Source organism: Ochlerotatus camptorhynchus, unplaced genomic scaffold (assembly GCF_037179485.1).
Source record: "Ochlerotatus camptorhynchus isolate MF236.1 unplaced genomic scaffold, CSIRO-AGI_Acam_v1.1 ptg000325l, whole genome shotgun sequence".
Classification (NCBI taxonomy): Eukaryota; Metazoa; Arthropoda; class Insecta; order Diptera; family Culicidae; genus Ochlerotatus; species Ochlerotatus camptorhynchus.
In genome coordinates, this window is record NW_027040813.1 from 856,214 (window position 1) to 928,302 (window position 72,089).

The 72,089-nt window shown below is 42.7% G+C and overlaps 1 protein-coding gene across 1 annotated transcript; it reads left to right on the forward strand.

Annotated features, from left to right (window-relative positions):
- The first annotated feature begins 15,648 nt into the window (after positions 1-15,648).
- Nmdar2 (NMDA receptor 2) lies at positions 15,649-53,713 on the forward strand. Its single transcript, XM_065230003.1, has 4 exons — positions 15,649-16,521; positions 32,863-33,095; positions 33,161-33,280; positions 51,281-53,713. Exons 1-4 carry the CDS (start codon positions 16,092-16,094, stop codon positions 53,696-53,698), a joined length of 3,201 nt encoding a protein of 1,066 aa, XP_065086075.1. The 5' UTR covers positions 15,649-16,091; the 3' UTR covers positions 53,699-53,713.
- The last annotated feature ends 18,376 nt before the right edge of the window (positions 53,714-72,089 follow it).

The following is a 72,089-nucleotide window of genomic DNA, read 5'->3' on the forward strand; positions in this document are numbered from 1 at the left end:
TGATCGTACGCGATCGGTATTTCTCTCGGTTTTTATATTCACCACTGACCCAGGTTTTTATATTCACCACTGACCAGGGCACAGTCAGTTAGCTCTCGATTGTGCTCCTAATAGCAGTAAATAAATTAGCCTTTTTAATTCGATCTCCGTCGGTTAATAAATTGAAATTTTGGTTACACAAAAGGGTGTTCATCTTCGTAACTTCGACGCGAGTGTTTTACATGTGTCCGAACTAAGGGTCTCCTCCACGGTACCGGTAAGAACATTTTTGTTTTTCCTTCCATAGCCTTTGTAGGAATATTTTAGCTTGGACCACTACAGGACCAATCAGACCGAGGGGATCGAAAATTCGAGCAGATTCTGACAGAACAGTCCTTTTGGTGATAGGAGCTTCGGTATCGAATTTCGGAACACTGAAGCTAAAAGTGTCGGTAGCTGGCTTCCAAATCAAACCAAGAGTTTTTACGGAGGACGTCGATGAATCCAATTCAAAAGATATGCGTTCGTCTTGGAGATCAGTGGGAACACACGCCAGAAGTTCAGCGCTGTTTGAGCTCCATTTTCGCAGAATGAAGCCAGCCGAATTCGTCAGATCCATCAGCTCTTTCACGAGGACCTTGCCTTCGTCCAGATTGTCTGTGCCAGTCAAAATGTCGTCGACGTAGAAATCCTTCTTAACAGCCTTTGCTGCTGTCGGATGAGTGGTTTTACCTTCACTTCCCAATCGCTGAAGGCACTTCGTTGCTAAATACGGTGCAGAGCTTGTTCCATATGTGACCGTAGTCAGCTTGTACGTTTTGATGGGTTCATTGGGTGAACGTCTCCAGTAGATGCATGTGAGAAGAAGATCTGCACGGCAAACCTTTATCATTCTGTACATTTTTGCCACGTCTGCAACGACTACGAATCTCCGGAACCGAAAGCGTAGTGTAATGGAATGCAGATCATCTTGCACGACCGGTCCAACCATCAATCCGTCGTTCAGTGAAATCCCCGTTGAGGTCCTGCATGAAGCGTCAAACACGACACGAAGTTTGGTAGTCGTACTGTCAGGCTTCAGTATGGCATGATGTGGCAAATAATATGCTGGTTCTTCCTCTGCAGAAACTTCCTCCATATGACCCATAGACAAATACTCGTCGATGAAGTCACAATATAGATCCTTCAATGTGCTATTCGAAGTGAACCGACGCTCAAGCCCATAAAAACGTTTTAGAGCGCTGGTTCTTGAATCTCCAAGCTGCTGGATCACGGCTTCCTTTTTTGGGAGTGTAACTACAAATCTACCATCCTCATTCCGTGTAGTAGTTCGCTCGAAGATTTCTTCGCACATCGATTCCTCTACAGACATCGTGCTTCTGTTATTGCAGGATTCCAATTCCCAAAATTTGGTCAATTGTTCCTGAAGATCGAGTGCAGCACAAGGATGCGACACCGTCTGCGATGATATTGAAGAACTTCTAGGTACGCAACCAGATACAACCCAACCGAAGACTGTTTCTTGAAGTGTGGGCCCTTCATCGAAAAGCTTCATTCTACCATCAACCAGTAGATCGTAATAATATTCAGCGCCAATAATTAGATTTATTGGACCAGGTTCAAAAAACTCTGGGTCAGCTAGAGCCAAGTGCTCGGGAATCGATAGTTGCTGAACATCGACGTACTCGGTTGGTAGATTGGTAGTAAGTTTCGGTAGAACGTGCAGTTGAATGTTTTCCGAATACGAAGATATTTTGAGCGACCGTGGGAGTACTGTCGCATTCACCATCTTCGTTGATTTTGTCGAAGAACAACCGATGCCTGCTATAGACAGGTGATTGGCAGTTTCTGTCAGCTTGAGTTTTTTGCAAAGGTTCTTCGAAATAAAGCAATACTCGGAGCATGAATCGAGTAAGGCTCTTGCGAGTTGCACATTTCCATATTGGTCCGTTATACGCACCAAGGCGGTGGACAACAGGACTTGGCGTGATGCAGTGTGCAGGTTGACAGGCAATGAGTGTGTGTCTATTGAGGGAGTACGATCTGTGGTGGGTGGTGGGTGTGGATTTGTGCTTGCGATAGGGAAAGAGCTTGAGGAATGTCCTGTGTTTTGATTTGGTGTGGTTTGGTTCTGGGCGTGTGGCTGTGTTTGTTGGTTGTTCGATTTCTGTGTTCGATTCTGTTCTAGTGGGACGGAGGAACCATTCTGTGACGATGTAGCAGCTGCTCCGCCGTCTATTGATCCCATGTGCAAAAGCGAATGGTGCTTCCGCTGACAATGTCGACAGACACCCTTGGTGCAAAACCGAACCAGATGCGAAGGAGAAAAACAATTTAAGCACAGTCCACATTTCTTCACCTTCTCATATCGCTCAGACACTTTCAGCTTCAGGAATTTATGGCACTTGAACGCTGAATGCTGAGCTTCTCCACAGAAAGGACACTGGGTCGAAGAATGTGCTGAAGGGTGACTCACTGTTGGCTTCGGTTTTCGCGTCTCGAAGCTGGTGGGTTTCTCTGGAGCAATTGATTGAAGCACAGAACATTGGTTTCGTAAGAACAACAGCAAATCGTCGTACTTGGGCACCTCTTTGGAACAATGATGTGATTCCCAATGGCGAAGGGTGATGGAGTCGAGCCTTGAACACACCATGTGCACCAGTATTGTGCTCCATTTTGTGGTATCCTCTCCGATTTTTTCCATCATCTGTAGATTCCTGTCGTATTCGCTGATGAGATGATTCAATGCTTCGTAACTCTCTCGTTTCATCGGTTCAACAGCGAAGAGGGCATCGAGATGTGCTTTGACTATGAGTTTTTTATTTTCATATCGCTTTTGCAGGAGATCCCAGGCAATCGAATAATTTGCAGATGTCATCTCCAGTGACCCGATCTCTTGCAATGCTTCAGCTACAAGTGAAGATCGCAAATAACTAAACTTGTCCATGTCAGATAACTGACGATTTCGATGGATCAAGCTTTGAAACATGTCACGAAATGTGACCCATTCACGAAGGCGACCACTGAAGTTTGGCAAACGCAATTCTGGTAGTTTCACCGTTGATGTAGGTGCATTCTGGTTTGGAACTACTGGAGTGTTTGCAGAAGACGATCCGGGGGTCATCTCATCCTGGAGAGACTGCAACGACGACTTCAACTCACAATAGTTATCTTCAGTTTGCTGGATTAATTCCTCGCTTTGCTGGCTGCGTCGTTCAGCAAGCGCTTCCAGGCGAGCGGTGCATTCAGCTGAACCTTCCTTTGACTCGGCTACCTCTTCCTCATCCATTTCATCCGAAATCTGATCGATCTTTCTCCGAATCGTGTAGAATTTCTTCATCGTTGCTTCTAGCATCTCCAGTCTGGTGCTGATCTGACTAAAATGCCTCTCCTTCTTGAATCGATCGATGAATTTTCTTACGCCGTCGAAAGTGTTTTTAAGCTGCCGTTCTTGCCGTCGAAGATCTTTCAGTTCACTAGCCATTTTAAAAAGTTCACTCTCCAACAGTTTATCAATGAACACTCACTTTCAACGTTTATAATGTACACTAGTCCAGTCAAAATTTTGCCTGAAGTATTGCAATAATTTCAAGTTCACTTTGCTTCACTATTGTCACTATCCACTATCAACTGTAAATTTTATAATCCGCGATTCGCGATTCCTCAACGTCCCACGGGTGACAGAGACCGACAATTCTAACAATGTTGACTGCAGCAGGGGAACCAACCGAGCGAACAACAAGCCAAAAGTGAACGCCAGCAGAAACCAAGACCGTCAATCTAAAGGACATAAGGACAAGATTCCCAGAAGAAAATCGCATGCAATTGAAAGATAATTGATTGGCATTTTCAATACCCTTTTTATTACCACTTTAAACCCACTTTCAATTGGTACGCATCTCATGCATGATGCCACCACAGATCACAGAATTTCATGCGAATTGTACTTCCCTTTTGCTTGCCAACTCAATCCTTGCAATCCGTCCTTCCTTCCTATGATCCTGGTTCGCTCCTCCAGTCCTCCAGTTTGTTCCTTCCGATTCCAACAGCTGCTACTGCTTCAATGCGCGTGGACGCTTTCCGCCGAATAACAATGGACGATTTGATGGCACAAGTGCACTGTCCTCCAGATCACAATGACCGTTGAACCTTTTCTTCACAATTTCTTCTGGATCACTTCGATGGCGGGTACCAGAGCCATTTCAACAACGTTCACGATGGCTGATACCGACGCCACTTCTATTATGCGCACTTTTATTGTCCACGATACTGTTCAGCATCGTCCACTTCAGTACTATTGTCCACTTCTAGGTCCGATTTTCTCGGGATTCTCCAATCCAACGATCCACCGGTCCCGTATCCGGTTCGAAGGACCAAAAATGTTCTTACCGGTACCGTGGAGGAGACCCTTAGTTCGGACACATGTAAAACACTCGCGTCGAAGTTACGAAGATGAACACCCTTTTGTGTAACCAAAATTTTTCATAGAGATGACTCATCAAAAGTGCTGCGGAGAGTTCTAGCCGTGGTATAGATTGAGTCTTCTTCTTTCGCTTGAGATCTTCGAGTGGTGCAACTTTCGACTTGGCAGTAATCAGTCGAACAGTAATCGATCCGTCAGTGGTAACGCAGCGGAGAAACAAGCATGCTCCATATGCTACTTGCGAGGCATCGCAGAAACCGTGTACTTCTACAGTGGCTAGGTCTTGAGTGAAGGAAACCCATCGAGGTACAGTGAGAGTGTCCAAAGCCATTAGATTACGACGATATTCCAACCAGAAATTCTGCAGATCCTCAGGTAATAAGTCGTCCCAGCCGCATTTTTTTTTTGTGGGAGAGAACGGGAAACTACTATTTCATTGCTGTGGAACATGTCCGGGTTGCCAGTATTGCTGGTTTCTACTAATTCTCAACAGGCATACTGATGGTTATTGGGCAGCGGGATCTCCTTCTTTGGATGTAGGTGGCCTGGGTCCAATGGTATAGCGGATGGCTTCGCGTTTTCCAAACCGAATCTGGTCAGAAGCTTCTGGATGTAGGCTCTCTGACTTAGTGCAACGTGTTTCTCGGAACGGAAGACCTGGATACCAAGGAAGTGCTGGATATCCTCGAGCGACGTCACCGTGAAATATTGGTTCAGCTCATTAACGATGGCCTTGTAGTCGTTTTCAGTCTCGCATGCTATAATGAAATCGTCAACATATACAGCAATATAAGCGATTTTACCTCTGTTCTGCATGACGTAGAGACAACAATCGTTCTTGGACGGCTTGAACCCCATTTGTATCAGCGTTTTGTCCAATTTGTGGTTCCAAATACGGGCGGCTTGCTTCAACCCGTACAATCCTTTGCGAAGACAACAAACCACGTTTTCTGCATCCGCTGTGCATCCAGGAGGCAACCGCATGTAGACGGGTTCTTGTAGCTCACCATTCAAGTACGCTGTCTTGACATCTGCATGTTTGATGAGAAGTTTCTTCTGGCAGGCGACGGAGAATAGTGTCCGGTACGTTGTTTGCTTCACCACGGGAGCAAAAACTTCGTCGTAGTCGACTCCATATTTCTGCGTAAATCCTTGAGCGACAAGTCGCGCCTTGTACCGGATGACCCTTCCATTCTCGTCCGTTTTCTTTTTGAAGATCCAGCGACATCCAATGGTTTTCTTACCAGCCGGCAGCATGGTCAACTCCCACACGTTGTTCTCGTACATCGATTGCAATTCATCCTGTATGGCTTGCTTCCACATGTCTTTCTCCGGACCAGTCACAGCTTCTTGATAGGTGCCCGGCTCGTCATTGTCGTGATGTGCAACCCGACTGTCGGCACAGTAGCGTTGAGGTGGAATACCCTTCGTCACCCTGGTTGATAGTCGCTGTGTACCTACACCTTGCTCTACGTGGATTGGTACCGGCTCCTTCTGTGACTCACCTCCATCGAGTGCTTCTGCTTCATCAGCATCTTCGTACAGGCTTTCATCCGAATGTTCTTCAACACCGTGGAGATCTTCCTCTTCCATGATTTCACGATCGATTGCTGGTTCAGGTTGTCTCTGCTCCTCCGGTGTATCCGTCTCACTACGGTTTTGATTGAATAGCGATAACGGAAAGAATAACGTACCTTCGTCCTCTGTGGAAATTTCCCCCTTGTCGATCATCGAAGGCAGGAATCGGGCATCCCGGCTAATCGTCACTTTGTTCGTCTTCATGCTGATGAAATGCCACGCTTTGTGTAGCCGACAAAAGGAAGAATTACGTATGCTGATGTTCCGAACGCTTGCAGGTTCGAAACGTCCGGCTTGACTCCATGCCAAATCTCGTACGGAGTTTGATTAACCGCTTTCGTTGGCAACATGTTTTGCAGATGACTTGCTGTGTTGATTGCTTCTCCCCAGTAGCGATTATGGATACCTGCTTTCAAAAACATACACCTGGCCATCTCCACCAAGGAACGGTTCTTTCTTTCTGCGACTCCGTTCTACTGCGGTGAATATGCTGCCGTAAATTGTTGCGTGATACCTTCACGCTTGAGGAACGTCATGATCTTCGAGGCACGATATTCGCCTCCCTGGTCGGATCTCAGTACATTCGGCGGTCTGCCAAACTTCGTCTTCATTTTCTGCACATAGTCCTGGATAGCGTCAAATGTTTCTGATTTTTCTCGCATCAGATACAGCGTTGTGTACCGGCTGTGGTCGTCAATAATTTGGAAATGGCAGTCGTGCCATCTTTCCCTGCAGACAGGTCTCACAAGGCAAAACCAAACCATACTGCTTAATATTGATGCCCGTCGCCTATTGTCGTTGCTGTAGTTCTTGGACTGCCTTGACATCACGATGACCGAGCTTACGGTGCCAGTCATGCAAACAGTTCTTCTTATTGCAATGCTCAATTGCCGCACCCACGCGTTCCTCCATCTGCAAGTGGTAGAGACCGTTGCTACGCCTTGCTGCAGCCGCAATCCGTATACCTTTGACAATCGTACAGCCATTAGACGAGTTTCCCGACGGAAACGAGGTTCATATCCAGATCTGGGACGTACAGGACACCTTCGCTTCGCTGTCTTTCCCGTAGCAATGGATCTGGCAGTTCCCCACACCTTTCACGAATGCTTTCTTCCCATTAGCGACAGTAACGAAACTTGGAATATCATCTCGTGGTTTCTCAACGGATCCGATAAACTTTCGATTGGCGCACATGTGGGAGCTGGCTCCAGAATCCACGATCCATTTCGTCACTGGTCCTTCACGAGCGCTGAAAACGAAATCCTCTCCAGTGGACTCCGTTTTTCTTGAATTTGCCTGTTGCTTGGCAAACTTCTTGGTTTCCTTGGCAACCGATTTTTCACTTTGAGAAACTTCATCCTGGCTCTGCTTCTGCCAAATTATACAGTCTCGCTTCTTGTGGCCGACCTTCTGGCAGTGGTGGCACACAATGGATTTCGATTTCCCGGCCACCTACAATACCGCTGAATCCTCCGGAACAGTCCCTTTTCGCTTCTGCACCTCATTGATAATTTTATCCTTTACAAGGGCCAGCGTCAGCTCGTCCTCCGACCGATTTTCGAGTGTAGTCGTCAGCGCGTCGAAAGAGCTTGGTAGACTGCGGAACACCAGGATTACCTGCAAATCGTCGTCGAGCTTCGTACCAGCGTTGGCCAGTTTTTCAAACAAACTCTCGAATTCTACCAGGTGGTCCTCGATGTCGTCTCCTTCCTGGAACTTGAGATCGCAAATCCGCTTCAGCAGGTGAACCTTCGACGTTAGTGATTTCTTTTCATGTTGCTTCTCCAGATTCTTCCATACTTTCTTTGCGGTTTTCGTAGCCCGGATATGGCCGTGTTGACTCCTGCTCAGCAGCAGCCCAATGGTCGCACGCGCTTTCTGATCCCCTTCGTCCCAGGCAATCAGCTCCGCCGCGTTCGCTCGGTTTGCAGCCTCTTCCGGCTTGACTCCGGGCACGATGTACTTCCATAGCCCTTCGCGAACCAGCAGGAATTCCACCTCCAGCTTCCAGGTTTCGTAGTTTTCGTTCGTCAGCTTCGTTATGTTAAAATACAATTTCCAATTTGTAAGAGGGCATATAGGATGGTAGGCACGTTGCTTTTCCAACGCGAGGTTACACACACACTGACACCGCAGAGGCAGCCGATGTGCCACTCGGTACATAAGAAGAGAGAAGTATATAATAGAAGTAGTCAGGACCGTTTATGAGTCGCTAGTAGAACAGGACCATGAAATGTAATACACTCAATGTAAGCATAACAATGTATCTGATATCTTATAAATACCTTTTGATAATAGAGAATATTAGTTGTAGGAAATATTCCTAACTGCGTTCTCATTCTGAAGTGGTCATATTGATGACAGACTATTTGCGGGTAAAAGGAGAGCTTATCTCAGGAGGTGCAGATTCGCCTCTGAGAATTCTCATTGGATCAGGTGGTGATTTTCCCACTGAGTCTAAGTCAGAATAATTTCTGATAAACCACTGCTGCCCTCAGGTGGTGAATCTTCCCACTGAGTTTAAATATAACAGGTTATGGGCCCAGATGTGCCTGAAATCTGCAAATTGTTCTGATAGAGCTTTTTCTATAGGACATTTGTAAGGTTATTTTTGTGGAACTTGATCCAGACGGAGCTTTCTGTTGGACAAATTCCCATTAGATAAAGATAATTCTACTTTCCATTTACTACAGGTGCCGAAATGGAGAACAGAGTAAAAAGGGTGATTGTACCTCTTTTCAAAGGGGATGAAAAGTCATTCCCGTTTTGGAAAAAGAGGATGGAGCAACACCTGAAACAGGAAGGCATTTTGCATACGCTCGAAAAGACTCCGCTCGAGGAAGATTTTGCCCAACCGGTGGAAAATGAGACAGCTGAGCAAGAAGCTGCCCGAAAGGAAAAGTTACAAAAACGCATCAAAGAAGATGACGCCGCAGTAAATGAATTTTGGCTTGCGCTGGATGATGATGCCATGGGGCATGTATTCCAGTGCAAGTATGCGAAAGAAATAATGGACCGCCTGGTTGAGCTATACCAGAGGCACGGCGCCATCGTCATGTTGGGTCTACGCACTCGCCTATATACTTTGCGTACTGAAAGATTTGCATCGCTAAAGGAATTGTTCGCTCGTCATCAAGAACTCGTCCAACAATTGGAAAGTATGGGTGAAGTAGTACCACAAAGCGAGGTGATTCATTCCCTGCTCGTGGCCATACCGGATACCTACAAGCACGTCTTGGGTGCGCTATCAGTGATTCGCAAGGAGGAGCTATACCTGATGTCAAAGGAACAGCTGCAGAGGATTTTCCTGGATGCGGAGGAATCGACGAAGAAGGACGAACCAAAAATCGTGAGCCGAGGAGGAAACCATCCCGTCGCCATGGTGGGAACAAGTGCGAGCAATACCAGCCGGAAGAAGAAGACCGTGGTGTGCTTCGAGTGTAACAAAGTTGGACACAAGAAGAGGAACTGCTATCTTCTGCGTCGTCGGTTGGCTGTGGAACGTGAAATGGAAAGGGTGAAATTGGACAACACAGGAAACGGAAGAAACATCGGCACTCGTGAGCAAAGAGGAAACGGTGGCAATCAATACAGAAGAAATCATGGCGTCACGTTGCTTACAAGAGGAGAGGAAGCGTATGGTGTGGAAAAAGGTGGTAACCGGAACAACGTAGCTTTGCTTGCGAGACAAGAGGGAGCATTCATGGTGCAAGTCCCTTTGTCGTCGCGAAATGCAGAGGCTGATGACGAGGATGTCCTTCGCAACCAACGGGTGCGCGAGATGGATCTTGCCTCAATGCCGGTGAAATTTCCGATCATACTCGACTCGGGTGCTACTCGACACATGGCGCATGATATCATTCTGTTCAATCGATTGTGGGATGCTCCAGAGCTGAGAGTCGGCACGGCGAAGGACGATGCTGTTCTGAAATGTAACAGGATGGGAAATATCTCGTTGAGAAATAATAAACGCCAGCGATTGGAACTATATAATGTGCTTTTCATTCCTCAGTTGAACGCAAATATCCTTTCTGTAGCTCAATTGGAAGAAACAGGTAAGTCGATTGTTTTCAGGAATGGAGGAGTTGAAGTCTTTGATAAATTTGGCAGAATCTTGGTGACAGGGAGGAGAGTCAATGGACTCTATCACCTGGAGCTTCACCCGGATCGTGAGGCTAGAGTGTTCTTAGGAAAGATTCTGGAGAAGCACGAATTATGGCACAAAAGGATGGGACACTTGAATGAGATGAGTCTATTGAAGATGGCTAAATTTAACATGGCTGAGAGGTTGGATATCGAACCATCAATCATTGAGAGGGGTTCAATTGTATGCAAGCCGTGCATAATTGGAAAACAAACCCGGGAGTCATTTGACAATTTATTCAAGGTTAGGTCCACTAGGCCTTTGCAGTTAGTTCACTCTGATGTTTGTGGTCGCATGGCAGAGAGTACCTATGATGGGCATGAGTATTTCGTGACATTCATAGACGATTACACTCACTTTGTGGTAGTGTACCTAATGGAATATAAGAGTGAAGTCTTAGAGAAGTTCAAGCAGTATGAGGCTCTTGCAACGGCACATTTTTCTGTCAAAATTTCTAAATTGAGAACGGATAACGGGGGTGAGTACTTCAGCAAAGGTTTTCAGACTTTTTGTGCTGAGAAGGGTATCCAAATGTTGCCAACTGTTCCCTATACTCCCCAGCAAAATGGGGTGAGTGAGAGGATGAACAGAACTTTGATGGAGAAAGTGAGGACAATGATGCACGAAGGAAACGTTCCTATGTATGTACCTGTGGGGTGAAGCATTGTATACCTCAACTTTTCTCACAAATCGTAGTGTAACAAGTGCTTTGAGCGATCTCAAGACTCCGTGTGAAATGTGGTTCGGAACTAAGCCAGATTTGGGTTACATAAGAGTGTTTGGATGTGCTGCTTATGCTCACATTAATAAACATCTTCGTTCCAAATTGGATGGAAAAAGCAAATCGCTGACTATGGTAGGATATGCACCATCGGGCTATCGGTTGTGGGATGATGATGAGAAGAAGATTGTCGTCTCAAGAGATGTAATTTTTGACGAGTCTGCCTTCAAATTCCATACAGTTCAACCGAGTGGCTATTTGGATAGCACAAAGGATTTTTGTGTGGCTGATGTTCCAGTTCCTTCAAGGGTGCTTGCACCGATAAATGACATGGAAGTCCCAGATGATCGTGATGATACTGACGAAGAGGAGTTCGTAGAAGCGGAGGGCGATGGGAATGATGATGGTCCAGGAATTGGTGAAGTTGTACCGAACGGTCAACGCCATAGTCAGAGGACAAGTCAACGCCCAACCTGGCTCCGTGATTATGAAACCAGTTTTGTAGTATCACACTTGTCAGGGGAAGTTCCGCAAAGTGTCGAAATTCTGAAGAAACGTGATGACTGGAACCAATGGAAGCGTGCTATTGACGAGGAATTAACAGCTTTGCACGATAATGAGACGTGGAGCATGGTTAAAGAAACTCCTAAGGGAAGGAAACCAATCAATTCAATGTGGACCTTCTCGATCAAGCTTGAAAACAATACGCCTCGGTATAAAGCTCGCCTGGTTGCCAAAGGTTGTTCGCAACGTCCAGGATTGGACTATGGCGAAACTTTTGCGCCAGTGGCGAAAATGACGACAATTAGAACACTTTTGTCGATTGCCGTTCAGGAAAAATTATTCATCCATCAAATGGATGTTAAGACGGCATTCCTCAATGGAATATTGGATGAGGAAATTTACATGAGGTTGCCATCGGATGAAGATGGAATTTCCAAAATTTGCAGATTACATAAAAGTTTGTATGGTCTTAAACAGGCCGGGCGTAGCTGGAATTTAAGATTCAACAACATCATCAAAGGTCTGGGTTTCAAGAACACTGAATCAGATGTTTGTCTGTACATAAGCCGGGATAAGAATCTGTACGTAATTTTATACGTCGACGACATCCTGATATTCGGAAGGGACATGAGGGACGTGAATTGGATCAAGGCTGAATTTTTCAAGCATTTCAAGATGAAGGATTTAGGTGAAGTGAGAAACTTCCTTGGCCTAGATATCCAGTATTATGACAAATGTTTGACGATTTCCCAGAAAGCCTATGTAGAGAAAATATTACATCAATTTGGAATGCAAGATTGCAATCCTATTTCTACCCCAATTGATCAGCATTCCAGGTGGTCAAAAACTGAAGGACAATTGACCAATGAACCCTACAAGGCTCTATTGGGTTGTCTCCAGTACCTGGCATTGATGTCACGACCGGATCTATGTTATGCAGTAAATGTGTTTGCTAAATTTCAGAGTTCGCCACAGGACATCCATTGGACGGGACTCAAACGAATTCTCAGATATCTCCAGGGAGCTAAGGAGATGCACCTGGTGTACAGAAGAAACGATGGAGCTCCACTCGAAGGGTTTGCTGACGCAGATTACGCAAACGACGAGGATGAACGACGATCAATCTCAGGATTCCTGTTCACTGTGTATGGTAACACGGTCTCTTGGTCAACGAAAAAGCAAACAACAGTGGCCCTATCAACAACGGAAGCGGAACTCATGTCACTTTGTGGAGCAACCAAGGAGGGAGTATGGATATCTAATTTATTGCGTGAGATTGGTATCGAATCGGTTCCATTCACCATAAATGAAGATAATATTCCATGCATAAGAATAGCAGAGGAACCACGAAGTCATCAAAGGACGAAGCATATTGACATCAAATACATGTTCATACGAGAACTAATTCGCGAGAAGAAGATTGCACTAAAATATGTTTGTAGTGAAATGCAGAAAGCAGACATTTTTACGAAGCCCCTTTCTCGTCATAAATTTGAAAGATTAATTAATTTGCTAAATTTGAAAATTGAGGGGAAGTGTTAAAATACAATTTCCAATTTGTAAGAGGGCATATAGGATGGTAGGCACGTTGCTTTTCCAACGCGAGGTTACACACACACTGACACCGCAGAGGCAGCCGATGTGCCACTCGGTACATAAGAAGAGAGAAGTATATAATAGAAGTAGTCAGGACCGTTTATGAGTCGCTAGTAGAACAGGACCATGAAATGTAATACACTCAATGTAAGCATAACAATGTATCTGATATCTGATAAATACCTTTTGATAATAGAGAATATTAGTTGTAGGAAATATTCCTAACTGCGTTCTCATTCTGAAGTGGTCATATTGATGACAGACTATTTGCGGGTAAAAGGAGAGCTTATCTCAGGAGGTGCAGATTCGCCTCTGAGAATTCTCATTGGATCAGGTGGTGATTTTCCCACTGAGTCTAAGTCAGAATAATTTCTGATAAACCACTGCTGCCCTCAGGTGGTGAATCTTCCCACTGAGTTTAAATATAACACGTTATTCCGGATCTTTCCATCTTGAACTTCTTCGGGCCCAAAACCTCTTAAATGTGATATGGCCGTAGACCGGATTTACTACTACTTGAAAATACGTCTTAGCTTGATGAGAGACAAACTTTCCAAATAAGAAACATTCGTTCCATATTGTAGCTTAGGGTATTTCCGTTGATGTCGTATATAGTTTTTATATAGTACTAGCTTGGTGTGCCCGGTCTTGCTCGGGATTCAATATTAGCTTGAGTTTATGCGCCGATTTAAAAAAAAAGCATGCTATATTGTACGTACCCCCCCCCCCCTATTACATAAGGGGCTACCCTCTATGATTATCTCGTTATACCCCCACACTCGCCCCCACATGCTAATTTGGTTCCATTTGCTTGATTAGTTCTCGAGTTATGCAGAAATGTCTGTTTCATTTGTATGGGAGCCCCCCCCCTCTCTTACAGAAGGGGGAGGGATCTCGAACCATCATAAGAACCTTCCACGGCCCCAAAAACCCCTGTATACAAATTTTCACGCCAATCGGTTCAGTAGTTTCCGAGTCTATAAGGGTCAGACAGACAGACAGACAGACAGACAGAAATTCATTTTTATATAGATAGATGTGCTACATATTTTACAAAAATATTAAAAAACCATATTCGTGTTTTTCGCCTTTTTGAAAAAGTACTCAAACCATCACTTATGAAATGTATTTCCGATACAGCCATCACAAATTCAATGTTGTATTCTTATTACTTATGGAGTTTTCTGATTATATACTCATTCAAAGTTTCATATTTAAAAACTAAATTGTTTGAGTTTCACTCATTTTTTTCAACATTCATCGAGCATTATCAAAGTAACCCCAAATCAAAAAAACTGAAGTTCGGTCACAAAATTAAAAAAAATATTGCAAATGTTTAAATTTTCGTTCAACACATTACTAACCAATTGACTCTTGGATCCTCAGTACTTGTTTTAAAAATATAAAATTTGAAAAACACTCATTGCTATAAAAATGAATTGGAATTTAATTTAAAAAACTATCAATGTTACCCCGTTTTACGGTACCTTAAATGCGACGCAAACAAACTGTGGCAATTGCCTGTTTTTCTGCTAGAAATACGATTGGCCATTTACCCAGTCACTGAGTTACTCTCATCGGCCGTGTTGGCATTTTCCAGAGAACTTCAGCATCCACATGCGAGTGATCAACGATCCACCCAAAGGAGGCTGGCTCGTCGGTGGGCTCTTAGGTCGGTGGGTGGTTGGTGGGAGAGTGAGCTTCGGGAAAAATTTCCCATTGTTTTGGTTCTCTCGCTCTCGCTCTTGGAATGCAAATTCATACGGGCAGATAATGCGAGTTTGTTTACGAACGAAAATGCAAACAATCCGAGAGAGTGAGCGCGAGTGGGAGAGGTAGAGAGCAGAATCTGCTGTGTGTTGGTCTTGAGTTATGCCACGTGCGCGGCGCTGGTCTGGCGAGAATGCGATGCAAACGAGTTGACGCGCGCCATCCTTTTACGATCCCTCTATCACGTGGCTGGCAGTGTGGTGGTTGTGTTTGGATCACTTGTTTGTTGACATCGTCGCTCATCCTCTCCGTTGAGTCGGGAGTATTCTCATCAGTTCGTCGTGTGAGTGTGAATGATGTGCTCTGGCTGGCTGCACATGATGTGTTTCACGTTGGGATTTTGGAGATGCCGAGTGGTACCTAAGTAGTACCAATGCTGTTCTCGTATAAAAGTGCGAGAGCATTAGATGGGTTTGGTTCGGTGGAGTGTGGATTGTTGCTGTCATTTGGGTGCTTGTTTTGCGCGCCCTTGCATAGGTGTATGTGCGAGCTTGAGCCGTTCGTTCGGATGCTGTGGCGCTCGGGGAGACCAGTCAGTATGCTCTCCCGCTCGCTGGATGGCGCTGTCAGCGCTGCTTAGCGTTACATAATTTATCTTTTTTCATTGGGTTCTGCTCTGAACGCTGATGCTGTTGGAGAACGTCACATAAAGGCAAAAGCTTGCTGCAAAGACGAGAGGCGCTGGTCGTCCTCGTTCTTCGACTTGATTCGTCCTAGAGGAAAGACATTTTTGACAACCCAACTGATAAGGGAGAGGCCGTTCGACAACGGCAAATGTACACATCTATAGATACGAGATAGGAGTGCGTGTGTGTATGCAGCAGTGTATACTTTGAGGCGTTTGCACTGTGTCTTTTCCCAAGGCATCCCGAGGAAGAGTGCAGAGTGTGTGCGATATAATCATTGTGGCGGAGGAGCCGAGAGACACGAGACGAGTGCGCAACCAAAGGCACAAGGAAACTCGAGAAGGGCAAACGAGAAGGAGAAATTTTCGCCTTTCAACTTTCTTTTCTCAAGTACACAAAAGAAGATTTTCCTTTTCTCCGCGAAATCGTGCAGAAAATCTCGAACAGAGGCATTTTTGTAGTTCCGTTTACGCCTGAAGCCATCGGGAGGGAAGTGTGTTTTACCGATTGTGTGTGGTTTCTGCAAAATGGTTGTGAAAAACGTAATCGCAGTGTAGAGAAGTCGTCATCCGAAATAGCAGCAGTGGCACAGCCTTCGACGAGGGAGAGGGAGTGCAGCCAAGATGAATTTATAAGTGAAAAAGGAAATACGCCCATTTCTGATATTTCCGTTTTTTGCCTGTCTCCTGACGGGCGGATGCTGGATGCTGGTGTCGGATGCAAAAATAGGTGCTGTTGTGTTGTGTATCGATGAAAATCGGAATCAAATTAGCAGGGAAAATGAATTTATTGGTTGCTTCCGTCGTGACGACGGTGCTGTTGCTTGGTTGCCTAATTTCTGGCATCGAGATGAAAAGCTACAAAGCGACGACGAACCGAGGCAGCGGGATCAGCATAGGTGGTAGCAGTAGCACAAGCAGCAGTAGTAGTGATAGCGGGAGCAGCAGTGCTGCTTCCGGAAAGGGTGCAACCCGTCCCAGTGCCAGACGGAACCAGCTGAACGTCGGCCTGCTGGTTCCACACACCAACTTCGGTCGACGGGACTATCTGCGCTCGATCAATACCGCTGTGGTTGGTTTGACGAAGGGGCGTGGACCGAAGCTGACCTTCCTGAAGGACCATGAATTTCAAACCACCAACATACACTTTGACATGATGTCGCTCACGCCAAGCCCCACAGGTAAGCCAGTTAAGCGTTCAACCGAAGGTTGAAGGTTGCAGTTTTACATGCTTCATTAACCACCATTATTCCCCACCTACCCTCCTTTCCGCTACGCTTCCTGTAAGTGCACCCCATCAGTTCTAGTGCATCAGTGTTTTTTTTCTTCTACAGTACAGGGCTGGTCCGATTTACCTGATGGTTCGAAATTGTGCATCTCGTAGAAACTCTATTTTGAAAACAAAGTCTAAGCTCAAAAAATTCAAATGTTTAAAGACTTGATTTTTCAAATGCACAATCACATTCATTTTAACCATGGTTCAATGTGTTCTACAGTTTGATTTCTAGTGTTTCAAACTTTGAAATGTTGATAATCTTTCCCTATCAATTCAAGTGTATTGCACATTGAATTACACTTCTGCTCAAAGCAGATGGATTTGAAGTGTTTTGCATTTCAATGCGATGTGAATTGCTTGTTCTGCAAGGTAAACATCGAACACATGAGTTGTGACTTCATCCTTATCAACCAGCATCATATATGAGAACAACCGTGGCCCAGCGAGATCGAACGAAGATAACGGCAGCAGTCCACCCCAACAGCCCAGGATCAGCTCCCAAATCAGACCCATTTAAAAAAGGCATGTGTCCCAACAAACATTTTAGGTGATTAACAGCTGAATAAGCTTATTTTTAGCTGAATAAGCCTATTTTTGGCTCAATAAGCTTATAATCAGTATCCAACGTTTGTTGCGGTAAGCTCTGCCCTCTGGCAGCTTTGTTTATATACTTGTCGATTCAATTTTGGAGTCGGTAAGAGCACCCGCACCAATGCGTTGCTAAAGCTATTTTAGCAACCCCCACCATAACACAGTAACTGCACTGGGGGTTGCTATTCAAGTGCTGGAAATAACAAGCTGCCTCTCGGTGAACAGCGGGTTGACAAATACAGCAATGCGATAGCAACCGGCCCAAGCGTTGCTATCCAGGGTGCCTTCCATTCATTTTGACTAAAAAAATGTTTTAAGAAATTATGGAATAATAAGATATTATGGAAATATTTTGATTGTGTAAACAACAAGAAAAGATTGTTAAGTTTGTATTTGACACATAATACCTGCCAATTTTGCTACATGAGAGACGCAATAAGCGATTTTGTAATTTATCTCACCCACTCTTCGCTCTTCACTCTTCGCGAAGAGGCGATCAGAAAAACGCTCATTGTGACTCTGTCAAAGCTAAATTTGCAGGTTTGATGGGTGAAACACAAACTTTACAATCTTTTCTTACTACTTACATATACAAAATATCATCATAATATCTTATTATTCCATAATTTCATAAAACATTGTTTTAGTCAAAATGAATGGAAGGCACCCTGTTGCTATCTATGAAATGTTTGTTTTGTTTTTCATTTGAACATTGTGATATATGAATAAATTTGGATTTGGGACAAAAACTGTGGACCCAAGGGACAGCAAAGCATTCCTCTGGAAGACCCGGAACATCTGCAAATGTGGAAAATTAGTAAAAAAGTATCTAGATTTTTTAAATCAACTTGTTGTTATACTGCATGAATGGATTTAGATTTGAAACCAGTATGTGCACTCTGGTGGCCATGGAACAGTTTTTCAAAAGATCCGGAACATCCGTAAAGGGGGCCAATCCGTAGAAAAGATCCTAGAGTTCCGTATTTTGACGTAGGACTACGTCTGTTATTTCTATATGGGGGTACACTTTAAGAAAACCGAAAATGGCACATGTAACAAAATTATGAAAGATTTTGAACGTTAATAACTCAGCTGCCCCTGGACCAATTTCAATAATTTTATCACCAATCGATCAGAAATATTTCTACGCATCTGTCAAATTTAAGACTTTATCATTTTTCAAAATGTCACTATTGAAAATTGCAAGAATGTGAAACTGTTGCTATGATAATTAAAATTATTACCAATTGCCAGCGAACAGCGATTTCCCCAACACAGATTTCAAAGTTGAATTCCAACAGGTCTCACCAAACGGTGTTTATTCAATCATCGCGTGGTGAGTAGTGGTGTTCTCCAGTACACAACGAAAGGCTGCCTGCAAGCAGCGAGCTGCAGCTCACATGAGCATCCATAGAAGGAAGAAGTAGCCGCACCGCTATTGATCGGAATCAGTAGCTCTTCGTGAGTCGCTGTAGGTCGTCTATGTCAAGCGCGTCATACTAAAGAGTATAAAGAGAGAGAAACACGCTCAAATTCTTTTTCTTACACAAAACACAAGTTCCTGCTGCAGTTAACAAATAAGATTAATTATATAAGACCACGTAGTCCTACGTCACCATTGCGTACAACCCCATAAGGCTGTCCCTTGTAGTTTTTTTTTATAAATCACTTATTTTGATGCTACATTAATGAATTTGGATCTGGGAACTTCACGATTCACTTATTCTGAAGCTACATGTATGAATTAGGATCTAGAACTAGCATATGCAATCAGGTAGCAGTGTGGTTCTCTGGAAGATTTTGAACATCCACAAAAGTAGTCAATTCGCGTAAAAATCCTAGTTATATTTTGACTTCCCTGAGTTTTTGAATCTTTACTGAAGTTCATTAATTTTTCTATTGTGAAATTTTAATCATATTTATAAAATTTTCTGAAGACCTCTCATCCACGAAGTTCTGGGACCTTCCTAAAATATAATGAAATCACCAAAAAATCTATATACTTTTCTGAAGGTCTCTAGACGTTCTTGAAGATTTCTGAACATTTTAAAATATCTCGCGATTTTCTTGAAAATAATCTGATCGTCGCTGAAGTTTCTGCATTTTTTTTTGCAGTTCTTTAAACTGCATTGAGTACCATGGAACTTCCTTAAAATGATCTCACATTTTCCTGATGCTCTTATGTTTCTGAAATTTAAGGTCTTGGTACTTTGATGAAGTTTCTGAAATTCCCTTAGTTTCTTGGAACTTCTTAAACATTCTTCAATTTCCATGAAATTAGTTGAACTGTTCTTAGTTTCTCTGATCAATCCTTCTGCTCTCGAAGCATTCCTGAGTACTTTCAATTCTATTGAAGTTCTTGGTATTACCCTGAACTAAATAGAACTGTCAAAACAAAATCTCGAATTTTTCTCAAGTTTATGGAATTTATCGGAATTTATCGCACCTTGCCCATACAAATCATCGAACTGCCCTGAAATTCTGGAATTTCTTGAATTTCACAAAGTTGTGAAGTTATTGGAAGTGCTCTGAAATTTCCTAAAGCTCTCTTGTCTATCTTCTTTGAGGTACTTGGAGGTTTTTTAAAATGTAAATTTTCCTCAAGTTATCTCCACATCTCTGAAATTATTTTGACTTCTCTAAAATCCTCTTGATATCTCTGAATTTCTCAAATTTTCTTAAAAGCTCCTGCAGTTTCCTGAACTAATTTGAAAATCCTGAAGTTTGCCTGACGTTCACCAAAATTTCCAGAAGTTTTTGGAACTTCCCTTTTGTTCCCGCAGTTTGTCCATAGAGGGCTAGAAGGTCCCGAAGAAACGAGCTCAACTTTTTGGCTCAGCTCTGGTACTCTCTTCGGTCCCAAGCTAATCGATTCACCTCTCGAAACATACGAAAAACCAATAACCCTTTATCTTATCTGTCAAAATTTCATAGCGAATCAAAACAAACATTGCGTAGTAATAGAATTTCGACTAGAATGAGGTACGTTAATCGTTTGCTTGGGACCAATAGGCTAGTCAAGTAGTGAGCCAATTTAAAATCGTTAGTTTCGTATTGATTGTTGGTTTGCCTATGAAACTTCCTGAAATTCTCAGTACTTCTTTTCATTCCTCAAACTCTCCTGAAGATCTGTATTGTTTTCTGAAGTTTACGGAACTTCCCTTATGTTTTCCTGATGATGTTCCTGGAATTGTTCAGAAATTAATGGAACTGCCCAGAAGATCTTTAAATTTCCCTTTAAACATGGATCTTCTCTGTGTAGCTTTCTTAATGTTTTTAAGTTCATTCCCTGAAGGTTTTTTTTACTTTCCTTAAATTTTCCGAACTTCTTGATAGTTTCTTCTATTTTACTGAAATAAATGGAACTGTTATAGAGTTCTCGAAACGAACCTAAAGTTTTAGGAACGTCCCTCAAGTTCACACAATTTTCCTGATATTGATGGAACTACCCTAACATTTCCAGAACTTACCCGAAGTTCACGTTAAGGCCCAAGCGCAATGACAGCGGAAGCGGAACGGCAACGGCAGCGGAAAAGCCCGATCTGAGTAAGCCTACTTGTCTGATTGAAAACTAGTTAGAACCAAATCGACATCGGTTAGGCTTCTTGATCTCATTTGTGACAACTGTCAAACTTTCCGTTTCCGTTCCGCTTCCGTCCATATTGCGTTTGGGCCTTTACTCATAGGTCTTTAAGCTTAAATTTTCATGAATTTAATGGAACTGCTCTGAAGTCTAGCCTGAAGCTCTTGATCTTCGCTGAAGTAAATTTTGGAGCTGTCAAAACTTACTCCTAAAGATCTTTTAACTTCCCCACATTTCTATCAATTAGAACTTCTTAAAGGTTTCAATATTTATTGATACATTCACAAGCTAAAATATGTAATCTAGTAATCCAAGTAGGCATCCGAAAATGCCTTTATGCCTTTTGGTGCGTAACTTTTATAAGATGAGCATACGAAGATCGATATTTCAATCTTTTTTAAGAATTGACCACTTTTATGGATGTTCCGGATCTCCCAGAGGACCGTTTCGTGACCACCAGTGTGCGCATGCTGGTCCCAGATTCAAATTCATTCATTTAGCATCACAACAAGTGATTTAAAAAAAAAATCGCTGGACTATTCGGATCTTCCGGAGGACCGTTTCTTGAGAACCTGGGTCTGTAGTTGGATCTTAACCAATCAATCTTCAGTCTTCATGGTTAGGTATATCAATATTGTCGAAAAAACAATCTTGAAACTCTGTGATCACTTTCAGTTCGAAGTTCGACGATAAGTTTAGCAACCATTGGTGCGAAAGCCGAAAACGTAAATTCTCAATCGTGATAGCAACGACCGGTGCGTAAACAAGTTGCTAACTAAAATAGCAATGGCTATAGTTGTCAAACTAGCATCCCGAATAGCGACGCATTGGTGCGGGTGCTCTAAAGTAGAAGTCGATAAAGTAGAATATTGTACAACATTGAACCATCGAGGTAACTCTAAGACCAGAAGGTCCCGAAGAAACGAGCTCAACTTTTTGGCTCAGCTCTGGTACTAGCTTCGGTCCCAAGCCAATCGATTCACCCCTCGAAATATAGGAAAATCCACGAACCCCTCATTTTATCTGTCAAACTTTCATAGTGAATCAAAACAAACATAGTGTAGTACTAGAATTTCGACTAGAATGGGGCACGTTAATCGATTTGCTTGGGACCAATAGGCTAGTCAAGTAGTGAGCCAATTTTAAATCGTTAATTGCCATCGGTTGGTTTAACTTCTGCCATCCGATTTTGTACAGCTACCTCACCTCGTCCACTTTGCTCACCGCAGCATGCCAGATTTTAAACTGCTTCTCGCTTCCAACAGTTTTTCGGGTCTTCTTCAGGTTCCGTTTGACGATGGCTCAATATTTTTTGATTGGGCGGAGCTCTGGGATGGTTCTTGTTCTTAAACACACACCCTGCATGTTCCGTAATGGCAGGATCCAAATCCGACCAAAACAGCACGGAACAATCGTGTTGCTTCAGAAAAGGCAGCAGACGTTTTTCCAGACACTCATTGACGTAAATTTCCTACACACTTAGAAAAATTGATGTAAATTTAGGTGCTCTGAGACTGACATATACGAGCGTCAATTTTGACATAAAATTGAGTCATAATATACGCGAAATTCAGCTCAATCAAACGTACTTTCGAACTTTTCAGTCTCGGAGCACTTAATTTTACATGACATGTTTGTTTACGTCTCATCCTTTATGTCAAAGATTGATTCCGTCACGTGTAAGGTTAGGTATTTCTAAGTGTGTAGTTGACGGTCCCGGTTGCAATGCAAATGTCGCTTTTCAAGCCACAGGTACAGATAGCCTGTCAAACCAGATATTTCTTAGCGCACTTCGACAGTTTCATATGTTTGAAAATGTCTTCCACCTTTCCCCTTCCGGTTGCCGTATAAAACTCCTGTCCAAGAAGCTGTTTGAAGTCTGCCTTGACGTAGGTTTCGTCCAAGGCGGGTATTCTTTGGTAAAAGCAATGTAAATATTTACCTTATTTGACAAAACCCAGGTAATCATGACGTTTGATTATTGAAAACAATTTGAATGAAGAAAAGAGACCTACTGCTGTCATGATTACCTGAGAATTGTCAAATAATGTAAATATTTACACCGATTGATGCAGCGAACAATTACAGGTGGGCTAGAACCCACGGTCCGCTAGTGTTGGTGAGTTATTTGCCGTTAATGCTCATGAAAAGTTCACTATTTTCCCATAAACAGTGCCAAAACAAACAAAAATACGGGAGGATTTGGACAGATTTGGAATTGTTTCATACGACCGGAAGGTGTACGCTGGTCACAAATGCCTTACCAAATTGATTTGCTACGCAAGTGATTTCGCGAATACGCGTTTTTTAGCTTGATGCACGGTAGTTTGCGACATCTCGAACGGAGAGGTTGGGATTCCGCTTGAAACCGCTGGTCACTCTTTTTGTCGTCGCAGCGGCTTCCCGATTTCAATTTCCCTTCCGATCCAGGCTGTCAACAAACGTTCCCCGAACACTGTTATTACGTTAGTGACAGTTGATTTGGCCACTTTTAACGATTTCGTTAACTCAGCGTGCGAGTAGTTCGGATTTTGGCGATGCGCGTACAAAATTTTGATGCGTTGCTTCTGCAAAATCAAGCTGAACAATGCATTAAGTCCTAAGTAACATTGACTGATTCTCTTCGTCGACTTTCTCTTGGCATCCTCACGGTCATGTTAAGACATTTCCAGCTATTTTCAGCACACAGATCAATGAAAGAAGCTATTATCTATCTTCTAATACGACAAACACGAGCAGAAACGGTCCTATACCCATGTTATTAACGAAAGACAAAAGCGATGAAGAGAATCGATCAATGTTACTTAGGACCCAATGAATTGTTCAGCTTGAAATGTCAAAATAGGGGCATCATTCTGCACGCACTAACCTATAAAATGAGGGGTATTCAGGTTTTTTAAATGCTCGATTAAAATAAATGCGTCAAGTTTAAGTCGACCACTTTTTGATCGTAACACCCTTTATTTGTGCCATTCACGATGAACAAATTATAGTATACGAAATTATTTTTCCGGTCAAAATAACTATATTGTTCAATTGTTTTAGAGATAACCCGAAACTATAGTTGATTTGACTATATATAGAGGGCAACAACTATAGTCCATAGTTGGCTCCTCGGTTGGCTCAACTATATTTTTCAGTAGATGAACAAACGTCAAACTTCAAAATACAACTATGCTTTAGTTGATTCAAGAAAACTATTGTTAGGAAAGCAAAATTTCACAATGTTTATTAAACGAACTGCTCTTCATTATCGACATATTAAGGAAGTTTGTTTTGCTTCTTTATCGATCTCAAAAACACAACTGCAAAATCATAAAAAAAGTGAACAAGAACATTCAACTTAAATTTGAACCTTGTTCATCTGCTCTACGCATCATAAGTTAAAAGTATGTGGATTTATGATGATCACTTGGAACCAAATTATATAAATAAATTACATTTGACGGTTGTTATAATTGATCAAAGTTATAGTTGATTTGAGTATAAGATGAACAGTTGAATCTATTAGGTAGATATGATTGAGTTGACGGTCAAATTAGTTTTGGAATAACTATAGGTTTCTTTAAAACAACAACATTTTTCCATGTGAAAGTAACTTTTAGGATTGTTATCTTAACTTAACGAATTTGTTCTCCGTGTTATTACCCATAAAATGGATATGCCAAGGGGTAAGACAGCTCCTAATCATGAGCAATTTTAGAGATGCTTTTGAGGCAAAAGTGAGCAAGGTGATTGTCATTTGTATTCTCACTTTTCACATCACAGCAACATATGAAGGTGTAACGGCGCCGGTGGTGTAGTGGTAAGCGTGATTACCTCTCACCCCAGCAGGCCTGGGTTCAATCCCAGTCGGCGCCGCCGGGATGTTCTGAGGCATAACATCTCTGATCACGCCTTCCTTCGGATGGGAAGTTAAGCCGTTGGTCCCCGGTTCATGAGTTGATGGGTCAATAGGTAGGGTCCAGGTGTGGGAGCTGCCTTCCTGGCACGTCGGTAGCATTGGTGCTCAGCACGGAAAACTAGATCGACGGAAAAAAACAAACCAAAGGAAAAAACATATGAAGGTGCGAAGATGAAAAGTTGCTGTCAAGCAAAACAACAACAAACAACCGGCTTGATGTGGTAGAAGAGCTCGATCCGCCTGACCAAATACTCCAGATCCGGCAAATTATACGTACCCCGCCGTCCTCCGATACTCGTCGAAGTGATCCCGTTCCCATCGCTCAACAACCTGCTGTTTTCTGCGATACACCACCGAGATTCTGCTGCGGCCGTCGGGGAAAGTCTCCGTTGAAGTTGAACATAACATCTTTAAAGAAAATATTTCATCCAGAAGGAAAAAAGTTGTTTTTTTTTTTAAAAACTATTATTCATTATATTCGGAGCACGTTTCGTTTTTCGGTTTCTCGTCAGCAAGGTCTATAGCGATGATCCTGTACTTGGATGGATCGGATTTAATCTTGAGAATCTTCAGATCGCCAAGAACCCTTTCCTTCCACTCTTTCTGAACCATCGGCAGTAGCTTGGAGTGAACGCAGAACATTTGTTCTTCATCTTCCTCACCGGTTTTCAATTCGATTTCGTCGGGTAGATCGATAATGGGTTTGCAGTCCGGATGAGGATCGTACTCACCGGAAATATTGGGAGCTATGTCTTCATTGTCCTCCTCCTCTTCGACTTCAGCAGTGTCGACTGTGTTGATACTCTGGCTGAACATTCTGGGGTATTGGTTGGCAGCGTTTCCTTCGGAGCTAGAATTGGGAATCGGATTTTAATCGGTTTTAATCCAACAGGGAAGATATTTCCTATGTATGCCAATGATTTCCCACAACGAACGATTTCACGATCTCCTCGGTGGACATCTGAAACAAATCCACCTACCTACAGTTAATTCACATTCAACGTTTTGAAACGAAGGAATACGAGCAAAAAAACTTCCAAAGCAATAACAGCAGCAACAGCAGCCAATCGGCACAGAGAAGCAGATGAAATCCACGCCAATGCACCCCCCGTCGATGCTTTTCCAGCATCGTTCGCTGCAAAAAAGCAACTCAGAGTAAAGCTGTCTCACCCCTTGGGCGATGCTAACTTTTTGGAGGGATGCTATACTTCCCCATACAACAAGCAGATTTTTTGCGAACCTCGGACTTTGAAGACCCATTAGGGTAAACGATCCTATAGTTGCGGTACGTTAGAAGCGTTAGAATTGAGAGTTTACGAATAAACGCGTGTGTACTGGTTGAGAACTGCAGAACTAATGAAAATTTTATTTGCATATTGAACGCAGCTGAACAATGGTTGCTACGTTGCTAGGGTAAAGCAAACTCTTAAATCATAGGTTACTACTCAACTACAACACTCCTCCTTAACCAACGATGCCAAGCAGTTTCTTGAAAGCTTTATGATTCTGCTTGGTTAGGGATTTAGTAAATCCATCCGCCGGTTGGTGCTTGGTAGAAAAGTAATCCAAAGTAACGTTGCCTCTGTCCAGTGCATCTCGGACAAAATGGTATCGAATACAAATGTGCTTCGTTCGGGGGTTGAAGCCTTGGTTCATGGCAACTTAGATTGCCGACTGGTTGTCACATCGGATCGGTACTGAATGATTCCCATCGAACTACTGCAGTAGCTACTGCCACCAAAGTGCCTCTTGTGTCGTCCTGGATAATGCGATGTATTCAGATTGACAAGTCGATAAAGCCACAACTAACACGTCAATTGTGGATTACCTTCTGAGGAATACTCCCAAACGATTTCCAGACGTTTCTTTCAGGTAACGCATTAAGCGCTTCACCGTCTCCCAGTGCCTACGACCAGGATTTCTGCTTAACTTGCTCACCATGTTCACAGAAAATGCGATGTTCGGCCTTGCTGGTTGCGCGATGTACGTGAAGCATCCCACCGCTTCCTTGTATGGGACCGTCTGCATTTCTTGAACTTCTTCAGGATCGGTTGGACGCATCGTTTTGTCAAGTTCGCCTAGTTGAACTGCTCGAGTACTTCCTACACGTAATGTTGCTGATCTAGCCAGAGCTTGCCTATCGATCTGTCACGAGTGATCCTTAGACCCAAAACAAAGCTTTGCTTCTCCCAAATCCTTCATCTTGAAGCGATTGTTGAGGAACATCTTTAACTTCTTGTTCATCTCTTGATCGTTGGTGAATAGTAGAAAATCGTCTACGTAGGTGGTTACACAAATAAGTTTATCTCCATCGAGGCAGGGATCCAATAACGAACGCTCCAATGCAAATTCATGCAGTGCCTCGTCTAGCTGAAGATTCCAAACCCGACTTCTGTGTGCTTTCTTCAATCGACAAACTTTCGAGTTATCCTGAATAAAGCCCTATGGCTGCTCCATGAAGATAACCTCTTCCGTCAACTTCCCTTGTATGAAAGCGGATACTGCGTCCATATGATCCACGTCCAGATTAGCTTGGGCCGCCAGTGGCATCAAGTCATCGAGTAACGCACAACGGGAGCATACACTTCTGCGAAATCAATTCCTTAGCGCTGGGAGCAGCCCTTCACTACCAGACGTGCTTTGAATCGCTCCACCTGACACCATCGAGTCCTCATTTGGTCTTGTATACCCACTTATTGCGAATCGCTTTCCTTTGGCAAATCCGTCAGCATCCAGGTTTTGTTCTCCTCCAACGCTTGAATCTCCTCGCACATGGCCTTCATCCATTGCTCTCGATCTGGTCGCTTGAAAAACACTGCATAGCTCTCAGGGTTGTCTGTCGTCTCAGGATGTCTTTCGCCGGAAATCATCGATATGGGTTCTGTGAAATCATCAGGGCCAGTAATTGAACCAAAGCACTTAAAATATGTATACTTGCCCGGGGTTGGCGTTCCCGACCGCTGATCTATTCGGATTGAACGCTCGTACTTCGTTGATGAACACCACGGCCCTGCTGATGATGACTCACTTTCTCGACAAGCATACGGTTCATACGCTCCACTATTCCGTTCTGCTCGGGAGTGTAAGGAAACGTCATCTGATGAATGACTCCATCCCTCTCCATGCTCTTCTTCATAACAGAATTGACATATTCGGTACCGCTATTCATTCGCAGCACCCGTCTGTCGTTCCACCAGAGCCTTGTATTTGTCGTAAACTTCCTTGATTTTGCTTTTAGACTCGATAAAGTACAAACACACTTTGTGACTGGCATCGTCGGCAAAGGTAACGAAGTAACGGCTTCCACCGATTGAAGGTATCTCGACCGGACCGCATACGTTGGAATGGACCAAATCCAACAAATCCTGTGCGTTTGAGGAACTAGAACGAAAAGAGCTCCTTGTGTGTTTACCTTGAACGTAAGCAACGCAGTCCACCATGGATTCCATCCGCAACTGCATTACATCGACCATCGTAACCAATTTACTCGTACGTAGCTTGCTGGTTCAAGTGTTCTAATCTTCGGTGCCATAAATTCGTGGTAGCCACCAGAAATGTGCTATCCGAGCTTTTGATGTCCAGCCTGTACATACAATTTTCTTGCATACGGTAACAACAATGTTGCCATCCTCATCACGAACTTCACAGCCATTCACGTTGACGGCACCGTCGAAAAATCGTCTCTTCTAAAAAAGAATGACAGTTTATTATAGGATTTTTCGGTGGAGTGAAAGGATAGTACAAAGTCCGCCATGTTTCACGCATAGTCTGACGTTTGCTTATGGATTTTACCATAGGAGTAACGAGCTACAGAGTCGCCGTCAACGCCAATCGTCCTTGAACAAAAAATTCATATTCTTCGCAGAAATCTTCCTTATCGACAACAGGTTTGTCGTCAACTTTGGAACCATCCAAACATCTTTCACTTCCAACGGACCTTCACCCAGTTCAAGGTTGACTGTATCTTTTACAACTGACTTGATACGTTGACTACTTGAATGTACCCAATCTGAATGCTTGACCAACCCCTCAGTTGACTGCGTCATTGGGGAAGTTGCACCGGAATCGAAATACCAGTTTTCTGATTTTCCGGTTACCACGGCCAGCAACGGGGCCGTACCTTTTCCCTTGGAGGAACTTGAAGATTGCTTCTGAGGACAATTAGCAGCAAAATGTCCCGGTTTCTTATCTGCACCACCTTTCGGGCGTTTTGATTTCTGCTTCGAGTAGAAAGCACCTTCGCTGCTTGAGTTCTAATTTTCGTCTTCACATCACAACATCTGCAGTTAACTAGATTCTCAACGCTTGAAGACCCATAATAATCATCGGATTAAAATACTCGGGAAACCCTTTCAGCAACAAAGACGCCAACCATTGGTCATTGACTTGGAATTCAATTTCGCTCAAATCGTCTGCCGTCGTCATCAGCCAGGTAACGCTAAGACCAGAAGGTCCCGAAGAAACCTGCTCAATTTTTTGGCTCAGCTCTGGTACTCCAAAAAAAATCCACTAACCCCTCATTTTATCTGTCAAACTTTCATAACGAATCAAAACAAACATTGTGTAGTAGTAGAATTTCGACTAGAATGGGGTACGTTAATCGTTTGCTTGGGACCAATAGGCTAGTCATGTAGTGAGCCAATTTAAAATCGTTAGTTTCGTATTGATTGTAAGTATTACTTCTGCGCCTGGCCATTGTTGTCGACACAATGCAATTTTGCGTTGGATGTGGATAAACTCAACTGCGAGTTTTTGGTCAAGACATGCCATAAGTTCCTCAAAACCGAGTTGGATTTCCCAGCAGCGCACATCCTAATGCCTGTCCGAAGCAGTACACCATCAGTTGCAGTAAATACATCAAAACCAGGGCAATCGGTACTGTGCTGGAAATGAGAGAACAGCTGACGGACTAATGTTCGGAAGGTCAAATCAAAGCTTTCAAGCTATCAGGACCAGTACGATCGGAGTGACTCGTCGTGAAACCGAGCAGTTATTTATCGCCCAATTATACAACGGCTATTTCATCGTAGGAAACTGCAGCAAAGATCTTGGCAAATCCATCCCAGGGTGGTACGGGTATTATCCTATCGGGTTTTGACAAGCAAATAACCACGCGAGATGCTTGTTGCTTGTTGTTTATATATTAAAAAAAATATGCTTTCTTCTAAAATATGTTTAGATCTATAGGTATAGGTATGCTTCGTGTTGGAGATGACGCAAGAAAGGAAGAGAAACGGATGGAACCGTAACCTTTACTACTCCACAACTTCTACTACTACTGTGTGTTGTGTTTCGGTTAGAACGGTTTGAACAATGGAATCGTCTAGTTTAAGTTGACTTTTATTTTGCTGCAGTTGCGGCATGGTGGCTTTCGATGACTGTTCCTCAACCGTGGTCGTTCTGGTGGTAAAACTGGTTGTGATGGTAGCTGATTGCAACATCCGCGGCAGCTTTCCCCAGCGGCTATTCTTGATCGCCTTATCGAGGCCCAGTTTGTCCAGTATTGGCTTGTCCAGCTGGGGTATTTCTGGACCATCGTCATGGTTCGGGTCGAATTCCACTGCTTGTTGTCTTACTTCACATCAAAACATTTGAACTGTCAAATTAACCGGGTTGCCAAACACCCCATTTTTCACAAACAAATAAAGTTGCCTGGCACTCTCGGCACTGCCAGCACAGCTGCGGCACACGTGAAAAAAGTTGCCACAAAAAGTATGTAGAGTGACCACCCCTTACAAAGGTATTACAACGGTGTACTTTGTTTGTCTGTACAGTCCTTGTAGAGTCCACAAATAACCGCTACGTAGGCTATATATGAACTTCCACTATGAATTTTCAATTGGCTTGTTTAACTTCGAAAAATATACCAATTTTTTACATCATCTGTTAGAGCTTCGGTTTCTGAGCACAACGATATTTTTGACGTAGGACTACGTCTGTGATTTTTATATGGGGGTACACTTTATGAAAACCGATAATGGAACATGTAACAACATTATGAAAGATTTTGAACGTTAATAACTCAGCTTCCCCTGGACCAATTTCAATAATTTTATCACCAATCGATCAGAAATATTCCTACGCATCTGTTAAAGTTAAGACATTTTTATACAAAATATCACTATCAAAAATTGCACGAATGTGCAACAGTTGCTATGATAGTTAAAATAATCACCGATTGCCTGCGAAAAACGAACTCCCTAACACAGATTTCAAAGTTGAATTCCATCCGGTCTCACCAAATGGTGTTTATTCAATCACAGCGTGGTGAGTGGTGGTGTTCGAGCTGCAGCCCACATGACCATTCATAGAAGGAGGAAAAAGCCGCACAGCTATTGACCGGAATCAGTAGCTCTTCGTGAGTCGCTGGCTATGTCAAGCGCGTCATGTTAAAGAGTATAAACAGAGAGAACCCCCCTCAAATTCCTATTCCTAATAACAAATAAGATTTATTATATAAGACCACGTAGTCCTACGTCACCATTGCGTACAACCCCATTGGGCGTCCCTTGAAGTTTTATCGATTTCGTAGACATTCATCTCGATTTTTAAATCAAGATTTAAATTTTTGATCGTTGACGCTAAATCTATTCGTTGACAGCTCGCTCCCATACAAAATCCCACCAAGGGGCGCTAAGATGGTGATTTTTGATAATGTAATCGTTCTTATTTAAAATAGTTCCAGTGTACCAAAATTGATGAAATTTTGGATTTCGGTTCCATTTTTAATGCAGATAACGAATGTGTATTTATCCCCTAAACAACCCAATTAAACAAATCTCGAAAATAGGTGCCTCATTTCACCTGAAATTTCTACTTCATGTATGCTGCAGTGCAGCAAACGTGGAGTAACAATTTAATTGTTGCACGCGTCATAGAAGCTGATATTTTTGCACTTAAAGTTTCGAAGTGGTTACGAGAATATGGATGTCACAGCGAATCACCTTAAAATTATCAGACTTTTTTCTAAGGGTCGGATATCCCCGGAGGATGCGTCATTGTAAAAATTTACCAGTGTAGTAGCATATTTTGATGTTAGAGATGTCTATATCACGAGATCTCAAACATATAGGATGTTGCCAAGGATGTTGCTTCCTTCTGCAAGATGTTCAGGAATACAATGTTTTCAAAACTATGAACAGTGTATGACATAATTTACTCACTAGATGGCGCTAAATCTAAAATGATCAAGTTGCGCCATCCTGAATTCGCGTCATGTATGCTCGATGAATGTATTTAAACGATTCCTTGGCCTTCAACCGAGCAAATCCAGATTTTACGCTCGAGCGCCATACAATTTGACAAACGCCACCCCTTTCTGACATATGACGATTACCCGATTATGGCAAAGATTAAGATGGCCATGATTTAAGAAAATTGTCGACACTTTAGACAGCACATGCAAAACCAATCTGATTTCCATTTTGGTTGAGTCGATTTCGTGCATAAATTCAATGTAATCGTTATTCAGAAGTGTCCTAATTTCTCAGATACAGAAAAAGGCCTATAAAGTCTTGTGTGGATGGGTGTCACACAAAACATGGCCAACAAAAAGTGAGCTTTCATCATTTTCCTATAGTTCGAACGGCGCGTGATAATATTCAAAGAGAGCTGTGGATTGAGGCCGTAGGCATAGAAAGAAGAGACGTTTCCAATTTAGTGTAATATGGTCTGGTTGTTCAGAAATCGAATCCGCTCGGGTATTCACTTCGTCTATAATGGAACGGATCTCGGTAACCGTTCGAACCAGCTCGTTCTGATTTCCCAGCAAATCATCAACTCCTAGGCGCTGAACGATGCTTCCGGAAGAGATTCGGGGTGCAATTTGATCTGATTTGCATCTAACTAATAGAGAACCCCTGGGTAGACAAAATCAAGACAGCACTGTCTATTTGTTCATAACTCGTCATCACACATACACACCTCAACCCACCTTCCCTCGTCACCTCGCTCGGTCCGATGTGTGTGGTGACTCCCTTCATCAACCGATCCGTTCTCCGCTCATCACAAATATAATTACTCTAATTTAACCCCTCGTTCGCGCCCGGTACCCTCATCAAGCCACCCCACCCCAATAACGCAAAACTAAAAGATTATTAAACAGAGAAAAGGTACAAAAATAACCCATCTCTCACCCTTGTCGTCCCTCTCGTACCTTCCGCCTGCAGCCATTCTCAACACCCTGTGCAAGGAGTTTCTGCACGCGAACGTGACCGCCATCCTGTACATGATGAACTACGAATCGTACGGCCGGAGCACGGCCTCGGCCCAGTACTTCCTGCAGCTGGCCGGCTATCTCGGAATTCCGGTCATCTCGTGGAACGCGGACAACTCCGGCCTGGAGCGGAGGGCGTCGCAGTCGACGCTACAGCTGCAGCTGGCGCCCAGCATCGAACATCAGGTTCGTCGTCTCCAGTCTAATGGATTTTGAAATGAAATGTTTTTTAAATTTTTGTTTGCTTTCAGAGCGCAGCCATGCTGAGCATTCTGGAACGGTACAAGTGGCACCAGTTTTCGGTGGTGACGTCGCAAATTGCCGGACACGACGACTTTGTGCAGGCCGTGCGGGAACAGGTGGCCGCAATGGTAAGTCGAAATTTTTGAAATCGTTTGTCTCGAGGGAGGGCACTGAACGCTTCTCTGAGTCAGGATAATGAGGATAATTGTAGTGAGAACGTGGTGAAGTACGTACGTGTGGAGGAGAGAAGTGGGTCTCTACTAAGTAGATGACGTATTTTGGATGTAATGCTGTAATTTCTATGGGTGTGCTTACCTCAGAAAGTGTCAATGCCATGCCTGTGGTATACTTATATTTGCATTTTGATGGCGAGAATCGTGTCGTTTTTGCCGTGGAACCATTATACTGCCAAACCTGTACCTTCTTGAAAAGTCACGTAAGAAACGGAAAATTATTTTGTGGATGAAAACGGCTAATGATTAATCCTGTCTGTCAGGTATAATATATGCTGATTGTCTCATTCCCGGACAAGTCAAGAATGACCTAAAAAGCGTTGAAGTGTTAAATTTAGTGGGTTGGTGTTTCTTTATTCAGAACTAGAAAAACTCAGAGGGAGAGATGGGCGGAGAGAATGTTTTGAGCCAAATGAACTGTCAAAATCTGAGGCAATCGAACATTCCAATTAGAATTTTCCCGAGGATTTCGTATTCTTACTAGAATAAATTTGCGAGTATTGCAATCGAACAGAAATTCAATCACCTTTATGTTTTGTTTGCTCCGCAAATTCAACTAGTTTTTGGAACCAAATTAATATTCTAACTCTATTGATTAATTGATCTTCGTTGGTTAATTAATGGCACCAAGAAATGTGCAAAATATTGCGATGCAATCGATTATTATTTTGCACGTAAATCGAATCAAAAATAAAAGTCATTTGAAATGCTAGCTTCTAGCAAGGGTTGCAAGATAATTTAGGAACAAATCCATGCTGCCGAATTGTATTTTGTTTTCTCCGTCTATCTCTCCCTTTGAGTATTTCTATTCAGAACCCTAGGTTGAGGGATTTGGCTTGCCACTTGCCAGCCACTTAGCTGGCCCTGATGCCCGACGAGGCGTCCTCGAGCAGAGTACCTACTTCCCCCAAAAGTCGTTACTGCTTTACCTTCCATGGTTTTGAGCTACGAAGGGGAGACAGCTTTTTAGAGAAAGTAGATTTAGGGTGGACAACTACTTGGACATAAGCGCACTGGCTGTGTTGTTGTTAGATTAGATTAGATTAGATTAGACAACTACTTGGACATAAGCGCCTATTTCTGTCATATCGAGCAGAAACTTCAAATATAACAATGATTCGGAAGCGCAGGACTGCAACGCCTATCATCTGCGAACACCTCGAGTGAAGTCAAATTTATGTGATGCTAATTTAACAGCTCCCGTCTTTTTCTCTACGATTAAGCATGGTTCATGTAATTGCGAAAAATAGAGAAAATTGTCTAGATAATGTTATGGTAAAGCACGATTCACTCAAATTGCGCTCGTCAATTCGAAAACAATTAAATCAATTTTTTAATTGACTATTGCAAGAAATTTAGATTGGTTTTGAGGACATTAATGTGTTGCCTTTTTGCCACATTTAATGTTACATTGTTGGAGCTTTAATATGTTACACGGCAAAAAGTTGTCACATCTAATCCAAATGCACTTGACTTAGTCTGTCATGCGGCACTGCGAATCGAAGTGATTTATCGCTGATTTTCAAGTGATTTGTGTTTTGAAACAAAGTGATTTCTCCTTGAAAAATATGTACTGTATAACACCTTTAAATCAAAATGATTATCATTTGAATTGGCACCACTGTTTTCATCAATTGAATTTGATTAGTTTTGCTTTTGGAAGCAAATGTCAAAATCGCACATGCCAAACATCTCGCGAAGATGGTAAGTCAACAACAAATGAATTAAGAGAAAGAAAGCGATAATTCTCCATTTCCACCCATTTGCATTCTAGAGTGCGAGTATTACGAAATTGTTGCTGTATTTAATAATAGTATATTATTCAGATAAGTTCAATTACAAAAAATGTCAAACTTATCAAATTGATTGCTCAATTTTACTTCTACTACAAGCCTTGTAATGTTGTTCAATATCTCTTGGACACATGTGATCTGGGTAGTAATATGATACACGTTATATGGTTATATTCTGAATAACATATAACAAGGATTGCAACATAACATATAACAACATATAACATATAACAACGATGTGCAATACAATCCTAAAATGAAGTGATTTGCTGTTGATTTCATCTTCCAAGGGATTTACACATCGATTTGCAAGGTTTGGCAAGTATTACAAATTCAACAGCAATTCACTTTACATGAACATGATGTTTTTTTACCGTGTACGGATCAGCAGCGCTGTTGATGTTTTCGTCAGATTCAAGAACTGGATCTCATTACAGCGGGTTGTTCGGAAGTGGTCAAAGCGCCTAACAGAGACGCGCGAAGACTGAAACCAAAAGTTCCAATCGCATGGTCAAATGCGGTTCCAATCGAGCAATGTAGATTAACACGAGCGCTTCACGAGGAAAAGCATGGGGAGTATTGAGATTGAAGTTTAATTTTTGATGATTAAATAATTATAAATAATTTTGCGTATGAAAAGTATACATCATCAATCAAGTCAAATTCGCAACAATTAAAAAAAAAACAGGAACTGCACCCGGAGTTGCTAATAGTTTTCCCCTGTCAGATACAAATCAGATTTCATACGATTTCAATCTAAACGAAAATTCAATTACCAATATGGTAAATTACTTACGCTACATAATCGAGAGTTTTCTGTCACGGCTTGATTGGGAGGAAGCTGAAAAAATTGAACCCACTTATTCCTGACGCTGTTTTTGGGAAACTGACATTTTGTAACGTTTTATTCGTTTTCGTTTCATTTCATTGGAATTTTTTAAATAATGACTAGGGGAAATGCTCCTATAGTTGCAGTACGTTAGTAGCGTTAGGCTCCTATAGTTGTGTACGGAGTCTCCATACACAACTATAGGAACCTAACGCTTCTAACGTACCGCAACTATAGGAGCGTTTACCCTACTGATACGGTTAAAAAAGTATTCATTTTACCTAATCCTCTGGCACAGTCATTAGTTTTCGAAGCCACCGCCTATGATGGTGGTGGCGCTGTTATCGGCATGAGTTTAAGCTACCTACATACGTACTGTGATGCGGCACACGCGGCAAATAAATTTTCCGTATTTGAAGATTTCAGATATACAGGTATCGGAAATAAATGTAAAAAATTGGTTTGGAGTTACATCTGCACATTACTTGCTCTATCTTGGGAACGCATCAATTGAAAATTTTGTTTTTTCATTCATCAAACACCGGATGGATTACAAATAAGTCGATTATGCACTCTAGCGCTCATTTTTGATATGAGGGTACATCATGATAATCATCAGTTCAACGTTTCAACTTTAGGCTATATAAAATGCTATCGCACATATCAAGGGTAACAAAAAATAGTTTTAAAGACCGACATATTTTTGGCCACCTTCCCATAGTGCAGCGATGGGCATGCCACAGACTTTTTGAATTTGGTTCAGTTTTTCAATAAACTTCCATTCAATCCGCCCCGTGTGTGTCTTGAAGACTTGTTTCGCCGCGAACATATTCCTCTCCAATTTCAGCATGTGGCATGCATCCAATATTACAAATACCGGATCGGCACTGACGGGATGCGGAAAGTAAGTCTTCAAATTGGGCCCGTACTTGAGGCATGCCCCCAGCCTATTCGCCATGTTTATGTTAGTGCTGGTACCATCGAACGTAAAAGAGACAACCGTTACTTCAATGTTGGCTAGGTACGTTAGGATATTCTCAACTAGCGAAACTTTCTGGACTGTATCCAAGGAGTCAGTCAAGATGTAGCCGATTGGAATTTTTCAGCTCTCAGTAACTCCGGTTAACATGAACACTAATGCTTCTTTGGCGACCGGCAGCTCATCCGAGCTTTCTGGTAAAAAATCAGAAAATTGTACCACTCCTTCGAAACACTTTTTAAAATCTTTCCATTCCGTTTGCCACCTAATAGCAACTTCGTCCATCATCATTCCTACAAACAATCTCTTTTCAACAGCGTTGTACCAACAATCAATACGAAACTAACGATTTTAAATTGGCTCACCACTTTAGTAGCCTATTGGTCCCAAGCAAACGATTAACGTACCCTATTCTAGTTGAAATTCTATTACTACACTATGTTTGTTTTGATTCGCTATGAAAGTTTGACAGATAACATCAGGGGTGTGTGGATTCATGCAGAACATGCAGGGGTGAGTGAAATAGCTTGGGACTGCTTGGGACCGTTGTTCTGGTACTGAGTGAGCCAAAAATAATAATGATTTTCTTCGGGACCCAGTGGTCTTAGAGTTACCTCTATGGTTGTACTCCTTAGATTTGGCCTTTAGCACTGCCGTAGTCTCAGCAGGTAATCCAGGTTCTCCATCAATAGATTTGTACCAACGAATTAGAGTTCTCGGGTGGGGAAGACGATTTTGGAACAATTTGCGTACGAACTGATACGCACGAGGTGAATAATAGTGTAGAGTGATCGCAAATTTCTTCAGTTCTTCATTGTAGGGCTGTCCTGGTCGGTACGATTCCAGAGTACGAAGCAAAGAATCACTTTCACTGAACACCTACATATCAAAATAAGATTAATAATAGATGTGAACACATATTTTTTTGACGTAGGACTACGTCTGTGATTTCTATATGGGGGTACACTTTGTGAAAACCGAAAATGGAACTTGTAACAAAATAATGAAAGATTTTGAACGCTAATAACTCAACTGCCCCTGAACCAATTTCAATAATTTTATCACCAATCGATCAGATATATTTCTACGCATCTGTCAAAATTAAGACGTTATCATTTTTCAAAATTTCACTATTTAAGATTGCACGAATGTGCAACTGTTGCTTTGAGCACCGATTACCTGTGAAAAGCGATTTCCCTAACACAGATTTCAAAGTTGAATTCGATCCGGTCTCACATTCAATCACAGCGTGGTGAGTGGTGGTGTTCTCCAGTATACAACGAAGGGCTGTCTGCAAGCAACGAGCTGCAGCCCACATGAGCATCCAAAGAAAGAAGAAGAAACCGCACCGCTATTGATCGGAATCAGTAGCTATTCGTGAGTTGCTGTGGGCCAACTATACCAAGCGCGTCATACTAAAGAGTATAAACAGAGAGAACCCCGCTCAAATTCCAATTCCTACACAAAACACAAGCTCCTGCTGCAGTTAACAAATAAGATTTATTATATAAGATCACGTTGTTGTACGTCACCATTGTGTACAACCCAATAAAACTGTCCCTTTTAGTTTTTACATTATGAACAACATTTCCATCAATGATCATGTATAATGTAATAGATGAAACAGTCTACGGTTGAACATCTCTATACAAGAAATAATCCAACCTAACGAAATTTTAATTAAAAATATGTGTGATAAGTCCCGGGATTTTTCAATAGATGGCGACATTGAAAAATGAACATGACTCCGTCATTAGTTTGTGTATGAAGTTTCATTTCATTTAGTCCATTCATTTACAAGCTACAGTCGGTAGAGTGACGCTACTTTTGCGTTCGTAAAAATATTGGGAAAATAGGGAAAAACTTCTGAACAATCATTGCAATGGTTGTAGAAATGTTATCGCACATCGGCCCCTTCTAAGAACAACAGTTTATTGCTGGTTTAGTGTATTTAAATTTAGTCATACAAGCACCGACGACGCACCTCGCTCTAGAAGACCAAAAGGCTACGAATGCGGAAATCGTACAGCAAGTGCATCGAATAGTTTTGAGTGATCGTAAAGTGAAGGTACGTGAGTTAGCTGAAGCCGTGGCCATCTCAAAGGGACGATCTTTTAGAGCTGAAAAAGCTATCGGCGCCATGGGTGCCGCGTTTGCTGACTGTCGACCAGCAGCACGTTGATGATTCAGCGGCCGGTTTGGCGTTGTTGTAGCGTAATCGAGCAGACTTTTTTCAATGTTTTGAGACGATGGATGAACCGTGGGTCCATCACCATACGCCTGAGTTAAATAGGCAATCAACAGAGTGGCTGGAAAGCCACGAAAACAGACCAAAGCGGCCAAAAGACCAACGCTCGGCCGGAAAGTTTATGGCCTCCGTTTTTTTGGGATGCGCATGGAATAATCTTCATCGATTACCTGCAAGAGGGAAGAACAGTTACAAGAGAGTATTACGCAGCGTTATTGGACAAGCTGAACCACGGAATAATTAAAAAAAAAAACGGCTCCATATGGAGAAGAAAATAGTTCTGTATCATCATGATAACGCATCGTCACACACGTCCTTGAAAGCGATGGCCAAATTGAACCAATTACGATTCGAATTGGTTGCTCACCCACCGTATTCTCCAGGCTCCCAGCGACTATTCTCTGTTCCCAAACCACAAGCAGTGGCTCCAGGGAATGAGATTCAGATCGACTGAGGAAGTCATTGTGGAACTCGAGGCGTATTTCGAAGGTTTGAACGTTTCGTACTACATAAAGGGCATCGAAATGCTGGAACATCGCTATACCAAGTGTATCGCCCTCGAAAGCAACTATGTTGAGAAATAAATACAATTCTGTTAAAAAAACGCTTAATTTCATTAAAAAAAATCGCGGGACTTATCAGCCCATGTAGTATAGCATCAATTTTACAAAAATACCAACGCCGGTACAGCAGCAAACGCTTCCTCTGCTAATATATCAAAATTCTCTATATCTTCCTTTTTATAAACCTTCCGACGTCTTAAAGTATGTTTGAAACTAATATAATAACTTTTCACGAAAAAAAAAAAATCAAAAATATATTGAAAAAAAAACGGTTCTTGTTCATCTCCAAACAAGAATTCCAGTTCATCGCTGTAAATAAAATTTATAAAAGCCTTTTCAATTATGTGTATGTATGTATGTATGTATGTATGTATGTATGTATGTATGTATGTATATACAATCCAACTTCCACTGTCCGGCAGTGTTTTTATGGAAGAAAAATGTTTGCAATATAATCTATCATTATTATACTGATCTCATTGCAAACAATTTTAGCCCGGAAGTTGAAAGGTGATAGCTCTGTTGAGATTCAGTAACCCATTTCAGAATGTCTGGTCACTCACGTCCATTCCGAGGTTACTTTCACTTACAACAAGCCCCGCATACACGTAGTACCGATATAAAATGTATATTGGTACTGCGTGTACACTTCCATCATCAAAGCAATTCCTGCTTTGTAGATGGCACGTATTTAGTAGGATGCATTTCATATTTTTATATCTAGTTGTAATCAGTTAGATCTCACCGCTTATGCATTGTGTCCTCGACGTGGAAGTATCGTAGCCTAATCTGCAAATTCATCTTTCTCGGTTTTTGTCCAGGGGCAGAACGCCAATGCTTCCGGAAGTGGAGGCGTAGCACCGGAACACACTAGCACGACGCTACAGCAACAAACTATTCAAACAAAATTCTAGCCCGGGAATTTTCACAATAATTCACAATATTAAAACACTGATAAATTAATCATAATGAATCTATATACACATGATAATAATCATAAAAGTCTTTTCAATTATGTGTTGCTTTAAATATTACGTTTCACACAGACGAGTTTTCTCAAAAACCGTTGGAATGGATCCTTTGACCAGCCGTAGTTTGTTACGAACAACATGAAGTTCATGTGATCCTAAGTGTTTTCCACAGATTCTCTGATTTCCTACCGGTGTAATTTCTTGTCCACAAACTATTTTGATTGCGGTCAGCCACTTCTGTAATTCTGCCTTGTCAGAAGGAAACCTATTCTCTCCACGCGTCTCTGGAGCTAATCATACATTTGGTACGATAGTTTAGTTCAAAAGCTGCAAAACAAAAGAAGCGCTCCAAGCGAATCAATTTTTTTACCTTCATACCGATGTGCATTCAATGATGTTTCAATGATATTTCAATGTTGTATTGTTCAAACCAGTGGTGAAAAAAAGAGAGGAAAAGTGCGAGTTGTGCTTAGTATGACGGAAATTAGCTCCTCCTTGAATGCTAAAGAGTTTTCCATTAAGCGTTTCCTATGTTTAAAGTTGAATAAAACAAACTGTGTGTGAGATATTGACGAGATTTATTTTTCGATTGAAATGCCTATCAATACCAATATGTATGGAATATGACATCATCGGGTTGAATCTCGTTGATGGCTTGAGTAATGTTGGCTTTGAAGGCATCTGTGCACAGTGGTTTTGAAACGTGCGTTTTTTAGTTTATGCAAAAACGGTCCATTTAAGCCATCTAGTGTCTTCGGAGAAGTTTGTGTACTTTAAAAACCCCTTATTTTGGGCTTAGCCATTTCATGATTAATCTACCTAGCAGGGGGATGAAAAATTTACTTTTGTTTGTTTGTCGAGATAGCAAATTGGTGCCTTCAGCAATGTTTTAGACAATATTAAAGCAAACATTTTTGCTGAAAATGTCAACCCACTATCTCTTACGTTTACAGATACATGTAATTTTTTTTGGCAATCAATGTTTTGCAAATAACTTTTCAGGAAGCAATTGTTTGAAATTAGTATGTTCTACACAAATGTTTGTTTTAAAAATATACGCCATTTTGTCATGGAAAGCAAGGTCCTTTCTTCAATATTTCTTAAGATATTCAAGGTTTCGACCCAAAAATGAGCACTATTTCCAACGCCAACAGTTGGGCAAAATTGGGCAAACCAGGCTAATTACATTTGAAAGTATACTTAATATGCTGCCTAATGCATACCAAATCATTAGTCTTCTTTAGTATTCTCTGCTGATCTGCTTATTAAAGGGCGAACACGAAATTATTGCGACACCGAAAATGTCATGCCAATTTTCTTATAATGTTTAGAGTCGGGTAGTTTATACATTTTATACATATATTTACTTAAAAAATCAAAAAAAAAAGTTAATCGATGGAGCCTTGAGTGTAAAATTGAACGCATTTTCGCTTGATGCCCTCCATCAAAGTCTTTACAGTGTCATCCGGTACCAGTTTCTCAGTTTTTTTTCCATTTTCTTAACATGTCCTTCTCGTCTTTGACTGTCTTCTTGCTCTTCCGAAGTTCCCGCTTCATTATTGCCCAGTACTGCTCCACCGGGCGCAGCTCCGGACAGTTTGGCGGATTCATGTCCTTTGGAACAAAATGGACAGAATTGGCCTCATACCACTCCAGGACACTTTTAGAATAGTGGCATGATGCCAAATCTGGCCAAAATAGCGGCGTTTCGTCGTGCTGCTGCAAGAACGGCAAAAGGCGCTTCTCGAGGCACTCAGATTTGTAGATCTCGCCATTTACTGTGCCCTTTGTCACGAAAGGCTCACTCCTCTTTTCCGCAAGAGCAGATGGCCTGCCAAATGAGATATTTGGAGGCGAACTTCGACATTTTCTTCTTCTTAAATTTGTCGTCCACATCGAACTTGCTCTTGCCGGTGAAAAACTCCAACCCCGGAATTTGCTTAAAATCGGCTTTTATATACGTTTCGTCGTCCATCACACAGCAGCCATATTTTGTCAGCATCTTCTCGTAGAGCTTCCGTGCCCGAGTTTTAGCCGTCGATTGTTGCCGCTCATCGCGGTTTTGGAAGTTCTGTACCTTGTATGTATGTAGTCCAGCTCTCTTCTTTGCATTCTGGACGTAGCTCTGCGACATGCCGATCTTTTTAGCCAAATCACGGCTTGAGACGTTGGGATTTGCTTTAATCATCCGCTTCACCTTTCCCTCCGTCTTTTTGTTCTCCGGTCCCGGTTTTCTTCCAGCTCCTTTGCCGTGGTTCAACGTCAACCGCTCCTGCAACCGCTTCAACACTCTGGAGACGGTTGAATGGTGAATGTTCAACATTTTTCCCAACTGCCGGTGCGACAGGTCAGGAAATTCCAGGTGTTTGGAAAGAATTTGTTCTCTCAACTTGCGTTGGTTCACCTCCATTTTCGTTGAATCGAAAAACACGACTTCGAGTTTGACAGCATGTACACAATACACATCAATGAGAAAGTGTGCAAAATTTGGTTGATTTTTACCCAATGGTAAAAAAGTTATGCCCTGTAGAATATGTCGCAATAATTTCGTGTTCGCCCTTTACCAAACTATAGGGTCACGACTTCCCGTATAATTGTGTCACTGTTGCTCTTTTTTATATATACCGGAAATACGCATGATGAACATTAAAAAAAACATTACTACCTCAAATGATTTCTACCTATATCTCAATATAGTTATGTTTCATCAACCATTTCATGCAATATCAAAGAAAAAATAATTCATCGCTACCCATTTCCTCGTCACTTTCAGAACTGTCGCTTACTTCACTTTCACCATCGATGCATCAGTAGATGGAAATATAAGAGTTTGAGCATCTTCAGACAAAGGCAGTTTTGCCTGTTTCGGAAGTGGTCTTATTGTTCAAATTAACGGGTCAGATGGTTCAAGCAGACGATTCAGAAGGTCGATGTTTGTTGCTGTTCGGGAGATTGTTCGTGTATGGTCCATCCGAAAGCGCCTTATGTCTTTATTTCTTGACTCCTGGGCCTCCTCAGATAACTGCCCTCAAGAAAAGATTGTATGATCGTCGGGCCATGGATAAATATCTTATGCACCGTTACAGGCAAATACAATCACGGGTATTCTGTTCGTTCAGTCAACCGGTTACTACAAAATACACCGAGAATCACATTCCGGGAAAAATAAGCAGATCGGAAGGAAGACTACTGATTTAGTGTGCATTGGGCAGCATATTTTAGTATACTTTCAAATGTAATTAAAGCGGCGCCGATGGTGTAGTGGTAAGCATGATTACCTTTCACCCCAGCAGGCCTGGGTTCAATCCCAGTCGGCGCCGCCGGGATGTTCTGAGGCATAACATCTCTGATCACGTCTTCCTTCGGAAGAGAAGTAAAGCCGTTGGTCCCCGGTTCATGAGTTAATGGGTCGATAGGTAGGGTTCAGGTGTGGGAGCTACCTCCCTGGCGTCGGTAGCATTGGCGCTCAGCACGGAAAACAAGATCGACGGAAAACAAACCAAGGAGAAAAAAAATGTAATTAACCTGGTTTGCCCAATTTTGCCCAACTTCAAGCTGTTGGCTTCGGAAATAGTGCTGATTTTGGGTCAAAACATTGAATATCTTAAGAAATATTGAAGATAGGAACTTGCTTCCCAAGACAAAATGGCATTTTGTTAAAATCACATATTTGTGTACAACATACTAATGTCAAAAATAGCTTCCTGAAAAGTTATTTGCAAAACATTGATTTCCTGAAGGCTCTTTAAAAAAAAAATACATATCTCGGTAAGCATAAGAGATAGTGGGTTGACGTTTTCAGCAAAAATGTTTGATTTAATGTTGTCTAAAACTTTGCTCAAGATACCAATTTGCTATCTCGACAATCAAAAAAAGTAAGTTTTTTAATCTCCCTCCTAGGTAGATTAATCATTAAATGGCTTAAGAAGGGGCTTTTTAAGTGCACAAACTTCTCCGAAGACACTATATGGCTTAAATGGACCGTTTTTGCATAAACTAAAAAAAACGCACGTTTTGGCTTTTTTAAACCACTGTGCGGTGGTTTGCGGCTTATTGACATAGACCTGCGACTTAACATAACCCCACAAGAAAAAGTCTAACCGTTCATCCAGAAATGGGCCTCGTCACTGAAGAAGATTTTTCGGGCAAAATCGGGGTCTGTTTCCAACTGCTCCAAACCCCCCAATCAGCGAACATACGGCGTTGTCTAAGATCGTTAAGCTTGAGCTCCTGGCTCGATTGGATCTTGTATGAATTTGCCAAGTTGAAGCCTGCGAGAGGCCTAGTTAATGTGCGCGGTGCCGAATCGACTGCCGCGGGTTATCCTTTCACACTTTCGCGTACAGTGGCCATATTCTCGGCAGACCTTGCGTCTCGTTGAAAACCTTACCTCAATCCAAAGTGTTTCTTGTTAATTGGCAAGGTCATGTGGTATTCGGTCATGGCGAGAATTTTAATGTACCACTTCAACGCATTTGACCACAAAGGTTTGGTTGCTGGGTACATTATCAAAGAGCTTTGGGGGTGAGGTGACAATAATTTATGGTGGTCCTGAAAAGAACCGTTTGGTCGTGATGCTGAGCTATTAAGGTGTTCAACACGGATGAGGTTTGCGAGCTTAGTGTTGTTTGGAACGAGGGTGACACGCTTGGCATAGATAGCCCACAACAGCTCACGATGTACAACTGAATCCGATCAGTAGCGTTGTGGCTTCTTCCTCCTTCTTCGGTGAATCGAGGGCTCTTGAGGGCAGCCTTGATAGCTAGCTGCATGCGGGATGCCTTTCATTATGTACTGAAGAAAAACCACCACACACGGTGATTGAATAAGCACTGTCCGCCGCGACCGGATGGAATACGATTTTGAAATCTGTGTTAGGAAAAGCGCTGTTTGCAGACAATTGGTGATCATTTTGATCACCATTGCAACAGTTGGAAATTTGTGTTATTTTCAATAGTGACCTATTGAAAATTGATCAAGTGTTCATTTTAGCAGATTCTTAGAAGAATTTTCAATCGAATGGCTTGTTCAGAATTAAAATTCATCAAAAAAAAGGTTAGTCACTTTTATTCATTCGTATGGAAAATTGCCTTAAAGCGTAGGTTACTCAACGGATGAGTAACTTATACCTTGTACAGACATACAAAGTTCACTGTTGTATTACCGTTAAACGGCTTTAAGCTAGTACCACAAACTGTACTTTTTGAGGTACTAGATTAAATAAGTACAACGGTACTAATTTTTATATCTGTCTGTGGAACTACGCTTTTAAAAATTTCTTCATATGAATGAGTAAAAGTGACTCACTTTCTGAGTAAGATTTGTTTTCAGTGTACAACGCAACGAACACTCCTGTTTATCACTCGGCAGTCAAACTTACTACTAAACTATTAAAATATTTGTTTATTTACTTATTGTCTTGTAGCTTACAATTATTGTACATTTCAATTGATTTAGCCCGAAAGCTCTTCATCTTTGGTGATTATGTTTGTAACAAGTTACTGTTTGATTTTAGTCTTACATTGTAATAGTTTACATTTGTCTTTTAAGGAAAGCATATTTGTTGATTTAATTAGAAAGTTTGATATTCTACCTAGTTACCCTAGTTGCCCAACCTATCGTGCCAGAACCCTAATGATCTGTTGATCGGATCGCATGCAGCAATCTATCTCTGAACCTTTCGATGGTAGCAGTTCTCCGTAACGCCAAGGTCTGAAGACCAGCCAGGCGGTGGACCTCAGAATTTCTAGTACGCGGTGGACTGTTGAGGATCATCCTCAGGATCTTGTTCTGGATCCTTTGTAGTTTGATGAGAATGTACGTAACTCTCCCAGATTGGCAACCCGTACTCTATGACGGGAAGGATTATTTGCTTGTAGACAGCAAGCTTGTTTTTCGGGGATAGGGTGGATCTCTTATTGATTAGCGGGTACAACGACCTTATCAAGATGTTGCATTTTGTTTGTGTTTTGTCAACATGCTCCCTGAAAATCAGCTTGCTGTCGAGTGTTAGGCCGAGGTAGACTACCTCTTTGGACCACTCCACCACTGTGCCGCTTAGGCAGATTTTGTCATTCTCAGACGGAACAAGTGTGGAAAAATTATGACCTGGGTCTTCGCCACGTTGATACGGATCTTCCAGCTGTTGAAATACTCAGATAGGACATCCAAGCCTCTCTGGAGTTTGCTAGTGAGAGCTCCGATTACTCTACCCTTGTAGCCGATGGATGTGTCGTCTGCAAACAGAGACAACGATCCACCATCAGGGAGAGCCGGAATATCGGAGGTGAATAGATTGAACAGGATGGACCCAAGGATACTTCCTTGGGGCACACCTGCACCGATGATAAAGGCATCCGATGTGATGCCATTCAGAGAGACCTGGAAAGACCTGTCCGATAGATAATTTTGTATGATCTTCATGAGGAAGATCGGAAGACCGTATCGATGCAACTTGTACACCAGGCCATCATGCCAGACATTGTCAAACACTTTTTCAACGTCTAACAATGCCAGATGCTTTTGAAACAGTCTTGTTCCGTCTAAGAATGTTTGTTACTCGGGTCAGTTGGTGGACGGTTGATCGACCTTTTCGAAAACCAAACTGTTCCTCGAGTAAGATGTTGTTTTCTTCCGCATATGTTAGAAGCCGGCTGTAAACTGCCTTTTCGAACAGCTTGGATAACCCTGAGAGAAGCCTGATGGGTCGGTAACTTGAAGGAGAGGAAGGATCCTTCCCAGGTTTCCGGATGGGAATGATTTTGGCTAACTAAGTCGGAGGCACTGATTGAAAATCAGTGCCAGATGGTTGTAGAATCTGGAATTCAAGTGCTTGAGCTCCATATTCAGGATGTTGTCGAAACCTGAGGCCTTCATGTTTTTGGAAGTTTTGATATAAGCCAACAGTTCGTCAGCTGTGATCTCGGATTCCTCTGGAAAAATGTTAGGAAGCTGGTGGAGATTCGTTACATTTTCAGCAACCTCAGCTTCGTGAGGGCTGGTGATGTTTTGTCCGAGATTGTGGGAGTTGACGAAATGTTGACCTATCGCGGCAGCCTTCTTTTCAGGTGTTATCAGGAACGTCGGGACAATTCAGTGGAACCAGCGGTGGAATAGATCTCGGTTTAGTTTTGAGGACTTTTGCATAATCTGGGAGGGGACGGATGTTATTGGAAAAATTCTCATTTCTGAGTTCCACCATTTTGGCTTTGATAAGTTTGGTTAGACGGTTGAAATGGGTCTTCAAGGTAAGCAGTCCAGTTCTCTGGTACTGCCTGCGCATGGCGTTACGGAGTCTGATTAGGCTTTTAGTATTCTGTTCAACGTTCAGAGAATTACTCACCCGTCTGGAAGCTGGCACGTGTTGTTCGCGGGCTCGGGATACCGCCTCCTCGACGGCGCGGCGCACAGAGATCTATCGATGTCATCAGTCGTCTCTAGGAGGGCACCGAAACCAATGGCTTCGTCGACGACTTGTTGGAACCGATCCCAGCATACCCGATGGTAATTCCGACGGGAAGCATGAAATCAATTAACGGAGGAGCCCCTCTCGGCCAGCACCGGAAAGTGGTCCGAGCTTAACTCTTGGTGGGCTACTGGTTGGGAGATGTTCTCCATATTGCTGCTCCATCACCGACATCTTGATGGAGTGCACGCCGAACCGGCTCAACCGGGTGGGAGCGTCCGGCGCCAGGATGGTGTACTGGGCCTCTTGCAGGTCGTCGTTTAGGATGGTGCCGTCCTGATTCCGCCTTTGGTTGCTTTCCACGGCGTCGTGTTATCTTGATAATATCCCTCCGCAGGTCTGCCGCGGATCGATCCCATGGGGTTGGTTTGTTTCGGGCTGATGATGGTGACGGGGCCGACGGGTGTGGATACTTCCACTCCCAATGCTTCAATCATTTTCAGCTGAAAACTGGGTAGCAGCCGGCAGCAGATGTTCTGCCTAGTAGCGATGGCCACTCCAACACCCCCAGAACTTGATTCGGTTTCAGGTGAGTTTCGGTGATGATGGCGATGTCGATGCTATGTTCGTTGAGGAAGCCAACTAACTCGTTAATTTTGCTCTTGAGCGAGCAAGCGTTCCAGGTTGCGATTTTGATGAGCTCACGGTCCATAACTGAGCATAAAGGTAGCCACAGCTTGGAGCTGATCGGATTTGTTCTTGATGGTGTTGGCAATGTCGTGCATCTTGAGGAAGATGATTATTAGTTCCGTTGCGGTGAACCACGAACCATCGTTGATTTCTGGCTGCGGTAGGGACGGTCCATTCTGACGCCAGTTTAGCCCAGGGGCTGTGGAGCAGCAGTCGTCTTTTGACGTCTCTTGGCCACCGCAGCAGTAGCAGCGGCACAAGCAGCAGCCAATCGTTGATTGAGTGGGAAGCACTGTAATCGGTCGTCGTGGTACCGGTGATAAGTTCTGGTCATTAGATTCCGGAACTTTCTTGCGGCCGGGCTGGTTTCTCGTCGATGCTTTCTTCCGGATCTCGATGTACTCGGTGCGCTTCGGGCAGGCCTTGCTTGTAGCTTTGTGAGCAGCACCGCAGTTGGCGCAAATGGGATCGGCTTCATCGAGTCTGTCGCTGGCATCGGTTTGATGTTGCTTCCCACATTTGGTGCAGTGGCTGGCCATATGGCAATTCTTCGTTCCTTGTCCGAACAGCAGGCAGTTCGAGCATTGGGTGACTCCGCGGCTAACTGGCTTGTACCGCTCCCACTTCACCATGATGTTGAACAGGACGCGGATGCCCTGTAGGTCCTTCAGACTTGTTGAGTTCTTCACAAGGTGGACCAGGTATAGCTGGTCACGGTACTTGACGGCCTTGTTGTGGCGGGCCATCTTGTGAATTTGGACCGGCTTCAGTCCATTACTGATACCAGCTCTTTCAAGAGGACGCTTGTGTCCATGTCGTATAGTCCTCGTAGGACCACCTTGAGCGGTTTAACAGCCTCGATGGCGTGGGAGAAGTACTCCACCTGTGCTTGGTCCAGCATGGTCTGAACCGCGTTGTAATGGTTCAACGCAGGAACCATCAATTTGTATCCTTTCGTGCACAGCTGGATGGTGCACCGGACGCCCTTCGTGATGTAGAAGTTTATTTTTTCCCGCAGTCCGGGAGGGAAGCCTTTCACGTAGAAGGGTGGTATTCTGTCCTTTTTCGGCGGTCCTGTTGTTACCGTCATCGGCTCTGCACCGTCTTTCAGAACGGAAAACCGCACTGTCACTATTGTCTTCAGGCCTAGACCGTTTACCGAGATTGCCGGCATTCGCGCCACCACACGATTTTTTTTACCCATAGCTGGGTCAGCAAGAGCGTCACTACTCAACGCTAGACTAAACGAAATAACGCAATCAAACGAACGAAGCGAGACTCAACAGTCTGGCAGCGAATGACCGAGCAGTCAAACTTTCTACGTTTCGCATATAGATTAACATTCTATGCCCCTCCTTTTTTTCTGTGTCTGGTTGTTTTTCATTGGTTTGAGGTGTATGTATTGAGCTGCTAGGAATGCTACGACGTCCACGTTGCATCGAGCAAGTCCGAGGTTGAGCCGTCCAACGTGCAACGCTGAATGATTATGCGGCTTCGGCTTTTGTCGTTAGGGATCAACTTTCTGATGGCTGTGTTAGAGGTGAGCACCATGCAGTAGAAGAAAATGTATGAGAAATTTGAATATTTTTTATATTTCTTCATTGTTAACTAATTGAATATTTAACAATTATAATGTGTGACATAGGGGAAATGGATGTAATGTCGGCCTAAATGCCCCTAATTTGGGCCCAAACATAAATTCAGCAATCGACTAAATTTTCAATAGCGACCAAAAATATCCATTAGTACCGTCCCAATGACGCGTTCATCTAGATAAAAAAATTTAAATAGCGGATTTTTAGCGATTGGCCCAATCTTTGATCCATAGGCCATTAGAGCTACCACATAAATCTTAAAACACTGGTGAATCGATCGACATACAAATCATCAAAATCCATTGATTATTGGCCAAGTTATTAGCATTCAAAGTCTAGCCAATTTTCGTTGCATTTCCCTGAATTGACACCCTTCCCGAAAGACGTAGTCCTGCGTCAAAATATTTCGATTGCGCAGTTGTCGAGAAGGTACATACACATTTAATTTTGATAAGAGTTCTACAGAATCAGTAGGATGCGAAACGATATCGTTTACAAATGAGACCATTGCTAATTCACAACGCTGTTTTAATGTTTGAATGTTGATGAGCATGCACCGTGCTTCATAAGATGGAAGAGGTAATCTTGTCCAACCTAATTTATGAAGTGCAAATAATAAGAATTGCTTTTGTACCGATTCTATACGTTCTTCACACGTTATTGAATAAGTTGACCAAACTATGCTGCAATATTCCAGTATTGACCAAACATAGACAATATACAGCGTTTTTATTGAGCAATTTGAGAATGATGCGGATCGTCTTTAATCAATGATCGAATATCTGCTATCGAACAGCGAATAACAGTCATTTTCCATTTCAGGACCACTTCAAATTCACCATCCTGAACTCGGTCATCGTGTCCCGGCCGATCAATCTGGTCGAGCTGGTCAACAGTGAAGCCCGGGTGATGCTCCTGTACTGCACCAAGGACGAAGCGGTCGACATCCTGAAGGCCGCTGAGGACCTGAACATCGTAGGCGAGAATTACGTCTGGGTAGTGACGCAGAGTGTCATCGAGAACATGCAGGCCCCGTCCCAGTTCCCGATGGGCATGCTGGGTGTTCACTTCGACACATCGTCCAGTGCACTGCTGAACGAGATCTCCAACGCCATACGGGTGTACGCGTACGGGGTCGAGTACTATCTGGGCGATCCGAAGAACATTGGACGGGGTTTGGATACGCATCAGTTGTCGTGCGAAGATGAAGGTAGAGGCCGCTGGGATAATGGGGAGTTGTTCTTCAAGTACTTGCGGAATGTTTCGCTGGAAGGTGAGCCGAACAGGCCTAACATTGAGTTTACGGCGGATGGGGACTTGAAGTGGGCAGAACTGAAGATTATGAACCTGCGGCCGAGTGTCAACAGTAAGGGGCTGGTGTGGGAAGAGATTGGAATGTGGAAATCGTGGCAACCGCAGAAGCTCGATATTAGGGATATTGCATGGCCGGGAAATTCGCATACGCCACCGCAGGGCGTGCCGGAGAAGTTCCATCTGAAGATAACGTTTTTGGAGGAAGCACCGTACATTAATCTATCGCCGGCAGATCCGGTGAGTGGAAAGTGTCTGATGGACCGGGGAGTGCTGTGTCGGGTGGCGGCGGATCACGAAATGACGGACATTGATATGGGCCAGGCGCACAAGAACGGGTCCTTCTACCAGTGTTGCAGTGGTTTCTGTATCGATTTGTTGGAGAAGTTTGCAGAGGAATTAGGATTCACGTACGAGCTTGTAAGGGTGGAAGACGGCAAGTGGGGAACGTTGGAGAACGGTAAATGGAACGGATTGATTCACGAGCTGGTGAACCGAAAGACCGACATGGTGTTGACTTCGCTGATGATCAACGCGGAAAGAGAAGCGGTGGTGGATTTCAGTGAGCCTTTCATGGAGACGGGAATTGCGATTGTGGTGGCGAAGAGGACTGGAATCATTTCGCCAACGGCGTTCCTGGAGCCATTCGATACGGCATCGTGGATGTTGGTGGGGATCTTTGCCATCCAGGCAGCAACGTTTATGATCTTTCTGTTTGAATGGCTTTCGCCGAGTGGATACGATATGAAAACGGTGCTGCAGAATGCGAACAATACTCCGTATCGGTTTTCACTGTTTCGGACGTACTGGTTGGTGTGGGCAGTGCTGTTCCAGGCTGCTGTACACGTGGATTCACCACGTGGCTTCACGTCTCGCTTTATGACCAATGTGTGGGCTATGTTCGCTGTAGTGTTTCTTGCTATCTACACTGCCAACCTTGCGGCGTTCATGATAACCAGGGAGGAATTTCACGAGTTTACTGGTCTGGATGATAACCGTTTGTCGCAGCCGTTTTCGCACAAACCGACCATCAAGTTCGGGACGATTCCTTGGAGCCACACGGACTCGACCATTTCCAAGTACTTCAAGGAGATGCACTACTACATGATGCAGTACAACAAGACCAGTGTAGCGGATGGGGTGGCAGCTGTTCTGAACGGGCAGATGGATGCTTTCATCTACGATGGAACGGTGTTGGACTACCTGGTCCAACAGGATGAAGACTGTCGGTTGCTCACCGTAGGCCAGTGGTACGCTATGACCGGTTATGGCCTGGCGTTCAGCCGCAATTCTAAATACGTCCAAATGTTCAACAAACGGCTACTGGAGTTTCGTGCAAATGGAGACCTGGAGCGACTTCGCCGGTACTGGATGACTGGAACGTGTCGTCCTGGGAAACAGGAACACAAATCATCGGATCCGCTCGCCTTGGAACAGTTCTTGTCGGCGTTCCTGTTACTGATGGCCGGAATTCTGCTTGCCGCTTTGCTCCTGCTACTGGAACACCTTTACTTCAAGTACTTCCGCAAACGGCTTGCGAAAAAGGACCACGGTGGATGCTGTGCTCTGATTTCACTGTCCATGGGCAAATCTCTGACCTTCCGGGGAGCCGTCTTCGAAGCAACAGAAATCCTTCGACGGCACCGCTGCAGTGATCCGATCTGCGATACGCACCTGTGGAAGGTGAAACACGAACTGGACATGAGCCAGCTGAGGAACACCCAGCTGGAGAAGGCACTGGACGCACACGGAATTAAGCCACCGCAGCTACGGATTGCATCGACGAACGACATCGTCGGAGCGGCCCGGCGGGAAAATATGCACCAGCGGCCGAATGTTCTCGGCAATCTGAGTCTGGGTGGCAGTGCACAGGATTTATACCGCTGGACGTACACAACGGAGATTGCCGAAATGGAAACGGTTCTGTAAGAGACGGCGGCGTCGGCGGCGACCATTGATACCAAGAAATGCGGAATTGTGTGGCAAGAAGAACGAATTCAGCCACCCGGAAGTGAGTGTACCAAGTAAATACTAAACTACCAATAACGATTACTAACTTCTACTAAACTGCAACTACTAACTCATCTGAGAAGAAACCCACCCCGGCCAATGTGAAGTCAAATAATGTGAACAACAGTCAGATTGTGCAACACAATAGAGTTTACAACACACATACACACAACCCATATTAGATGCGTGTACGTGGGCATATATCCAAACTCAGTCAATCAGTTCACCGCAGATGAAACCAATACCGCCGCAGTAGACACGAGCTAGATTAGGGGGGAATGGGAAGCGGACAGGAAATAATCAAATTCGGACCGGAAGAGAAGCTGATGGTTAGCTAGTGGCACAGGGATAGGGGAATGGCAAGAGAAGAGGAACTTGGTTTTGATTGATTATGTTTGAGTTGAGCATCCGGATGCAATTGAACAAGGCAAGCATCGTGGAAAGGGTAAAGGTTTTTTTTTTGGTTTGGTTGGTTTAGAATTGGATTCACGACCGTCTGGTTTTCTAGCAGGTAGGGTAACCATTGGAACATAAAGGTGAACATTAAGCATGTAATTTCCAGAGCGAGTGAGATTTATGGAATCGTTATGCAAAAAATTCAGTGAACTACTGCGAAGTTCCGTGAATATTTACCAAAATTTCCCAAATAGTTCTACAAAATGATCTGAAAATATTTGAGCTTGCTTGAAGTTTTGAAAATTTCTTTCTGAAGATCTACGATCTCTCTTGTGAATTTTTCTGAATTTCTGCAAATTTCTTTTAATTTCAGTAAAATTTTCTTTTTGTAGTTCTGTTCTCAAGATCTACCCTGAAGCTCAACAAATTTATCAGTAGATCTCCAAATCTCTCTGAAGCTCTAAAAAAATCTTAGGCTCTGAACCATTTGGTGGATTTTTTTTTAACTTTTGGTTAAAATTTGACAGATGGAAAGCTATCCGAGCGTGTTTATTTCTGACAGACAAGAAGTTAAATTTTGACAACCTTGGCTCGAAAACCGGTCGATCGACAGCACGGGGATTTTCGAACATAGAAAATAACTTTCGAAATGTCACTTTTAACCACGAGTTAAATTTAACTCGGCAAATGGTTCACAGTCTTAGGCCGTTCGCAATGCTGTTGTATTTTATAAGGACTGTTTCAATTTGAAACTAGAACAGAAACGCACCTCTCGCAATGCTGAGTTGCAGTTTCATTATTCGAGCACTATTTTGCACCAGATTTGCAACTGCTCGACTATTCTGTTTTATTTCTGAGCGAGTTTGAAACACGAATGGAACTCTGTTTCAAATTTCTTTGGATGTGTTGAAGATGTTTCGAAGAGCTCCACAAAAAAAAAAACGGAGAACTTCATAGAGAACAGTAAAGTTTATGGAACTTGATGATTACAAACATGTTTTAGAACTGTGCGTTGCGCTGATCGTGTTGCAGTTTTATTTTTGACAGTTTCAAATTATAGAATTGACGAGTAGCTTGAAACAATTTTGAAACTCAGCATTGCGAACGGCCTTAGTAGGCTCTCGGACCTACTGTCTGGCATGCTTATTCTTATATGAAACATACTTCGTATTGTATAAACACTGAGTTGTTGACGGTCAAACACACTGGAAAATAAAAATCAGCCAAATTATACACATTGAATAGTGAAATTAGTTTACCTTGCTGCTAGATGTCATCAAGACACAAATCAAATCCTTGAAATTTTAGAAGAAAAAGATCAATATTTTCATTTCACTTACGGCTATTTCGCTGAATGAGTCCACAAACCTTTTACGTTCGACTAAATCAAACGTCAAATCTAATCATCATGTCGAAAAAGTGTGAACGCTTTCGAACATTGCATCCGACAAAATTATCGAGCAGTCCGCTCGAATCAGACCAACAAATCAGACAGTCTAAACGTACCTTTAGTCGCGTTCCTCAGTTTGTTGTAGACGAACCGACAGCCCTGGATGCGCATAATGTCCAAGTTGATGTCCCGTTCTTGGGTGTTGTACACGCACAGGACCAACCACATCGCGTCCGTTCTGCACTCCAGAGTACCGTTTGGGGAGTCTTGCTTCTGACAGTCCTTGGCTTTCTCGATTTCTCTCGGGTCCAGGTTGGTTTGCCAGTTCACAGGAATCTTAGCGTTCATTGGCGTTGATGGCACCGTCGAAATATTTTCTTGAAGAAAAAATAGACAGTTTCTAATGTAAATTTTCGGTGTAGTGAAAGAATGTCCGCCATGTTTCACGCACAGTCTGACGTTTGCTTATGGATTTTCTCATAGCAGTAAAGAGCTACAGAATCGCCGTCAACGCCAATTGACCACTTTGTCAAGCAGTTCTGGCGTGACTTTCTACCAGCGATTTCACAAAACTGGACCAACTAATTTCTATTTTTTTGTGAAACGTACAAATGTTGGCTACTTTTCTCGAGGTTCTAGAAGAAAAAATCTTAAAATAATGTTCCATTTCAAAGTTCGAGTGGTAGTAAACGTCATTTTATCTGCTCGAATGAAGTTTCAGATACAAGAAGAAGACACAACCGCAGCTGTCATATATTCGAAACACTGACACAAAAACATACTAATAAATGATCGTGCTCTCTGCGCTCCACGCCTTCTTGTGCCAACCGGATCAGTAGCGAACACCAACTTTACCGGGTTGTTGTCCGGCATTATTGCAACATGCCCTGCCCACCGCATCCTTCCGGCTTTGGCCACCTTCTGGATGCTGGGTTCGCCGTAGAGTGCAGCGAGCTCGTGGTTCATTCTTCGTCGCCACTCACCGTTCTCCTGCACACCGCCGAAGATCGTTCTTAGCACACGTCGCTCGAAAACTCCGAGTGCTTGCAGGTCCTCCTCGAGCATAGTCCATGTCTCGTGTCCATAGAGGACCACCGGTCTTATTAGCGTTCTGTACATGGTACATTTGGTGCGGGGGTGAATCTTTTTTGACCGTAGTTTCTTCTGGAGCCCGTAGTAGGCACGACTTCCACTGATGATGCGCCTTCGTATTTCACGACTCACATTGTCATTAAGGATCCACGGTAAACGAATTCCTCCGCTACCTCGAAAGTATCCCCGTCTATCGTGACATTACTTCCTAGACGAATCCTGTCATGTTCGTTTCCGCCTACTAGCATGTACTTTGTTTTTGACGCACTCACCACCAGTCCGACCTTTGCTGCTTCGTGTTTCAGGCGGGTGTATAGTTCTGCCACCGTTCCAAATGTTCTTGCGATAATGTCCATGTCGTCCGCAAAGCACACAAATCGACCGGATTTCGTGAAAATCGTACCCTGGCTTGTTGAGCCCGGTTCCTCGCATTACACCTTCTAGAGCGATGTTGAAGAGTAGGCAGGAGCATCCGTCACCTTGTCGCAGTCCCCGGCGAGATTGGAATGAACTGGATAGTTCACCCGAAACCCTTACGCAGTTTTGCACCAAATGGTCGCATTTCTTGTGAATGGGGCAGATTACCCCCTCCTTCCACTCCTCAGGTAGCTGTTCTGTTTCCCAGATCCTGACTATCATCCGGTGCAGGCTTACTTACCTTACCAATCAGGCTAAGGCCTTGTTGTCCTCTGCTGTCCTAAGAAGTCGTTTCCACTCTACTCGATCCATGGCCACAGTTCGCCAGCCTCGTAGTCTGCGAAGGGTCCGCAGGTCACCTTCTACTTGGTCGATCCACCTTGCCCGTTGCGCGCCTCTTCTTCTTGTTCCTGTTGGGTCGCTTTCTAGAACCATTTTCACTGGGTCGTCGTGCGGCATTCTTACGACGTGCCCAGCCCACCGTAGTCCCCCAATTTTTGCAATGTATACGATGGATGGTTCTCCCAGCAGCTGATGCAATTCGTGGTTCATTCACCTCCTCACGTTCCGTCATCCATCTGCACTCCACCGTAGATGGTGCGCAACACCTTCCGTTCGAAAACACCAAGGGCGCGTTGGTCCTCCACGAGCATAGTCCATGTCTCGTGGCCGTAAAGGACCCCCGGTCTAATCAGCGTCTTGTAGAGAGTCAACCTCGTGCGGCGGCGAATTTTATTCCTCCGGAGTCCAAAGTAAGCACGATTCCCTGCCATAATGCGTCTTTGAATTTCTCTGCTGGCGGTCACCAGTGAGCCTAAATACAGGCAGGTGGCCAACTTTTCTGGGCCCATCTTGATGAGTTTGGCTGCGATACCATCCTTACCAGCTGCTTTGTTGTTTTTGAGCTGCTGAATGGCATCCTTAACTTCCCTCAGCGTGGGAGTTGGGTCAGTTCCGTCCTCTGCTGCACTGACGTAGTCGTTTCCTCCATTGCGCTGGTCTCCCGTGCCTACGTTCTCATCGCCATTCAGGTGCGCCTCGAAGTGCTGCTTCCACCTTTCAATCACCTCACGTCCGTCCGTCAAGAGGCTCCCGTCCTTATCCTTGCACATTTCGGCTCGTGGCACGAAGTCGTTGCGGGATGCGTTGAGCTTCTGGTAGAACTTCCGTGTTTCTTGGGAACGGCACAGCAGTTCCATTTCCTCGCACTCCGCTTCTTCCTGGCGGCGTTTTTTCTCCCGAAAGATGCGGGTCTGCTGTTTCCGCTTCTGTTTATACCGTTCCACGTTCTGTCGGGTTCCATGCTGCAGCATTACCGCCCGCTCTGCGTTCTTCTCCTCCAAAATCGCTCTGCACTCCTCGTCGAACCATTCATTTCGTCCACTTCTTTCCACGTACCCGATGATGCTCTCGGCTGCGTCGGTGATGGCTGCTTATACTGTACTCCAGCAGTCCTCTAGAGGGGGCACATCGAGCTCGCCCACCTCTGGCAACGCTGCCTCGAGATTCTGCGCGTATGCTAAGGCGACATCCGGTTGCTTCAGTCGCTCTAGGTTGTACCGTGGCGGGCGTCGGTACCGTACATTGTTGATGACGGAAAGTTTTGGGCGCAGTTTGACCATCAACGGGTAGTGGTCAGAGTCGATGTTAGCGCCACGATAGGTCCTGACGTCGATAATGTCCGAGAAGTGCCGTCCATCAATCAAAACGTGTCGAAATTCTACTACTACACTATGTTTGTTTTGATTCGCTATGAAAGTTTGACAGATAAAAATGAGGGGTTAGTGGATTTTCCTATGTTTCGAGGGGTGAATCGATAAGCTTGGGACCGAAGATAGTACCAGAGCTGAGCCAAAAAGTTGAGCACGTTATTTCAGGACCTTCTAGTCTTAGAGTTACCTCTATGGTTATAATCTGCACGGGGTACAAGGGCTGATGATGCATTATCGATATATTTTCCAAAATTAAAGAACCCAATTTTTCGTGACACGGGAAAACGAAAAAGTACTGCATAGTAGCAAAAACTTTAAGTCTTATTTGCCGCAACAAAGTTTTTTTTTAAAAACCTTTAGATGACCACTTCTGTGCATCAAAACTTTCAAAATGGTAAAGTCTCAACTGCCTGCGAAAATGTTCAATTTGAGGCTTCCTTGCCGAATGTCCTAGGGTCGATTGCTTCGCTAAGGTCAGCTAAAACCAAGGGTAAGTCACTCAGCACATTGTGCCAAAATTAGATTCGGCACAGCTTGCGATCTCTTAGGCATTGGATTGTTGTAAATAAAATGGAAGCACTGCTGGACAGCTGTCATTGAAGTTGTTCACAACATAACGTGCTGTTTGACTGTATATTCAGGAACAACCTCTTATTGAATATACCAGAGGAATTTAGGCCAGCAGTTCAGATCCAGATCTAAACACGAAATGTGGGCTCAAAAGAAAGAGGCCGTTAATCAGACCCCATTAGCAACCTTAGTTCAAATAATGCTGCAACTCACACAAAACAAACTACGGAAGTCTATTCATCATCCTCTATAGTCGTTCTACAACAATGTTCCCCACCGGTTCCAACTCTTTCTGGACGCTGATAGACCGTTGCTTTTCACGTCACGAAAGGCTAGGATTCTGGTCTGCCTTGAGGGCATTATAAAACCCTAAAACACAGGGCTTTTATTGTCCTATGAACACAAAACACCAAAATTTCGCATACTCGACACTTCCCGCGTCATCCCCAATTCGATTTATCCTTGCGATTTCAAATCAAAACATTCAAGGTATCAGAAATACCGGGTTGCTGGGATGGGTATTTTACAAACAATTGCAGCTTGCTCTATGACCGGCACAATAGGCACACTGACAAAAAAGATGACCCAAGAGTGGTGTGCGGAGTGACCTACTCCTTGGCTAAAACATATGTTTTGAAACTTCCCAGTTCATTCATCATGGTATTAAAACTCTACCCATTTTTCCATCAAAAATAACTGATCATAAAGGCACAAACGCAATGTGGACGGAAGCGGAACGGAAACGGAAAGTTTGACAGTTGTCACAAATGACATCAAAATGCCTAACCGAAGTCGATTTGGTTCTAACTAGTTTTCAATCCGACAAGTAGGCTTACTCAGATCGGGCTTTTCCGCTGCCGCTGCCGTTCCGCTTCCGCTGTCATTGCGCTTGGGCCTTAACTATCCAACCGATGCTCAACAAGTTAATCAAACGAAATCAAATTCTTCGCACCACCATCCCCACTGCCATCATCTCAAACAAACAAGATAAAACATACAGAGAAGGTCCTATTCCTTCACTGATTTACACAGGAAACCCCAAACTGTCCAAAATGAATGCATATGAAAGAAGGCAACACGCTAGTAGGGAAACCAGAAAGCCAAGAAAACCAATGACAAGAAGGATAAACGTTGTTATATTTATTTACCAGTTTTACTATTTACCGTTATTGTAACGAGGAAAACAAAGTTTATTATTATACTATTATACGTAGAAAATATTCGAGTGACATACCGCCAAAATGAGAGAGATTCAATTATACACAACCACTCAATTTTTAAACAAAACAAACGAACCACGCATTTAAAAGCGAGCGAAAAACAAAACAAAACAGATGTCCCATCGGCAAGAGACTTAACTCTCATCAAGTATTTACTTTCCATTTGCCGAATTTAATACAAGATTTATTTTTGTACGAGTCGTTTTGACAACACCCCACACCCACAAATACAAATGTCATATTTTTACCACAGCAAACCATGACGTTTAGATAGATTGCTACACAATACACCGCAGCTCACTTTGTTCGTAAAGTACATTTTTTAAATCCAAAAAAAGCTATATAAGTCACCATGACAACTAAGTTCGAAGACAAGCCAGCGAAGAATAAGAAAAGAAAGGAAAACGAACAGGTGGAAATGGGAGGCAAAGTTTACTATCGATGAGAAAATAATACTTTGACGTTTTACGCTTATTACATATATAGAGAGACTAACATAGAGTTGGAGGAAATCTGAAGAAGCAAAGGCATACAACCACACAGTTTCAGACATAGATGCGGGAGCAGCCAGTTCACAATGCGAGCAAACTCCAAAACAAGCAAACACATAGAGAGGCAAATTCAGAAGCATTATTAAGATTTAACGTTTAAACCTTGAACTAAACAAGAAGAAGAAGAAAAAAAAACATTGCATTGTAATTTACTAAAACTAAAGAAAACCGAAAACACACACACACACACACAAAGGAAGTACTAAACTGATATAATTGAGTGGTTTTTAATAAGATTAAAAATGGAAATAAACAGTTAACTTTATAGAAAACGTATAAATAATTGAGCAAAAAAAAAAATCGACGAAACACTAATCTGGATTGCGTTCAAGCATTTTGAAGATTTCAATAAACGTACACAGGTTATGTTTAGCAAACCAAGGATGAAAACTCCTAACTGTAGCGACGAAGGTGCAAGTGAGGAACATTTAATTATTACAAAAAAGGCCTAATAATTACAGAGAAGAGAGGATGTAAGCCAAAGAACATTTTTTTAACCAAAAAAAAAAAACTAAACAAATAAGAAACAAATAAAACAAAAACACAAGACGAATTGACACAAGACTTCGACAACCCGAAACGGAACGATATTGGGGAAATGGAAAACTAGGAAAACGGTGCAACTGAAATCAAAAACAAACAAAAGAAAAAATCAAGACCTGAATGAATCTGATGTGTAGACGGAAGAGGTAGTACTCTAGCCCAAATGAAAAAAAAAGAAGAAAGAAAAACTTTATGGGAGGATTTTCCTTATCGAAAAACATTTGTTTCCTGAGTGTTGTGCACTGAACAGTTACGTTACTATAAATAGCGAATTGGGTTAACATTTTCTTTAGCTAGTTATTGCGCGAAAACCGACACTACTTGAAGGTTTGCTTTTGGTCGGGTGTGAATGTGAAAGCGGTATAGTGTGCGAGAGACAGTGGATTATCAAAGTGTCATACGTATATATTGTTGTTACAGAGTGTAGATATTCAGTAAATAGAGCATAAAACGGATAAGGAGAAACAGTGGCTAACTATTGTTTGTTGACTAAAACAAACTGTTTGATGCAGCAAAGCTGCTCAGAGAGCAAAACTCGGTAGCATAGGAAAGAAGGTTAACATGTAACACAAGACAAAAGAAAGTAAACAGCAAGAATTGTAGTGTTTTCAAGTCACAATCACACAAGCATAGGATTCACATTCACGTAGCCGTGTATTCACATCTACATACAATAACATTTACACGAGCAAATCAAACACAAGGAGCGGAGGCGAAGATGCACACAAACACACACACACAAACGCATTTAATTAACAGCTTCGGTTTCATCGGTGTGTTCATGTAGCGCGATGAGGGACGGACGATGCCAACAACCAACAAACACTACGCAACAAGGGACAAACAATACAATCTCTGTTGTTTACTGTAGGTTGAGCGTGTTTATATCCCCAAACCAACAATAAGACTATATTTTAATTAAATTAAGGGACCGTCGTCAACGGCAGTTACTTTAAAGCTAGGTGGTATTTTAAATCATTTCTTTAGATAAATCAAATCTATCGCGGGTTTCTCCCATATGACATACTGCGTTTGCTGTTGATTTTTTTCTTGGAGGTAAATTTGAAGCTCAAGCTGAAGTTTTCTCACATGGTAACCGCAAAATACCCAATAATGACTAAAGTAAGCATTTTCGAGTAAGACTGGGACTACCCATTAAATGAGTAAAAATATTACCCATTTATTAGTATTTGTTACTCAAAAATGAATACTTACTAATTGTTTTTGTAGTTGTAATCGTCGGAAGAAATTTATGGGAAATATCTGAATTAGTCTCTTAATGGTACTGACAAAACTTCCAGAGGAAGAATAAAGAAGGTCTTGTGGAGGAAGTTTTAAGGAAGATCTAAAAACATCCGATGGGGATCTTCCAAGACAAACATTGAGAAACTTCTGGCAAAAATTTTAAAATCCAGAAGCCAGAAAAGTTTGGAAATAAGAAGCCAATCCCGGAGGAGCTATTTCCAGGGGAAGTTGAGAGAAGCTCGGGGGGTTTCCCTTAGCTCAGTCGGTAAAGGCGCAGCTATAAAGCAAGACCATGCTGGAGGTGGCTGGGTTCAATTCCCGATCCGGTCTAGGAATTTTTCGGGTTGGAAAATTTCTCGACTTCCCTGGGCATAGAAGTATGATTGGACTTGCCACACAATTATACCAATGCAAAAATGGTACAGGCATCGAAAGTTCTCAATTAATAACTATGGAAGTGCATCTAGAACACTAAGTTGAGAGCACGCTATAAGCTAATATCCGATATGCAATAAGCTTGAAATGCGAAGAAGAAGAAGACAGAAGAGAAGCTCGGAAAAACCTTCCAATAAGTCGGGAAAAAACCTACGGAGAGTGACTTATGGAGAAACTTCCAGGGGAAGACGAAAGAAACTTCTGGCAGAATTCGATAGATACATCCGGTAGAACTTGAATTCAACTTCTTGGAGAAGACGGAAGAAACTTCCAGGAGACACTGGGAAAAACTTCCTAAGGTAGATTGGAAGAAACTTCTGGAAAAAGTCGGCCGCCAGAGGGCTTACGGAACATTCGAAAGATACTTCAAGGAGAAGATGGGAAAATATCTGGAAAAAATAGATTTCTGGGGGATGTTAGCACAATATTCCCTGAAAATTCTCACATGCTCTATTGATCCAGCAATTTTCCTGATATTCATAAAACATCCCTGAAAATCCCACAATGTTTTATTTATTTATTTATTTATTTGTAATTCATCTGACATATGTGGTCTTAATGAATATGAGAATACATTTTCAAAACAGCTACAAAATTGACAAACTAGTAATTCTATTTTTAAAACGACCAGAAGTTTTGCCGAACTCAAAGAGATCCTCCACCACCGAAAAAGCTCGAATCATCGACGATATTGGTTCATTATATCCAAACAAAGTACGGTGAAATCTGTCCTGTAGTAGTGACCGCTGCCGAAGAGGACTTTGAGCAGCACGGAAGTCCAACATAGAAAGTAGCCGGGGAGAATCGACTTCACCATTTATCAACTTCGCCACGAATATCGCCTGTTGTAGTCTTCGCCTTCTTTCAAGGGTGTCCATGCCAAACAGTCTACATCGATCGGGATAGGCAGGGAGGTTCAACGGATCGCGCCAAGGTAGATGACGCAGTGCTAGCCGGATGAATCGTCGCTGGACACGTTCAATCCTTAAGGTCCAGGAAACATCATTTGGAGTCCAAACAACAGAAGCGGTTTCGAGAATTGGCCGTACCAGCGCGCAATACAAGGATTTCAAGCAATATGGATCCGTAAAATCCTTTGCCATTTTCGAAACAAAGCCCAACTGTCGATTCACCTTGGCAATTATCGAAGTGTAGTGAGAATTGAACGTCAGTTTTGGATCCAGCACAACTCCGAGATCAGTAATCACTTCAACTCGTTTAAGTGAAGTACCCTTGATGCGATAATCGAACAATATCGGTTGTTTTGAACGATGAAAGGTCATCACAGAGCACTTCGGTACGCTAATAATTAACTTGTTCCGATGGCACCAGTCAGAAAATAGGTCTAGAAGATCTTGCAAACGGTGGCAATCTTCAGTTGAGCGAATAACTAAATATATTTTCAGGTCATCGGCGTAGATGATCACGCAGTCCAAGCCTAATTTCGAAGCAACGTCGTTGAAGAACAGTGTGAACAATAATGGTCCCAAGTTCCTTCCTTGGGGAACACCGGATGTATTGCAGAAGGTCGAAGAAACACAGGAGTCAAATTTAACGCGGAGTTTCCTTCCCGTTAGGTAAGAGTTCAGCCAAGACACTAGCTTAGAGCATGGTCCGAGACGTGACAGTTTAGCCAACAGCACATTGTGATCGATCTTGTCGAAAGCCGCCTTCAGGTCAGTATAGATGACATCAACTTGAGCTTTGCTTTCCATAGCAGTTATGCAAGTGTTGGTGAAGCTTAGTAGATTCGTCGTGACCGATCTTCCAGGCATAAAACCGTGTTGAACGGTAAAAATATAGCTGTGCGACTGGCGTAGAATCATATCACTGACAATTATTTCAAACAGCTTTGATGCAGCTGATAAGCTCGTTATTCCTCTGTAGTTCCTGACGTTTTTCTTGTCACCATTTTTGAAGACGGGAAACATTAATGACTGCTTCCGGATCCTCAGGAAAAGCCCCTTCATCGATCGACCGGGTGAAAATTGCAGACAGTGGCTCAGCTAAGTCAACAGCACAGCGGCAAAACAAAATCGATGGTATACCGTCGGGACCAGCAGAAAGCGAACTTTTCAACTTTTTGGCAGCAGATATGATCATTGCAGGAGTAACTACGAATGTCGACAGACTAATGAAGTCCATGGGAATGTCTAAAGCAGCAGACTCAGCTTCGATTTCAGAGGCAGGAGTTTGGTCAAACACAGAAGCAAAAAATCTGGCAAACAGTTCGCAGCTTTCAGTAGAAGATTTCGCATCGACGTCGTCAAAAATCACGTTGCTCGGTACAGATGAACTTTACCGCTTACTATTGACGAACTTCCAAAAGCTTTTTGGATTTCTCCGAAGATTAGTCTGCACTCTCATGACATGAGCCTTGTACAAAGCTGAATTCAAATTGCGATACGCCTTACTGGCATGTTGGAATCCAAGCTTGCTGTCAGACGACTGTAGAGCACGATGCTTACTTAGTTTGGCATTTTTTCACGTTTCAACTTTCGCAGCAGTGGCGTACTCCATGCAGGCGAACTGTTGAATAATAGAGCAGAAGTTTGAAGCCATTTCATTAACATCCTCACAATTCAGACAAACTCAGTCAATCGTAGAAAGGTACTCTCGAAGCATGCCGTAGTCAATCTTGCCAAAATCAAGAGTAGGCTCACAGTCAGCATGGTGCGGATCATCAATCTGGCACCTGGCTTGAACGGGAATAAACATTTCCAGCGGAGGATGGTGCAAATCTATAGGCAACAGTGCAACAGCAGCCTCATTTACGGTTACCCCACAGTTGGTCGAACAAAACACTAGATCAAGCGTTCGATCAGAATGGTTACGAATCCAGTTAGCTTGATACAAATTAAAAAAATCCATTCCATCAATCAAAGCAGCACTTACTGGAGGTACAGTTGACGTTGCAGCCAGAAACACCTCGCCGTCTGCATTCTGCAACTACTGTAGGCGGGGCTGGTTGTAATCACCACATATCAGCACCTGGTCATCAAACGAAGCGCTGTCACACAGTTTAGGAACGGAGGCCACAGTTTCATCTATCAGCTCTGCATCACGGCTACGGTCAGGAGGGATGTACACAGCACCAATCAGCAAACGATTACGACCAATAACAGCATCAACAAACACCTGTTCCAATCTTTCACCGTGGCGCGTCTGAACTTGAGTACAACGGTAACGGTGATGGACTGCAATGAGTACACCTCCGAAGCTCGATTTATCACTGTTCCTGCGGCAGCGATCACAGTGAAATACGATGAACTATGATCCGAAAATTTGCAGAGAATCGATGCAGTCATTTGATCCAGTCTCTGTCAGTATGATGACGTCGTAATTGCACTCCATAAAAGCCAAAAGCAAGTGAAGTTTTCGAAACATTCCTGAATTGCACTTCGGAATATCCCATAATTTCTTGAAAGTTCTTGCAATTTTCTTTAAGTTTTGGAGTTCTCTGATCATCCTCGAAGTACTCCTAACTTCCCTGATTATTATGGAACTACAGGAAAATCTCTTAACTTCTTTAAAAGTCCCTGGATCTTATTTAGCGCTTTATTTTTTTATTAATGAATATCAGCATTAAAGTTCTCTGATGTTCCCGATTTTTTTTTTATTTAATGTTCTCTAACTGCCGACACAGAACTTCTCTTAAAAATGTTGTCACAATTTTCTGATGTTCATGTAACTGCCCTAACGTTTCCAAAATATTTATGATCTTAACTAAAGTTTTTGGAAATTCCCTGAGTTTCTCGGAACTCATTTAAAGGTTCAGAAATTTCCTTGAATTTATATTTCCCGATGCTTCCCTAAAGTTATCTCAATTCTCCAGAAACAAATGGAACTATCCTGAAACCCATTAACTTTCTTTAAAGTTCTTTGGGCTTGTGAAGTTTCCAAAATATTTCAGTTTCCTTAAGTTCATTGGAGTTCTCTGGGCTTTCCTTAGAAATCCCGGGTTCTCGGATTTGAACAGAAGTTAATGAAACTTGTTTTTAATTTATCGGAACCTACCCAAAAGTTCGAACTATTCTTTCTGAAAAGTTCCTGAAGTTTTCCTGAAACTAATGGAACCGCAATAAAACTCTGGAAGCATTTGTGAAGTTGACGGGATGAGACGGAATAAACTTTCGAGCGAAGCCAGACGACGCTTCCAAGGGAAGACGGAAATTACTAGGGAAAGTTGGAAGAAACTTCGAAGGGAAGATTAAAGAAATTTCAGGAAGTTCAAAAATTAACGCTAAATTAATCTATTTTTCCACTGAATAAAAGTATTTCCCGATTTCCAGAAATTACTGAGATGAGCCATCAGCTGTTTTTCGGCTCCTTGGTAACCAAAAACGGCGAGGAAATGGAAGCATTAGTCGAAAGAGATCAAGCATAAGACATTTTTGATAATTATATTTTTTTAGAGCGGGCTCAAAAATTTTAATTTTTAAAAAGATAAAAGTCGCTCACAATAGTTTCCTCTGAAAATTCAGTGCAGTGAAAATTAATAAAAAATCGGTATAAATCGATATTATAACTCAAAAATCGGTATTCTGAGAAACCTTATCTGTATATCGGTATCAAGTTTGTAAATCGGTATAAATACCGGTAATCCGGTATAGCTGGCAACGCTGCGCAGTAGGTCACTTTTTTTTTCATTTGCGTTGTTTTCAAATGTCATTATTACCTGAGATTTGTCAATGATGCTAACATTTAAGGTCCAAACGCAATGTGGCCGGAAGCGGAACGGAAACGGAAACTTTGACAGTTGTCATAAATGACATCAAGATACCTAATCAAAGTTGATTTGGTTCCAACTAGAAATCTGCATCATCATGTGTGCTATGGGTGCTCGATATCCTCAGTTTCTCCAGGGACAATCTATCCCAGATGGGTTTCTTGGAGTTGCGGAAGCTTTTCAGCAAGCTGCATGCAACCTGCCTTCAATAATCTATTAATGCAGTTCGACATTTTTAAGGTGTTTCGCTGTGAGACCCTTCTGCTCGTAACCACTTCGATATATAAGCTTCCTCGAAACGTACCACATTGAAACTGCTACTTCACGTTTGCTTTACTGCAGCATACATGAAGTAGCAATTTCAGGTGAAATGGGGCATTAATTTCCGAGATTTGTGTAATTGAAAATTCGAAGTGTAAGTACATGTATACACGCTTAGAAATAATTAATTTTACACGTAACGGAATCCGTCTTTGACATAAAAGATGAGACGTAAACAAACATGTCACGTAATATTAAATGCTCCGAGACTGAAAAGTTCGTTGCTCGACGAAAAGTACGTTTTATTGAGCTATATTTCGCGTCTGTCATGGCTCAAATTTATGTCAAAATTGACGCTCGTATATGTCACTCTCAGAGCACCTAAATTTACATGATTTTTTCCCACGGGCAAGACAGGTCCTAATCATGAGCAATTTTGATGCACCTCGAGTAATTCACATTGCTCAGTGAGAAAGATCACTGTCATTTGATTTCTCACTTTTCGCATCACAGCAACACATGAAGGTGCATCTTCAAAGCCGAAAAGCTGCTGTCAATCAAAACGACAATAAAAAACATATTTACAGTACTCAATAACTCAGTGAAACTCGGAGATACTTAAATTGACTGCATCATCTCTGCTCGTTCGTTCAACCCTTACCAACTGTGAACGTGAACGGAACCTATTGCTGCCTAGCTGCCGTACACTTACCAAGGGTGAATGCTTGTCCGACTTGATATGGTGGAAAAACTCGATCTGCCTGACCAAATATTCAAAATTCGGCCAATTACGTACCCCGCACCGTACTACAATACTCCTCGAAGCAATCCCGTTCCCGTGGCTTGGAAAACTGCCGCTGGATGAAACTGCGAACCGAGCTCTGAATTACCACTGTGCCTTCCATTGCATCGTTTTTGATTTATTTTGATTTATAATCAAGCTTCTCCAAATTGTCTTGAGCTCAGATCAAATGATTTACCTGATCAACCATAACTGATACAAGGTCCTTAGCAACTAAACATCTCCAAACAACATCAATTTAAGGTGTATTAGAAGTTCTAGGTTCTTCAAATTGTTCTAGAGGTCAGATTATTTGATCTACTGGATCAACTAAAATCTGCACGATGATCTCACCGACAAAACTTTCCGAAACACGTTTATGCAGTTTCTGCTGTTCGTTTATAGTTGATTTTGAGGTGTATAAGATACTCACGGTTCTCCAAATTGCCCTTGAGTTCAAATCAAATTCTCATCCAGGTTCACTGCTTCAAAGCCCTTTGTATTAAAACATCTCCAAACAGGGTTAAACATATCATGCACATTATTTACGTTTGAATTCGATATGTTTAAGACGTTCTAGGTTCACCAAATTGTCCTCAAAACTTGTTAATTAGGCTACCATCTCGCATTTTAGTTTGATTACATTCATAGATCAGGGGGCCTCCATAACTCGGTCAGTAGAGCCTGCGACTATAAAGCAAACCATGCTGGAGGTGGCTGGGTTTGAATCCCGGTTGGTCTAGGATTTCAGATTAGAAAATTTCCCGACTTCCCTGGGCATAGTATATTGTTGTACTTGCCACACAATATACACATGTAAAAATCGAACAGGCTTGGAAAGCTTTCAATTAACAACTGTGGAAGTGCATCTAGAGCACTAAGTTGAGAGCAGGCGTTAAGTTACAGTTGGGATGTAATAGCCAGAAAAGATCATAGATAGCACTAACTAGCGGAGGAATTCCATTCCATTCCATCGGAATGTCCATCATTCAACAGTCCTTGACCCCCTGATCAACTTTGCCGAAGAAATCACCCGTCTAAATAGTCAGGATCTTGAGATACAGCAGCACAAATATATTCACTTTCAATAATCACTAGCGCCACCTAGTGGAGGAATTCCGAATTTTTCTGTCCATCATCCAACAATCCTTGACCCCCTGATGAACTTTGCCGAAGAAATCATCCGTCTAAATAGCAAGGATCTTGAGATACAGCAGCGCAAAAATATTCACTTTCAATAATCACTAGCGCCACGTAGTGGAGGAATTTCGAATTGTTCTGTGCATCAGCCAACAATCCTTGATCACAAATATATTCACTTTCAATAATCACTAGCGCCACCTAGTGGAGGAATTCCGAATTGTTCTGTCCATTATCCAACAGTCCTTGATCTCCTGCACAACTTTGCCCAAGAAATCATCCGTCTATATCATCGGTATCTTGAGATACAGCATTCAAATCATGCAAAATAGGAGATTTTAGGGCAAAACTGTGAAAAACCCTAACTTACCCTATCGTGCCCAAGATGAAACCCACTCCAATCGATTCCTGAGCCTTTTTTCTATAAGAATGACTATTTTTTAGTCACTTGTTCCAGTGAGCACCGAAGTTATTGAATTTTAACACATTGTTTCGATTTTGTCCCCAGTGTGGCATTGGTGCTTCTGCTGCGTTTCTGCAATACGTCAACGGCATTCTCCTTTAAAGTAGAACATCAATACATACTTGTGTTCTTCGTTTTCTCGTTGGCTAAGTCCATAGCGGCCCAGGTGTAGAATTTGTTGTTCGTCTCCATCTGTTTTATGAACAGCGCTGACGATATCGAGTGATTGGTAGCGATCTTGTTAACTTGATCACGTCTCATGACGATCCTGTACTCTTGGTCTTAACATGGCCGTGGGAATGCAAAGAGAAAGTCGACGAAAGTCGATTTCGTCCGGTTGATCGTTGATGGGTTTGAAGTCCGGACGAGGATCACACTCACCGGAAACATTGGTAGCCACTACTTCAACGCTCTTCTCCTCTTCGGCTTCGGAAATGACGGCGGCTGCTCTGGCTGAACATTCCGCGGGGGTAGTGGTGGCTAGCATTGCTGTTGGAGTTGGAATTGGGTGTTAATCGGTTGTCGGTTGGAATATTGCTCACCACGCTATGTTTGATGTGCTGTGATGGTGCTAATGATAGTAAGTTATTACCATTTTCAATGGGACTGCTGTTACTACTACTGGATCAATCAATGCCGATGGGATCGTTGCATTACAGGTGAAATTCCAGGTGTTTAGAAGAATAGCCATTTGGAGAGCTTGTTTGATCAGTGATCACTGGGACTGGATGCTGAGAAGGAAGAACAACTGCTGAAAGCTGGCTGGAACTGCAAGTTCTTCCTGGTAGTAAGCAGGCACCGGCACAGGATCTTCCATAATATTCAAGCTATTCGAAAGCCTCAGGATACACTTGGGCTTACTTTGTTTACAAACAAAACTGACGTCTAAAGCAAACCCTACACGCATCAATATATTGACGCGAAGGGGAATTATTGACAATAATATTGATGATGTGAATTCAGAAATATTGTCAATCTCGATATATTGACGTCAATATAGAATGTATTGACAATACGATTATTGTCAATAAAAGTAATCGTGTAGGGTCCACTTAATATGAGAAGCATTTTCTTAAAGGGAGTAAACGGAGTAAGCAGAGAAAAAAAATCGATGAACGTCGATTATTGAGGCACATTGAGTTACTCGATGCAAAAAAGAAACTTATAGTACGTTCAGACTACAGAGTTATAACATGTTATAGCGCTATCTTGATGGTGGTTTCTGTGTTGCAATTATTTGACAACCGTTATAACATGTTATAACTCTTCAGTCTGTACAGCGTTTTAGAGTAAACCTGCCTCTCCACTTGATTTTTTCTAAGTGTGTAGCCTACGTGGCGGCCATTTGTAGACTCTCCAAGGAAT

Coding starts and splice junctions, on each gene's coding strand:
- Nmdar2 (XM_065230003.1), top strand. CDS start 16,092: ATGAAAATCGGAATCAAATTAGCAGGGAAAATGAATTTATTGGTTGCT. Junction 16,522..32,862: donor GCTCACGCCAAGCCCCACAG/GTAAGCCAGTTA, acceptor TTCCGCCTGCAG/CCATTCTCAACACCCTGTGC. Junction 33,281..51,280: donor GGGAACAGGTGGCCGCAATG/GTAAGTCGAAAT, acceptor TTTCCATTTCAG/GACCACTTCAAATTCACCAT.